Source organism: Oryzias latipes, chromosome 24, assembly GCF_002234675.1.
Source record: "Oryzias latipes chromosome 24, ASM223467v1".
NCBI classification, from domain to species: Eukaryota; Metazoa; Chordata; class Actinopteri; order Beloniformes; family Adrianichthyidae; genus Oryzias; species Oryzias latipes.
In genome coordinates this window covers 11342398-11414486 of record NC_019882.2, presented here as the reverse complement: position 1 = coordinate 11414486, position 72089 = coordinate 11342398, and the positions used below count along the sequence as shown (strand labels likewise).

At 39.8% G+C, this 72089-nt stretch overlaps 1 protein-coding gene across 1 annotated transcript; it reads left to right on the top strand.

The window, feature by feature from the left end:
• The first annotated feature begins 34377 nt into the window (after positions 1-34377).
• On the top strand, positions 34378-71793 carry LOC101157748 (patched domain-containing protein 1). Its single transcript, XM_004083640.4, is given in 4 exon segments — positions 34378-36031; positions 36033-36587; positions 43729-44224; positions 65204-71793. Coding segments are annotated over 4 exon segments (2778 nt in total). The 5' UTR covers positions 34378-35986; the 3' UTR covers positions 66886-71793.
• The last annotated feature ends 296 nt before the right edge of the window (positions 71794-72089 follow it).

Genomic DNA, 72089 nt, shown 5'->3' with positions numbered 1-72089 from the left:
GAATTACAGTCTGAGGAAGGGAATCCTCCATAGCCGGTTCCAGTTGTCGGGAGAGAGCATCTGGTTTAATGTTCTTGGAGCCAGGGCGGTACGACACCACAAAATCAAACCGAGTGAAAAAAAGTGACCACCGTGCCTGCCTCGGGTTAAGCCGTTTTGCGGTCCTGATATAAGACAGATTTTTGTGGTCCGTCCAGACCACAAAAGGCTGTCCCGCCCCCTCTAACCAGTGCCGCCACTCCTCCAACGCCAGCTTGATAGCTAAAAGCTCCTTATCCCCCACGTCGTATTTCATCTCCGCCGGAGTAAGCCGGCGGGAAAAAAAAGCGCAAGGATGAAGCTTGCTGTCAGCACCCTGCCGCTGGGACAGCACAGCTCCAACCCCGACGTCCGAGGCATCAACCTCCACAATAAACTGGGCGGAGGGGTCCGGTTGGATGAGAACTGGGGCGGTGGTAAAAAGGTGTTTGAGCCGCCGGAAAGCGGCCTCTGCAGTCTCTGTCCAAACAAAAGGAGAGGAGGTGGAGGTCAAACCCGTAAGGGGGGCCGCGACCGAACTATAACCCCTAATAAAACGGCGTAGGTAATTGGCAAACCCCAGGAATCGTTGAAGCTGCTTCCGATTGACCGGAGCAGGCCAATCAACCACCGCGCTGACCTTAGCTGGGTCCGGTCGCACCTCCCCCTCCGCAATCACAAAACCCAAAAAAGACACACTGGAGGAGTGAAAATCACATTTTTCTGCCTTGACGAAAAGCTTGTTCTCCAATAGGCGCTGAAGAACCAGACGAACATGCCGCCTATGTTCGCCGGGACTCCTGGAGAAAACAAGAATATCATCAAGGTATACAAAAACAAAATGGTGAATGTAGTCCCTGAGTACATCGTTTATCATGCCCTGAAATACAGCTGGAGCATTAGATAGTCCAAAAGGCATCACCAGATACTCGTAATGTCCCAAATGCGTGTTGAAGGCGGTCTTCCATTCGTCTCCCTCCCTGATGCGAACCAAATGGTACGCATTCCGTAGGTCCAATTTGGTGAAACACCGGGCCTCCTGCAGCGTCTCGAAAGCGGAGTTCATAAGTGGAAGAGGATAATGGTTCTTTACCGTAATGGCATTCAAACCTCGGTAGTCAATGCATGGGCGTAATGTTCCATCCTTCTTCCCCACGAAGAAAAACCCCGCCCCCACAGGAGACGAAGAAGGTCTGATAAGGCCCGCCTGAAGAGAGTCAGTTACGTACTGCTCCATTGCCTCCCTCTCAGGTTTGGACAGACTATAGAGATGGTTCTTGGGCAGTGTGGCACCCGGCTGCAGTTCAATAGAGCAGTCATACGGTCTGTGCGGGGGCAAGGAGAGAGCCCGGAATTTGGAAAATACCTCCCCTAGGTCATGATATTCAGGAGGGACCTTGGAGAGGTCAGGTGAGGGCGGCTCCCCTACCGGGTCAGCGGAGTCAGGCTCTGGATGCCGAGCTGAGCGTAAACAGGCCTCGTGACAATGAGTACTCCAACTGACTACGCGATTGGTTGGCCAATCGATGACTGGGTTGTGATTCAGAAGCCAGGGAAACCCTAGAACCACCGGATTATGAGGGGACTCAAAAAGAAAAAAACTGGTATGCTCGTGGTGGTTCCCAGAAAGGATGAGGTGAACAGGTTCAGTGATCTGGTTAACTGTGGCGACCACCTCACCGTTGAGGGAGATCACCCGCCAAGGGCGGGGAAGCGACTTGGTCCTAAGACCGGCCTGTCTGGCTAGCTCAGCATCCATAAGGTTCTGTTCAGCCCCAGAATCTAACAAGGCCCGAACAGGAAACCCCCCACCTTTAGACACAATGTGACCCTCCAAAAGACAGGAGGTGGACTTAGAATCGACGGGCACCTGGCCTCCGCTCGTCAGTGTGCCCACTTTTAATGACGAGCGGAAGCTTTTGGGCAGTTCTTACAGTAATGACCCCGCTGACCACAGTAAAGGCACTCACCTGCTGCCATCCTTCGTCTACGCTCAGTGGGGGACAAACGGCCACGACCCAGCTGCATAGGTTCCTCCAACGGGGCTGCAGGAGGCACTGTGGGGGTAACAGAAGACATATGAGGGGAGGGCTGGACGTAAACGTCAGGGTGTCCCCTGAACTGGGAAGCGTCCACCCGGCGCCCCCGCCGACGATCCTGCAGTCGATTGTCGATACGAATCACCAGGGCGATAAGAGGCTCCAGGGATGAGGGCAGCTCCAAGGGAGCTAAGTGGTCCTTCAGCTCCTCTGATAATCCCTCTAGAAAAGCGTCCGTAAGCGCTGCGGGGTTCCACCCGCTCTCTGAAGCGAGAGTCCGGAACTCAATAGCATAATCCGTCACCCGACGGTTACCTTGTGTCAGCCGCATCAGCGCCCGAGCCGCCTCTCTGCCGGGTTTCGTGTGTTGAAAAACCTGGGTGAAGGCGTCGAGAAAGGCAGAGAGAGAGGCGCAGGTCGCTCCTCCACGTTGCCACTCCGCAGTGGCCCATGCTCCGGCTCTGTCAGAGAGGTGTGAGATTATAAATGCCACCTTGGCCCGATCAGTAGGGAAACTGGCTGCCTGCAGCTCGAAATGAAGCTCGCATTGAGTGATAAACGCCCGACAATCCCCTGAGTCGCCGGAAAACCTCTCTGGTCGGGCCAGTTGAACCCCCGGGGCGAGTGACGTCGTCTGGACTGGAATCACCGGTGTCGGCGCAGAGGTAGAGTGATGTGGCGGATGAGATGACGGCGGCTGCTGGAGCTGCTTTGCCAATGTCTCAATGCGATCACCGATCATGGTCAGCTGATGCTCCTGGCGCCCAGCCATCTCCAGCATACCTCGCCTGAGGTAATTTAGCTGTTCCTCCTGCTGGAGAATGACCCTCTCCTGGGCGTCGCTGCTCGTTCGTGGAACTCCTGCGTCCGCTGCGTCCATGATGACCGGATCGTAATGTCAAGGGGTGTGAATTCGGACACAAAAGCAGGACGGCAGAAGTTCGAATCAAAAGGATATTTTAATCCAAGGAAGGCTTCTTAAGCTCGTAGAGACCGAGGTCAAACAAGTAGAACGATCCGGTGACAAGTGAAATCAAAACAGGAGCTTATATACACACACATAAATGAAAACAGGTGGGTAAACAGGTGCCGGTGAAGACCGGGGTAAGTTACCTAAAGAACCAACAGAAGACAGAACATGAGTTAACAAAATAAAAGCCCGAACCCGGAAGTGAGACAAAGATGAACCGCCCTGGCCCCGGCTCCTGACAGTACCCCATCCTCAAGGGGTGCCTCTGGGCGCACCTGTTATTCATGTTGTTCTGTTATTCATCTGTAGAAAGTCTCAGTCCAATCCCAGTTGACAACTCTGCACGTTGATAGGTGGGTAGTAACAAGTTATTTTTATATAAGTAATACTTGGACAAATAACCTGACTTTAAAATTTATTTTTTTTATTCATTTCTATAGAGAAATGCTCCTATTACTTACCAGAAACTTAGAATGGGCAAGCCCCTTGAGTCATGGAACCCACTCCATTGAATTTCATCTTAGTCACACTTACCTTTCCAAACATGGATAAACAGGTTGAAATATTTCCCTCAGGTTGTTGGAGCTTAGCTAGTTAGACTGTTCCAAACTAGATGATTCCACTGTCGGGAATTGATTGGACAACCCAAGAGGACAGACTCAGAGAGAAAAAATTATAGTTTATTTGGGGCTCAGTTGTTATCTGGAGGAATCTAAGACGAAGAACATGAACTTGAATGACACTGGAAAGTGAGCAGGGAGCACGTCTAAAGGCTGATTTCCACTTGTCTGTCTTCAGTGCGTCTCCATTGCGTTGACACATACAATAGTACCTTCGTTTTTCTATCATTGTGTCTGCGTCTGACATCCGTCTCTTTGCAATGCAAGATTCATGCACGAGCTCTAGTTCCAGTCCGTTTACTGGAAAAGAAACCTCTGTCGCAGGAGAAATGGGGAAAAAGGTCCAGGTTTTAAAAATTAACTTCCGTTGTACTTTCCAAATAAAACATTATCAAATTCTGTTCTATATTTAAGGTGATGTGCCCACATGATAGCACACGTTAACACCACAGTTAACACCAGCATCCATTTTCACCATAGACAACAAAAGTTTAAGTTTAAGTTTAGCAGAATAAAAGCATACCAATTTATGACACAAAACCTGCATTTTACAAGAACTAAATGAGGAAGGAAAGTGCATTGGGCATGACTGCTTCTGTTTTGGATGAGCAGAGAGAGCGGGACAAGCTACTTGACTTGGGGGGTGTTAAGACAAACTACTACTCCGTCCAGTCCAGGATGGAGATGCAATGGACACAATGTAAACTAACTATCGAGTCGTGAGACGGACTCGCCATGCAACGCATGGACTAACAGGCACAACAAAGTTGAAATTGAAGAGCTTAGGATGGATGGATGGATGGATGGATGGATGGATAGATATGTTTGATTTAGTTGTGAAATGAGTTTGCTTTTAATAAAGGAAATTGGAAGTGATTTATGTTTATCACATACCACCTAGTGGTTACTCCATTTATTGAGATGCACTAGTTACATTGGGAGATAGATAAGCCTCCGCCTCTTTCACCTGCTTCAACACAACACAAAAACATGAAAGCACAAAAGCATCGTTTTAAACCAGGAGTAAAAATAATAAGACACCTTTAGGTTGGCTTTATTGCAAAGATGTAAAAATACTGCTCTTGTGTTTTAGCGATGCAAAGCTTCAGGCTGGTGCTTTTATTTTAAAAGTGTGCACTTTCAAAGCAACGCATTACATTTCCTTTGCCTGTCTCCACTGAAATAACCAATTTGGCCTGGTTCATCACACACTGTAATAGCAATTTTCTCCACCAATGCTAGTGTACTTTGATTGCATTGTCAACTCATCTTGATGTTTTTTTTTTTTTGTTTTTTTTTCTAAACCGATGGCGATCTTGGTTTTCTGCTCACTTATGCAGTTGTCCGGTCCTTCTCTTTGTGCTGGTCTGCCTACATCTACCATTTTCTTCTTTGTGCGACTTAATGAGGATCTTTTGTACCGACAAAAGTGAAGTGATGCTTTATTCTTTTGCTGACACTGCTTTCACTTCACAGCGCCTGTCTGATTTCTCTGTGGATTTGGTCTCTATATTTGGGCTGAGATGCTTTGAAGTCTAAAAAAGCATTTTGGGTGTTACTCTTGGACTATTTTAGAAATATGTCATCAAAGAAGCTTGTAAGTCAATCTTTTAATTCGTAGGAGACTGCTGCTCTCACAGGGTAGTAGTTGAAACACAGTCTTCCCTCTTTCTGGCTGTGGGCATAAGCTCTTGTGACCATGCAGTGAAAGCTTTTAAGACATGCTGCTTTTAAATGCACGCACCTGCTGTCTGTAATGTCAATGCACCACGTTGAAGAGATGGGTTTGGGTTATCCTCCAGCTACCGTCTGTTGAAAATAGACAATAGCAAAGACAAATGACTTAGAATTCCAGCGGTAGGAATACTCCTCTAAGACTCTACTTGCAGTTGAATCAGTGAGCAATAAAATATAGACAAAAAGATCATTTTTACATTTTAAATTTTACATTTTTGTATGTTTGAATACAAGCAAAACTCACTTTTACAAAAGAAACAACTTATGAACAAATTTTGTTTGTGAAAAGTTATATTGCTGCGTTCAAACCAAACGCAATTTGCGCATCAGTGGCCTCAGATTCAAGGTTAAGGCACAATCAGAGGTCCTGCGTTGGCTGATGCCATGTGAATTCTCTGCCAATTAGGACGCCAGCTTTGACCTGTGATATGATCAGTGGGTGGAGTCCAACATGCAGGAGAATCTGAATCTTAATTTAAAAGCATACATCCTTGTGTCTGCATCTTATGTGCTGGGGCAGAAAACGCATTCACATCCTACCAGTAAAGCACATCATTTTCCTAACTGACAGTAATGGCCTTAAAGCAACATAACAGGGACTGAAGAAGGCTGCAGTACATGGAAAGAACCAAATTGCAATGTCCAGCCAAGGGAAATATAGGCTTTGAGAGAACATGAGCTACAAAGGCAAAGTATTATTTAAATATGGTGGGGATTGCACATCTCTTTTCATAAAAAGAGGGGGAAAAAAGTAAAAAGCTAATGCTTTAAAACTAGCAAAAGGAAGATTTAAAAAATAGTATTTTCCTCCTTTCATTCCATTTGTAAATGTTGCTATGATACCACATAATGTCTGGTCTATGTTTGAGTTGTCATTTTAGTTGCACTCTGCCATTCTCTTTGCAACAATCAGTCTTGTTGAGATCACTAGAGCTGAGCTTGAAAAGAACATAATCAGATGCAAATGTCATCTTGCACTGGCTTTTTTCATGAGGTAGAATTGGAAGATGTGCTCGTAAAAAAGTAAACATGAGATTGCAGAATAAAAAAATATATAAATATATTTATCGTAACTACTAAATCAAGACATTTAAAGATCCACTCAGATAAAAATCCTGTTTTTGGTGTTTTTAACATGTTCTTGTGACATTTTTCTTTCGATGGAGTACATATATTAAGAACATTAAGCTTAAAATTCCATGTTTGAGTACCTGTATTTCTTCATTTGAATTGTAAATTCTATCTGAAAAAGCTTTAAGTTGTGATGTAGAAAGAAGATCTGCTGGGAGGGGCACGATCTCCCTGCTCCGCTCCATTCTGATGCGTCCACTTGCAGACAAATGGATCCATCTTTTTTAAGTTATTGGGAGAGAATGTCAACAGATGAATGGGCTGATGGGATGGAGGCAGGATTACTCCGCACCAATCATCTTGTCCAAAACTCAGAGGACACTTTGTAACGAACAGCTAATGCTGCTCTGCAGAAACTATGTTGAAGAAAAATAATTTTGGGATTTTGCCTAAAAATGACATCATCTTAAGTAATGATGTGATCCTGCATTCACACTGGGCTTGAGAACGCGTGTTCGAGCAACCACTTCCAATAAAAAGTCTCTGCTTCAGCTGCTTGATTTTTAAGTTGAACTTTTTTATGTTAAAGCCACTTGAAATTTGAAGTATTTTAATGTCTCACTCTAATCATCTTTTGATCTATTTTAACCCTTGTGCTACCTTAGATGACCCCACCCTTACATTGACATGTTCTCTCTTCCATGACAAAGGTGGATAAAGGTGGAAAGATTTCATGTAATCCATGGACACCAGTGAAGATCACAAATCATTGAAGAAAAAAGGTTCAGAGCACTGTCTAGTGAGTCTAGATGACCCAATGGGGGTTACAAGCATTTCTAGTAGTCTTTTAATTATGATTATGCCGTTTTTAGCCAAAACTCAAAAGCCTGATTCGTTCTCTAGGACATAGTTTCTTCATGAGTTCATTAGAAATTCACCTGAGTGAGTTGTAGCCGTAGTCATTGGCACAGAGTAAGCCTGTGTTTCCTTCCCATCATTCTTTTGTTTATCCCCTCTCCTGCTAGACCTGAATGTATCTATTTGTTTGCATTGGAATCTATAACTAACAATATCCAGTATGTCCTCCATTGTCAGAAAAGAACATGAAGAAAAAAAAGAACATGTTAAAAACACCATTTTCATCGCAGTGGTTCTTTAAATGTCTTTATCGAGTAATTACAATTATCTATATAGTATTTGGTGAAGCTACTGTTTCGACACATTTAAAATGGTTTACATTTTATGTGTTACATATATCTATTTCATATTTTTGCAAACAACGGCTGTCTTTCTGTATCTTTAAATAAAATAAATGCTGAAAAGCAGCCAGTAATTGGCCAATTGGAAACATTATGCATTATCGCATTGTTCGAATAATCATCTGATTTTTTTTCATCATTTAATATGCCCGTGCGTCCTTCAGCATGGACAGGCTTTGAGAGGGAAACCGTCCGATGTTTTACTTTGCAGAAATGGTCTGTTTTCCTCCACTGATCTGTGAAGTGCAGCAATTTATTCTGGACGTGGAGTGCTAAACCAGCCTCAGTACATGAAGATTGAAGCTGTGCTCTGATACATGAGCTTCCCTGCACTCACCTTGGGGTCTCCTTTTCTGTTCCGTATCACCACAAGGACTCCTGCATTATCACAGCCAGATTTGGAAAATGCTTTGTCACAAAGTGACTGAGGAGAGTCCATGCCAGCCATCAGCAGCAGAGTATTCTGAACTCTGCTGTGCAGCATGCTCACTGCCCTTATGCTGCATGCTTTTTTTCTTTGTCGTGCATGTTTTCCTGCAACAATACGGTGTTTCATTTTCTGTGACTTTTTGTTCCGCTGCCCTGGTTTTAGAGCTACAGGGCTTATGGGACCAAGGGTGCAGAAAGCAAAAATCAATACCGTTGTGAAGAACATCATTTTACTAGTGACAGGTGCATTTATCAAGTAAAAAGCAGTCCTGCTTGGTGTGCAAACCTTTCTACATATCATCCCTCCTAAAGCTGTGCTGTGTTATTAATGCGGCGTGTGAAAAGCCGGGAGACACGGAGGTTCCCCTCCTCTGTGACTGCTGTTAATTTTATGGAGCCCTCTGGGAACACACTCGCCTCTCAATACGTACAGATGTGCTTGTAACTGTTATCACATGTGACCTAGTTTTGCGAGGAGCAAATTTGATGAGGTCTTAATGCTCTCTTGAGACCAACATGGTCATAAATGTGGGATCATATCTATTCTGAGGAACAGGCCAAGCGCATCCGAGAATGGCTTTATAGCCTAAAAGGGGTCATCCTTCCTCTCCTTTTCGGAAATTGCGATTCTTCGGACGTAGTTTCTAACAGAATTTAGAAATATTGTTGCTACTTATTGAACTGTTTGAGAGGAATCCATAGACTATGGATTCTGAGTCAACTACAGATGGTTCCTTTTGTTACCATAAGGTTCCTGATTTCACATGGAAATCTTACATCATTTGCATTTTTTGTTTCTGTTTCATACTCAGTGACTTTAAAGCTCCGCATTAAACATCAAGGGCAGCCATAACAATTGCTCAGGTTTTATCTGTGCTCTGCTAGGGGCTGGGCAGTGAAAAACGATAAGGCTTTGAGGACTTAGTGTCGATCTGGCAACCGTATAGCTGACCTTCAGATGGGGCCTGCCCACTGTGAGTCACATAAGTAACCACTTTAATAAAGACCAACATTGAGTTGTCCAGAAAAGGGCAGTTTGAGAGTCCATTTGTAACAGAACCTGGCACCGCAATACATTCTCAAAGCTCAGTGTGCATTAATAATGAGAGGTAATTGTATTTTCATTAGTGAGGCTCAGTAGTTTTACTAATGAAATTTTTGTGTTAATTAATGGTCTGAAATTTTACTAATAACACTTGTTATTGCAGAATACAGCAAAAATGGATGTTGAAGGTCTGGTAAAACAAAAAAAAGTTTTTTCTTTTAAATAAAATTTTTGTTTCCACAATAAAGTTAAGACAAAAGTAATTTAAATAAAAATCTAAACTGGTAGAAGTTGATCTTTGACATTCTTCAGACGATCATAAATCTTTAACCGTTTATGCATTTAACACAATCCACCAGATTCTGAAGCAGAGAAAAGCAGCCTTGCACTGATATCCAATACTTCACATTAGGGAAGTATTGAACTAAAGAAACATCCCTAAATCTGTAAACGAACAAATTCCAAAGAGGAGTGTAGAGTAGCTAAAAGACTAAAGAATGCATCTTCACTCTAACAGGTAACAAAATTAACAATAATCTGTTAATCTACTATTTTTTTTCTCAGGTCTAATAAAAAAAATATTCCCAGAAATTTAACAGTAAACATCACTAATTAAAAAGCTGCTATCTGAGTAAACGTTTATTTGTGCAGAGGATGTGTGTGGTCAAAAGGCAAAACATAGGTAACTAAGTGCTGAGTTTTGCTGCTAATTTTGCTGTGTTTTTGAATCCAGCTGCTGGTTAGTCAGTAATGGGCAGCATTTGGTATGTTTGCTGATTATATTTTACTGTGGGCTTAGTATAAAGCACAATTTCCTACTCCTGTATTCCTGCTACTCCACCCCCCCACCCCCACCCAGTATGTAACTCCTCCAACCTTGACACCAGCACAGCTACAGACTGTTGCATCACCCTCTCAACTTGCCCTCTGACCTCTAAACCTGCCTGACCTTCAGCTTCTGTTGCTCACTGATCTCATCTGTGAACAACAGTGGGCAGCAGGAAGGAAGTAGCTCAAATCCAATCGGTCCAGATGGTGCATTGTCTGCTAGTATCATAGGCCTTTCGTAAACATTGTCACCATGATGATACACACCTCTCGTTGTGTTTTTCCATCAGATGACATGACGGCCACATTTGCATTCCTTAAAGACAGATGTGTTTTATAAAGTACAGCTCGACTGTGGGCTTATGGTTGTCCATAATGTCAGACAAATGACCCTATATAAGGGTCATTATTGACGACCACATATCACATATCAAAAGTCCTCTCCTCAGTCTCTGGAAGATCACATAAACCTTTTAGTTTATGCAACCCAACTCTTTGTTCAAGTAGTTATCAATGCTCAGCTCAAGCCTTGGTGTTACATGCACGTACATGGGTTGACCAGTGCTAGTGATGCAGGTTTTTTGTTTGCCCAGCCCTATAGAGGATTGTACAGAAAAGCAGCCATGCTTACCAATGCTTTTGTTGAACTCTTCAAAATAATTAAACCTGATCTCTCAACATCATCCGTGTCTTCCATGCATTGTCAATGAGACTTAAAATTTTGAGGGTAGTTCCCCCACATGTCTGGAGCATCTAGTTCTAGGACAAGCGTCATAAGACAGGCGTCCAACACAAATTTGATGCACAAATCACATTCAGGGTGAACACGGCTTTAGGCTTTAAGCAATACTATTCTCTTTTATCAGGGCTATTAGCCTACAGAACCAAGCTCCTACATGCTGATGTTGCCCAACTCATTTTTAATCTGTCAAAAACTGTTTAGATTTCTGCCCCGGTTTTCTGTGGCTAAAGTTTTGACACTAGCCTACATAGTTGTCAAATCATCACCCCTCATCCAGATCTACAACCCTTTCAGTTCACAAGCTCTGCCAATAAATGGGGACTAGTGGTCCCTGTACTGATCCATGCAATACATATTATGAATATTGGTGATTCACTATTGGGAATTTCATTAAAAAAAAAGAAATACTTTAATAGGCTAAATGCTTGTAAAAAATAAATAAATAAAGTTGAATACAAACATGCTACTCAAGGCCCAATATTGCTGCCTCAATAATTTGTATAGAAAAGACGATAAACAGTAGCAGCCAAATTAGTTATAGGTTTTGAAAGCTCTCTCATCGGAGTCAACTAAAAATACTTTTCTCAATCTGTGCATGACACCTCGAGGTTATAGGAAAGCTCCTTTAGTGACAGCCTGCTGAACCTTAAACGTGTGAAGGTGTGATATCTCTGGCCTTTCCTTCCTGTGCTGCAGAAATGGCACTCTTTCAAGCCGAACACATAAATATCACAGATAAATGCCCTGCATCTTCTTTACATTATTTTCCTTTTTGTGCTATTAAAACTCAAGTTAAAAAAATCAAATGTATTTTACATTTATGTATATTGACTTACTATTAAAAATACATTTATAGTATTTTTTTTCAGTGTTTAATTTATGTATTTACATCAGGAAATAAGTCATAATTGGCTGTAGTCACTATGAAACTTCAGCCTGAGTTTTAGTTTTAAACTAATAGATGGCAGCATTTCAGTTTTGGGTATCTCTCGGCTGATGACAAACTGTCAACATTTGTGTGTTTCAATAAAATGTCTTGCTTTCCTTTGCAGGAAGGTCTTAAAGCCTCACTCCAACAGTATGTCAATGGATGTCAATATGTTCCATTACATTTCTCAGACTTAGGGACTCCCACAGTCTAAAGATATGCTTTATAGGTTAATTTATGATTTTAGGTTTGTTTGTGGTTTTCCATCTCTGTGTTTCTGCAACAGACTGGCAATCCTCTCAAGGGTGTAACAGTACACAGCACAGTGATTTAGAACACTTAAGCTATGTGACCAGAACTTCTTTTTTAGGCATGCGGTTATCACTGTGCGTTATCACTTTTTAATGCACACCCAGCAGCCAATCAGAATCGAGTATTAAAAATGTTGTTAAAGTAATTGCATTGTTTTGGTCTTCCCTGTACTGACGTTGGGTGTTTTATCTTTTTCAGACATAGCGGAGCCAGTTAGGTAGGCATGGACATACCTTATGATCCCATCTTTCAGAGAAACATGTTAGCATGGGAAAAATCCAAAATGGCGGCCATTTGTTAAGATGGCACTTACACACAGTTCTTTAAATATCAATATTCATACCACACTTTCATTAAAATTTGAGGACGGACGTAAGCATTTACATTCGGAAGAGGTTAAAAAACCCAGAAAAGTGCGTGTTTGTGTTGTCGTGATTACAAAAACCCTCAGACATGTTTCACTTTTATTTGCTTTCTCTAACTTTTATAATAACGTTCATGTCAAACAGTCCATTTTCAGGAGGATAAAAAAGGCCTTGAATTATGTTTGCCTTTGTCCGTCAACACAAATGTGCTCCAAAAAGTCATTTGCTGTATAAAACTGATTACTTGTTTTTCAGGGGTGTGCTAATTTTCCACCTCAAAGGCAATTTAAAAACCGAAAAACAAACCAGGAGGGGGTGACAGAGCAATTAACCCCTAAACAAGCCCATCTGCGCTCAACGTTCATGTAACAAACATCCGTTTCCCAACAATATTTTCCAGCTCACACAGTTTTTGTTTTCTTTTGAATATTTGATTATTCCATTTATATTGCATCATTACACAAGCACGAGCAGCTTTTGTAAAATAAAATGTGCATTATAAAAATATTTTTCTTTGTAATAGTATGTCAAAAATCTTTTATTCATTGGGATCTAGAAATAAATTCAGGTGTCAAAAGGTTAAATGGGGATTGCCATAAACATATAGTGACAACCTACTTTGAATATCTTGATTGAACGCTTCTATTGTTTTTAAAGCTCCAGTTGTCATCTGGCACATAAGTACCAGTTTTGAATGTAAAAAGACTGAAAAGGAAGAAACCCTATGATTCAGAGTTGTAGCTACTTGCTCAAAAGTGTTGAATCTCAGTTCCACTTGCCATCTTATGTGTTGGATAGCAAAAGCCCTCCCTGTGGTGTGCACATCTGCCGTTAGCAGCAGCTCATTATCCACCTCCATAACACTCTGCTGCTGCCCGCATCACACTGATGGCCTTGCTACATTTAGAAGTGGTCCTTCTTTTTTTTTATCTTTGTGTTAGTGACACCAGTTGATTCAGCTACACAGAAATAGTTTCTCGTCAATCCAACCTTTTTTTTGGCCTAAAGATCACCAGATTTATTTATTTAGAAATTCCAAACACCCCTTTCTGCTGATGATTACCTCATCTTTTGGCTTTTAGTTCACCAAGTCAGGCTTTATCAGACCCAACTTTCTGTTTCCATTTGCATGGCAAAAAAGCCATTGCAAGGCAGGCATTGTTTTTTAGCGTGTTTGCACCTAGAGAAAAAATAGTGAGAAACATACAAACCCCCAGCTTGTAGAGGGACTAGAATAAATTTGCAGTTCCTTGGAGTTTGGAAATAAAGCAACATCAATTGTTGTCCTTGTAGACAACACCTTTAAGCTTTGGTTACATGCACCTGTATAGTAGGATTGACCTGTAAGGGTTTTTGGGCCCTTGGAGGGATGTAGAGATGAGCGGCCACAGCAGCTTGCAGTTCCCTTGAGGCTCATATGGCTACCTCAAGGGACGTCATGAAAATGGAACGGACCATTGTGTGTGGAAAATGTATCATGAAGAATTTGTATGGCTAATTTCTTTTCTACGATCTCATGGAGCAGTCTATGACCTTGATATCTGGTCTGGACCATCTGCGTGTTGGCTACAGGTTTGCCCGTGTGCACCCTCAGACACTCCTTTTTTTATCTGTAAAGACACTTGTGATTAAGGCTTTATGCTATTAAGAAGGGATTCAACAGGAAATAGTACACCTGAATGTCATCCTGTCACATGACCTGTATGGTTACCAACCTCCAGTTTATCAGGATTCTTCAGGAATGTTTGCAAATGAAACGTGACCCCTGTGTACATTTTTAGAAAACCTTTGGGATGGAATGGCAGATTTTAACAGCCTTTTTATGAGCTAACATCATGCAAAAGTGCAGCTAACCAGTCTAAACCAGTAAACAAAGATATTTTAGTTTACTTGTTACAAGGCATAGCCCTACCTGTAAGCTTGCTCTTTCTAAAACAAAACAAAAAAAAGAATTGCACACCAGAATATAGAACATTCACTGCTACGGAGGCAGGTTTCTCCCTGTTTTCCTCCCTTTCTCCTTCATTAGCGCTTTCCCTCTAAGCAAAGCAATTAGCAGGTGGCATCTTAGCTAACCGTCATGTCTAATTTGAGCCAGATTTGAGACGCTGCTTCAGCACTACTGATCGAAGTGCCATGGCTGCAGTATTCAAATGTGGCCTCACATGAGTACAAACACGGACGCACTCAAAACCAGAGATAAAACTACTGATGGCCATCCAATCAACGATGTGTTCTAAATTTAACTTAATCAGTGATTGCAGTAATGGTGGTTTTGTAGTGGCCCTTGACCACTGTTCAAAGCTGATTGACTAATTAAGTTAATCAAGGTTAAACTTCCTGCTGAAACTAAAAAAATCTGTTTAAGTGTCCAAACCAAAAAATGTACTATATTTACATTACATTGTTGATTGAAAAGATGAGTCCTCAGCTATGCAACAACCATTGTGTTACAACAACTACTGACTGTTTTGTTTTTTTTTCTATTGTGGCTATTTACCACTTTTAAGAAATAATTTTCTGTAATAATGACTTTCTATAATGTATTAAGCATTAAGCTGAAACACAAGCCTAAAATTGCCCCGACACAAATCGGGGACCCTATTTTTCATTCCCGTACTTAAAAAATATTGGTTGTTGCTTGAGCCGTGTTCAAATTTATAGTTTTGACCTGTACTGCCAAGATCCATAAGGTCAACTCCAACCTCTGCAAACCTCCTAGAGCAGCACCAATTTACTGCTGTTCCTGAGAAATGCTTAATTTTGGTTCAAAATTCAAAAAGAAAAAAAAATAAGGCTCAAAGTAAAGAGAGACAACCTGTTTTTTTAAATAAAGATGCAACCACAATTATTATTTATTGGTAGTAATTAAGCAACTGAGGGTTAGCAGCTTTTTAAGGTCGTGCAGGTTTGAATAAAAATCCACACATTAGCAGGGGATTTTTTTTCTTTTTTGGGTTTAATCATGTTCATAATAAGTTCTTGTTGCTTTTGAAGCCCTTCAATACTTATGAGTCTGTAGTCAAATGTCAATATCAGGGGGGAAAATGTGAGCTTATGAATTATAAAGGACATAAAGAGACCTTTTAAACCAGTTTATGAGGCAATTTCTTTGGTAAAACGTAGTTGGATGATTTCAGAGCTTGTGCCTTTGGGCTTTTACACTCAGTAGGGAGATTTCATACAGAGCACCAACCTATTCATGAAGGTCACCAACTGGCTTTTTTCATGATTTGGTATGAACCGTCTGTGACAGCGCTTTCACCGCTTTACTGTCATGCACACCATTGTACTGCACAACAAATGAAAATGAACTGAAGTTGAACTCTTTGGTGCAGCTAGCGTGTCTCTGTGTCCGCGTAGTAATCCTTCATTTTCTTTCTCATGTTTAATTGTGTTGGTGCTCTGAGACACAGAGAAAGTAGATCATGTCAGGCTGGATTAGCATGATTCATAAGAAGTTTGGAGTCTGCTAATTAAATGCTATAGCTGCCTTTGTTCTGTCATAAACTGCTGATAAAGGATCGGTTGGGTAGGTACAGTGTCTATCATTGAGCCACATGGGAACCACTGAGGATGAGGAGGGAAAAGAAGGAGAGATAAGAGAATGACACAGGACATAGAGGAAGATGGGGGAAAAAAGGACAGCAGAGATAAATACATCAAAATTCTTTGGTCACATCCTACTCAAGTTTGTATAAAATGATAACTTCTATATGCCCCCTCATCCAAACTGCTCCATACATCTCAATATTTTTATTTTTTGATGCATTTCTATTGTTAAATCTGCTTTGACAAATCTTTTCCAGTGATGAAATCACAGAAAGTCCAATCCAAACGGCATAATTTATTTATCGTGAGCATTGAATGAGTCAGTCACCTTAACTGGCCCATTTCCCACAATGATACAGGGATATAAGATCAGTGTAGCAGTCGCAAGCAGGAGTGACGCCTCCCTGCTGAATGGTTCCAAAAATGGACTGAGTTTATTAATGGCCAACCCAGATGTCTCGAAATAACCTAAATTCATACCAGCAGACATTCAGTGGGGGTCGGTAGTCTAGACTGGCTGGTCTGGAGCACCACGCTGCCTCCGGTGACTGTCCTTCAGAGGACCTTTCACCTGCAGGTGCCTCCCTGTTGACTGATAGCTGTCAGCATATTTTAAATGCTGATTTGGGCCTGAGGCTAAACAAATGAATGGTGTTTCAAAGTGATAGAGCAGCTGCACAAGTCAGTGTTTAAGTCTTGACCATGGGGTCGTTGGTTTTTGTATTGCTCAAGGACACATGGATCAGTGCTCTTTTTCAACTGTTGTGTTATAGACAATTTTTTTACTCGTGGCCTGTCAATCATGAAGATGGAACTTAAATGGTGGTTCCTGTTGGAGCAGCAGTGAAAAGAATTCTTGATTTGTAAATGCTACGCACCAAAACAGGTTTGCAAATTAAAAACCCACATTTCCCATGCATCTTAGAAAACTCATATGTGTACCTTATCTGAAGCAGAGTGTAGGTTGTTCAGGAGTTTGGTAGTTGTACCTAGAACCAGTTGACCTAAAGCCTTAGTCACATGCACCCATATGGGGGATGCAGCTGGTTTTTGGATTGTCTGAATCCCTGGAGGGACATAGGCAGGAGCGGCTGCAATCTTGAAGTGACTTCTAGCTCCCTTGAGGCTAGTACACCCCCTTCAAGGGATTTCATAAAAATAGAATGACCTGTTGCCCTTAGCGTGCCCTTTGAAAGAATTTATTTGAACGGGCTCACCAAGCGGTCTACGACCTTGCTATTTGGTCCCGGCCACCTATGTGCCGCATACAGATTTACCTTTTTTTTTTTTTTTTTACCTGCAGACAATCTGTATCCACTCGTAAGGGCCGTTGCAACACGCACTCAGTGTCAAAGCGTTTTGTACTTTTAGTGCCTGAAATTGGTTGTAAAAATTCTGTATCTACATCTGAACACAAGAGTTTAGAACGGGGAAGCCCAAAACACGCAATTTGACCACATGTTCACATAGACTTTTTTTTATTGGAAGTGGCCACTTGAGCATGTGTTGCCAAGGGTGGTGTGAACGTAACTTTAGTCAGACCATTAAAACAAGACAAGAGAAAAATGTTAGTTTCACTCCAGTCTTATTCTGTCTCCATTAATTCCTCAACATTTGCAACACAAGCTCATGAAAATGCAATTACAAGTTTTTTTATTGAAATTATTATTTGTGAAAGCAAAAAGTAGAAGTGCTCAATTACACCAGAATATGCTAGGAGGCTAATCAAGACCCTTTAGGTGAAAAAGTTTTGAAAAGGGACCATCCAAGGAAAAAAGATATGTCAGTGAGGACAGATCTACCACAGTGTTAAATGTGTCAGGTTTTAGATCTTTGTTTAATACTTCATACATTACTTTAATGTTCTATAGTTTTTAAAATTACAGAGTTAATACAAACATATGTCTTCATGGGACTGCCTCTGTACACAAGTCTTTTCAAGCCAAAAGAGCAGTAGGGGCGTCTGGCAGCATTGACGCATTTTCACTAAGCCACCCTTCAGGTGACTTCTCACATGTTTGATTATCCCTTTCAGCCCTCATCACCTTCGGTTCGCCAGCTGACCAAGCATAAAATGGTTATTGGGCTCCAGACTGCGAGATGGTATTTTCCGCTGGGCCTCTCTGCTGCCGACTGCTTTGCTTATTGGCATAAATCAGTTGAAGGGACAAGAGTGGAGGGGACAATTAATCAAAAGCCGTCTATTTTTAGACACGGACGAAGACAGTTGGGAGAGAGATTAGATTTTTTTTTTTTTGAATGGTGACTTCTTCCTTCCCGTTAAATTAGGAGTGAGACAGGAATAAATGAGAGAGCAAAATACGTGAGCGGAAGCATTGGAAAGAGAACAAGGTGACATGGATAGGCCTCAAAGGCCTAATGACCATTTTCACAGCTCACTGGTCAGATGGAACCATTCAGCAACCTTGGCAAAGCCCATGAGAAGCCAATCATATATCTGAGACTTTACAAGCTACATTAGATGACTGTTCGGGTGTATGGCATCATCAAAATGCAACGTCAAACATGGCTATTGGAATCATTAGCCCAAAACGGATGCCTTTGCTACAATAGTGCAGTGAAGAATCTGCAGCTTTTCTACACCCTGACCCTAAGCTTTTATACAATAGGTTATGGTAAAACAGAAATTAGGCTGCAAGATGTTTTTTAAAAATTACACTACTGTGATTTGTGGCCAGTCTGCCACAGGACCACAAATCACACACTCAAACCTAGGGACAATTTAGAGTAACAGTGGGAGGAAGCCAGAGTCCCTGGAGAAAACCTGTGCATGCTTGGGGAGAACATGCAAACTCCACACAGAAAGGTCCGCCATTAGCGTTCTGTTTCAGGTCCCAAGGGGGGCCTTCTTGCTGTGAGGCAAGGGTGCTAACCACTGCGCCACCGTGAACCCTTTCTTCTTTATTATGCTCTGATAAACAAAAAGTTAAAAAAAAATTATGTCAGATCATGAATCTAAGATGGTATTTCACTAAATTTTGTTGCTCCCTAACCCCTAAAAGACTACATAGTGTGGGACTGGCTAGTAATTATCGCAATTAGGACACACTACTTTTCATTCTTTTTTCTTTTTTTTTACAGCTGAAATATGACGTTGCCCATTTGCCAAAGTATAGACTTAATAAAAAATAACATTTTACCAAGACTATTTATGAATCAACTGTGTTCGAATTGAGCGACAAATTGAACTGCATATGCTAAAAGCGCTTTCAAAGACCCACATCCAACACGTTTGTTAACAAGCTACTCATTCCTGGCGTCTATGTAACGTAAGGGAGCACCCAACCCAACTCTGCGGAGGAAACTAATTTTGGCCAATTGTGTTCCGGACCTTGTTCTTTTGGTCATGACCTAGAGTTCATATCCATAGGTAAGTATTGGAATAAAAGACTGACCGGAAAGAATGGCCGCATAACAGCAACAACACGGCTCCAATCCTTGGATATCATACTCTGATATCAATGCAAAGCCTTGTGGTACATATTCGCCAATATAATGAGTATTGATGCACACTAGTTTTTGCCAAGACTTCAGGGGAAATTTCTAGGGCAATGGATTTTAGAATTGTAGATTCAGACAGCCCTACAAATTGGCGAGTAGTGAGGCAGCTCAGACACAACCCATTTGTCTATTACCTTTTTTTCTTATCAGTTCTAGGAATAATTTTGCAAAGAATCTGAACCAAAGGTTTAAAATTGATTATTTGAATTATGGGGAAAAAAACAAGGATTAATTTAGTTAATTTTGTCTGCAGAAAGCATATATATCTTAAGGTGATTTTTTTTTTTTTTTTTACTTGATGAGCATTATATGATGTAGCAGAATCAAGCGTGTGTTGCTGCCTTATAAACCTGTTCTGTCATAAAAAAGCGTTTTTTTCTTTTTCGCAAACGGTGTCTACAGAAGAAAAAGTAGAACGTGAATGATTCGGTTCCGGCTGAGTAAATAAGAGCTGACATTTAATATAAAATAAAAAACAATAGAAATGCTATTTGGCTTGAGAATCTGAAATGATATTAGGCATGTTCAGTCTCCGGGAAGGAGAGGAGCGTGCTGTCTTGCATTTTGGCACAGCATGCTGTGTATGGATCAGTTGTCTTTGTCTCTGTTCAGGTCTTATGTTTTATTCACTGCACGCCATCTGACAGCTCTGCATGGGAAATCCCTCAGTGGACAGCCTCTTTGAAACCATGGAACTGCCTGATATCATTTGGCACTAATCCATTATAATTTGAGACACACACGGGGAGAGAGTTTTGATTTCTCATTATCTGCGATAACATTCAGCCGGCTCCTTCAGTACCTTCCAATGAACCAAAGGCCTTTAAAAGGAAATGACGGTGCTGTTAAAAAAATAAAGACCAAAATATGTTGATCTGTAAAAAATGTCTGAATGTGTTTGTGTCGGCTCATTGCCGAAGACAAAATGATTGATCAAAAAAGAAAAAAGCAAAGGCTAAATCTGAAATCCATCCCTTCAATTCAGTAATGTAGAAATTATGAACATTTTCATTGGGTAAAGGCATAGAGTGAAGAGTCGATTAATGGAAAGAAGGTTTAGTTTTTAAAGCCTTTGACAAATCTGAACTTATACCATGTTCTGGGTGAACGCCCGATTCTGATTGGCTGCAGGGCAAAAAGTGATAATGGACACCTATAAAAGAAGTTCCAGTCACAAAACAAAACATGTTCTCTATTACTGCGCTGGCCTAAACGCCAGTTGGGAACCGGAACGACAGAAACTCTAAACACTTGTATGCGAATAATTTTATTGTTTATTGATGAAAGAAATGTAACGATCAGAGTTAAGAGCGGATATTTCTTGCAATGAAAGTGATCTAGGAAACTACTAATGGACTTTGTTTCTTTAAAACAAACTTTAGCTTCATCATCTGGACAAAAAAGTGCTAAAATGGGGGGCTTTTCCTCTGAAATGATGTTTTCTATCACTTGACATGACGTTTAGCATATTTTCCTCTGCTGGTTAGTAGCTGTTACCATGACAACACATCACACTGTGCATCAAATAGTCCCCATTTGTGAAAAACAACTCTAAAATAACTAGATTAAAGTACTAAATGTTGTTTTTCATAAGTGTCCATGATATAAGCAGGATAATGCCCTATGAGGTTTCCATTATTTGAAATTAAGTGACTTCTCTTTGCGTTGAACGCTACCTGTCTCCGCGTCGTCTATTAATTTCTGATCATGGACACCTTAACAAGCATTATCTCCTACATATTGAGGACCTGATCCACAAAAAAAAAAATTCTGTTTGCTTGTTTCCAAAAGTGGACCCTCCGCTTGTGATATTCCTAGATGTTCTTTAAGATATGGAGTTATGGAACAACATCCAGCTCACAGATGAAGAAATATTCAAAAACTTGCAGCTTTAATTCTAAATGTAGCCTTTTTTAAGCCTTTTTCTTTGTTGAATGGAAACCTTTTGGAATGACACCATTTACCACCATCATTTTCAGGTTTGTCCAAAACCTGAAGATCCTGTCCAAATTTTTTTAGAGTTTTATTAATCTCCAAAGGCACCACACGATGATCCTTTAATAAGTTGTAAAACGTTCCCAGTGGTCTTTTAATTATGATTATGCCTTTCTTGACAAAATCATTTTCAAAAAATGTCATTCTCTAGGACATAGTTGATGCAGAGCAGCAGGAGTTCATTCATAATTCACCTCTTAGTTGTCCTTTGGAACCTTTAGCACAGAGAAACCCTGCTGCACCTTCCCCACCCAGTCACTGAGAGCTCTCTGTTCACACTCTACGGCTAGCTTCAGTCTCTCACACTCCTAGCATATCATTACTGGTGCAACAAAAAAGGTGAACAATATTGAAGAAAATGAAAACGAACATGGAACTAGTAGTCTACAGGTGGATGCGTTGGAATGGAGCAGAGAAGGGCTTGTGGCCCTTTAATATATTTTTTACGTAGCAAATACAATCTTTTTCAACCTGCATTTTTTCGTCTGCTCCTGATTCACAATGATTTGAAGTGGGTCTTTAATCTTTGACAGGTAAGAACAAGTTTGCTGGACTATCTTGTTTTCAAAAGACTTAAATAAACTGATTAGTTTCTGCTGGCGGGCAATTTTGATTTTCTTTTTTGTTACTTAATGACTGAAATCTACTGCATAAAGAATATCGGACCATAAACTGTTAACTGTTTTACTGTGATCCTCAAATTGTTTGCACAAAACAGAAGAGTCAGTTTAGCCTTTTCCCTGTCTGCAGACACAGCGGCGCATGTTTAGCTATTGTTCTGCATCTGGGAAATGTAGCCAGACACAGTTTTGCAAATCAGACTCACGCAAGAGCCTCAGAGGATGACAGCCAACCCAAAGCACTGCGCCTGAGCCTCGAATCAATCAATTCCTGTGTCCTCTTCACTTATCCTTACAGAGCTCAGGATGTCAACAGGGAGCCTGCCAGGACCCTAGAAGCTCGTATTTGACATACGCCAATGATGATGACAAGAACAAAGCTGTCTCTGCGTTAAAAGGTGGTAAGAAATCATACACACCCAGAAATGTTTCAAACTTTAGTCCCCAGTTTGGCCTGTATGAGTCCAGTTCAATCAGTCTGTTCCCATTTAAACGTCCCACTGATTTGCCTACCAAATGTTTTAGCCATTATCTCATCCAGCCCAGCCAAAATGATCCCCTGTTGACACAAAGTAATGAATAACCTACTACCAGACTTACAGGAGGACTGGAGGTCAGGAAGAGCGTCATAAAGCCGAAGGGGTTTCAGCCTTAAATACATTACATCATGTTGGGAAAGGATTTACAAATTAGATATAGTCTGTCAACTGTAGCTTTCATCATCTCAAAAGGTGGGCGCATTCTTGTCCTGATTGATCCAAACGCACCTTAATGAGCCACAAATGTGACTGCGCGGCCTTGGAGTTTTACAGATGAATTTCAGTGAATGTGGTGTTTGTGGAAATTCCAAACAACCTTCGCTCTGCAGCTCCCGGGGATTTCACAGTTTTACTGGAGTACATCCCAGCTGTCATTTGGCAAAACAGCAGGCCAACCTTGCACAGTATTCATTCCCAACTTGGCAGATATTTCACTAAAATATCACCAGGTGTGAAAATCTTTTGGATCACAGAAAACTGAGAGGAAACCTCAATATGCAGAGGAAGTATTGATTTCTAAAATAGTTATTTTTTACATAATAATTAAGTAATTCATCTTCGGCATATGCTTTATTGATACCTAAGGATTCTTAATTCTGTTTGATAAAAGATAGATAAGGATAAATCATGTACTGGTAATAAAATGGTTATGGTAGAACAGGGGTGGGATTAAATCAATTTGCTTCCTTCCACTCCCTTTTAAGCAATATTTAATTTTATATCTAATTATCCTAAATTTGATACGTCATTGTATGAATGTATAACTGATGATTTTAATGTTTGTTGTGTATTATTCTTATTTGATTTGCTTGAAATAAACCATTTCAAATATAAATCAATCAATAAATAAAAGTACATCCAAACTAGAGTTTTTGAACTGTAGTCTTTTCCTGATCAGTTTTCCGTTATTGGAGGTGAGCAAAACAGACATGTACTTGTATGTAACCTTCAGTATTTATTACACAATGAGCTTTTTTTAGTCTTACAAAAAATGTAAACATGTAAATAACAGTGGGTTAAACTCTTTAGTCCAGACAAAACAAAGAAAATGACTTTTCCAAGTCATTTTCTAAATACGTGCAGCCAGTGCTGAACTTTTTTCTTGTGTCTGCTATGACTGGAGTAAGGGTCAGGGTTAGGTTACTCCATGTGACCAATAACACCATTTAACATTGAATGCACTTAAAATATATAAGAACCATGCAGCAAAGTGCATCTTGACAGCATGGCCAACATGAATTACCATCATTTTTTGTGTCAGTCACACGTAATAACGCGTGAATAACATCAGCCTTAAAGGAGTCAAACTAAAAATCTCGGAAACTGGTCTGGTAAACATCTGTACTTATTTCCTGAAAGTCAACAGAATCTTGTTTTCTCTACTCATTCCTGCCCTTTACCTCAGTGAATTTAAAGTAGTTCTTATTTCTCTGCTAAGCAAATACAAACTTTCCATTTTTCTCTGTACTCAAATGTTTTTGTTGTTTCTTCCGTCTGTTTGGTATTTGTGTGTAAAGTAACGTTGTCTGTGATTGGCTATCATGAAACATGACACTGTCCCAAGCCAATCATAATAAATTATCCCTTTCTGACAAAAAGTCACTGTATACCACAACACGGACGATCAATACGGGATGTTTTTTTTAACTTTGAACAAAAAATAAATATTTTAAAAAGTCGTCTAGACTTAGTTTTTTAAACTGAAAAAAGTTTCACCTCGTATCCAAAAGGCTTTTATCCATTTTCATGTGGAATTCTTCCTTCATCCAAGTGTTTTGGCTACAATTAATAATATTAAATAAGAGTTTATTATTAAAACAACAAAAATACATTTTATTCATTTTTTTCTTAATGTAGAAAACATTTATGTTCAAAAAAGGTCAATTTTAAGCAAAACAAAAGTTGTGTTTGGCTGCATTTTTATGGAGACTGAGAAGTCATTTAACCTCATTTGAGTTGTGCAAAAATCTTAAAATTGTCACCGTTTCAGCTGCTAACAAAGTATTTCACATTCCCTAATACATTTTTTCTTAAGTCGAGTCATAGTAAGTCTATTTCCTTTAACATTTCATGTTAGAAAAGATCTTAACCTGATTATTGGTAATTTGTGTTTTCAATTCCTGATTTTATGCTTTTCCACCTCCTCTGTTCATTGGTCTCCATCAGGAAAAAAGAAAAGAAAAAGAAAAGTCACCTACAAAAGCTGCTGTTTCAGCCTCTGAATGAGTGGATAATGACGGCCTTTCCACTGCATTTTGGTCTGCAGGAGGCTGAATGGAGTGCACCATTACGAGTGGTGATTTTTGCTGATTTCCTTCTGAACTGCCAGTGTCCTTGTGAGCATCTGTCAGAGCTGCTGGGGATGAAGTGGCGCCAGAAGAAAGCGCAAAGCATGGCAAAGAATTCCCACGGATAGAGTTTAAGATAATCACGGCGTCAGAAAAAAAAGACTTAGGCACCTAAAAGGAATTCAATTCTCTCCCATTTGACTTCTAACCATTAAGATTCCTACATAGAAATGGGATTTCAGGTCTTCCAGAGGATCCTTTTATCCGCCTGTTCTGCTTTTGTTATATCTTGGCGCTGATCAGATATGAGAGGACATTGAAAAAGTACAGGAGGGTGCATGACTGGTAGTATATTACAAGCACGCCATGACAGAAGATATACCGTACAATGATAAAGTGAAAGAGGAAGCAGTGTAGGCTCTGCACTGGGACTGAAACACATGGAGAAAAAGGAAATGGAAAGTAAAATGTCTGTCCAATTCTTGCAGTTATTACAGTTCAGGTGGTTTTATTTGTAATTTCTTTCCAGACCAAGAATGTAACTGTTTAAATTTCCTTTCTATCTAAATGCATGACTCTAAAAAGTCGATCCAGAGGTTCAAACAGTATCTGATTACATAAGTATCGGATAACATTTATGAGACCTAAAGAAGCACACAAACAATGCTATTGATGTGCAATCCCTACTCCAGAGACTTGGCTTCCAAATATATGCTACCATTCTGCATCATAGACCTTTATGCACTGGATGGATAATCTCTTAATTTACCCATAGGAATACTCGCATCGCATTTGTATTGATTTTATTTATAAAAGCAATATTACCGTATTTTCTGCAGTTAGGGCGTATCAGATTATAAAGCGCACTGTCACTGAAGGGTCGTTTTTTGAAATGATCTCATATATAAGGCCCACCGAACTCTAAAGCGAGACATAGAAGGAATGTGCCTTAACCAAGAAGGTTTTAAAAGTACGATTGAAAAAATAAAGTGCTGTTAATTTCCAACATTGCTAAATGTAGCTTTTCCAGAAATGTTAAACTGCTCAGGAGCCTGAACGTTGTTTGAACTGCTACAAAGCACCGCAATCCGCATTTTTATGTGATACTGGCAGCGACGTGGCCCAGAGTTTCGATTCGGTATCATCCCAAAGAGAAACTAAGTGGTACATGTCTCATAACAACAAAAGCTTTGGTGAGGTCTAGAGCTGCTCAAAGAGGCTCAGTTGCTGCCAACTATCGGTGGAAAATAGGAGTCAGATGCTAAAGGACGCTCAAAGATAAATGAATAAAAATCATTTTGACAGCATTTAAATCGATACAAAGGAAATATTGCGATATATTTCACCAATTTGATTTCTCCCAACACTCCTACTTTACAGTAGTGAAGTCTCCACTTCAATCAGCATGACTCAGCTGATTCTATTGCTGAACCTTCTTTGTGTTGTGCTAATGCTACACAATATTAATGTAAAATGTTGCATATCGAGGCAAAATCGATATGAAAAGCAGGTTATCTCCAGTGGAGAATCATTTTACGCAAAATAAAATTCAAAATTTCAATGTTTTTATTGTTAGAACCATTGAAATGATATTGTGGTGTTATAAATTAGATGTAGTCAAAAAAAAAAGGAGGGGGGGGGGAGACGAAGTGCTTTTTAAAGACCCGCTTCATCCAATCAAAGCGTTCTTAGATGTATTTTAAATATGATTATGCCATTTATGAAAAAAATCTGTCTTTTTCTAGAACATAGTTTCTGCATTGTTGCTTCTCGACAATTGAAATAAATAAATACATAAGTTTCTCTATTTATGTCCTCTGAGAATAACAGATGAATAGTTGCTTACAAACGACCCCAGCCTTATCTGTGCAAATGTAATCTTTCAAGGCAGCAATTTTCAGGAAAGAGGTTGGAACCCAGGGTCAGACCTCATAACTTACATTTTAGTAAAGAAAAGGAAAACAGGACTTGCATGAATCTGGGCTAAAGATGTCCTGAATGGATTCAGTGTTTTTTGTAGTCAGACACTTTAGCTATCATTTTTGCCATGTTTTTTCGATGGTTAAAGGAATAAAATGCCATTTCTAGACTCCTAACTGTGTTGTAAAAGCTTTATCACAAAACTGAACTCATATCTTAGAATAATACATTGTTCTAGGAAAGTGCTAAAGTTTAGGAGTCTAAGATTCTTTATAACCTGATTTTTTTTTATTTAAAAAAAAAAAACAGTTTGCAGTTTGAAAACAGTTTAAAGTAGGTAGAGCATAAGTTCTTTTGCAGAAACAAAAAAAATGAAATGATAAGTTATAGTTTAAATTAGTGCTGCATGATCTGAGGAAAACTTGCGATATTAGTGATCAATATGTGATGACGATATAACACGAGATACATGAACAAATAGCAAAACAATCAAAAACATTATTTCCATTTCACTGAAACAGTTTAGTCAGTGTTACTTTAATTATACTTCAAATAACCCTGGTCTACATAGAAGGCAATCATCTAACATAAAAGAGCTCCATCCGATTGGTCAACAACGTGAAGGAGTCCATCTGATTGGTCAAATGCATAAATGGATTTGTTTGAGTTGTTAAATAATTTTAGCTGCCATGAGATTGTTTTAGCACATTTAAAGTAACCATTTATCAGGATGGTCGCCGTCTTTCGCGGTATTCGTATTGCGCAGCTCGATATCGCGATAATACATTTGCGATTTATTATGCAAGCCTAGTTTTGATGAAATATCTTGATCTCTATTAATATTTCATTTACAGTCAGTGCAGAGTTTTCAGTACTTACTTTTCATGACATGACAGTGTAAGATAAGTTTTACTGTAAAACATCATTCTTACATTATTAATCTTTATTTCACAAGTACAAGCACTTCCACAGCTATATTAGGTATTTAAGATTTGTTAACTTTACGTTTTTGTATGTCTGTAAAGACTCTCACTTTATGCTTTTGTATGAATAAAAATTAATATGTGGTAAAATCCAAAATACTTTTACTGTATCTTTTTATCTATAAAATTCATCCCCAGCATTGCTGCAGAAGAAGAAATATGGAGTGTATAATCAAAACTAATGATGCGAAGGCAGCAGAGCTGAAGTTGTGGTGACGCATCTGCAAGGAGGATAAAGATTTTGAATTATGGGTCCGGTTTAACTCTTTGCTCCATCAGGGGAGCTGTGGGTTAATGAGGTATGTGTGTTTAATTCCCTCTACACCACTTACGGGGGCTTTGAGAAAGCCACTGAACCTGAACGTCTGCTGGGAGTTTCCTGTTCGGCCAAGGACAATAAAGCTGCGGTTGAACCGAGGGGTCTCCGGTCAGGAATTTGGAAGGAAAACGAACAATGACCGTCAGAAATCAAAGTACAATTTTCCAAAGTGTTTAGTAAATTATGTGATGTATTACAAACCGTGTACAGAAGCTAAGACGTAAAGAGAAAGTGAAACTTTGAGAGATGCTAACTGTGAACAGGGTTTCCTCAGTGACTCCACGCCCACACACAGCAGGGGTCATCTTTACAGCTCCACATCAATTTTTCATGTCTTATACCCTTAGCTCTATCTGTGGGCTGCACGCCATATTTCTTTTCCTTCTTTTTTTTCATGAGAGCTTGTGGAGAAAAGAAAACCTAGGCAGAATTTCTAGCCTGAATTAAAGTCCAGACTTTCCTCAGAGAACAGCTCTCCTCTGCATCTGCAGATGTATTCGACGTCCTTATAAAGAGACTTGAACTCATTGTTTTTCTGTAAAAAAAGAAGTAAATGGTATTTCTCAAAACGTGCACAATTTAAAGAAAGGTAAAGTGTTTATCATATGTCACCCATTCAGAAGTAGAACTGTTTGTTTTAAAAACTAGAAATTTTAATATTTTAAAGTTAATTAAAACTGAGGGAAAAATGCATTCATGCAAATTAATTTGACTTTTTTTTCTTTTTACTGGAAATCTCAACGCATTAAAAATGTCCAAAAGTTTTCTGGAATTCTGCTGGAATTTGAGGTCATGGTTGCCTGGCTAACACACAGCATTACTAAAAAAACACATTAATTTTTTACATATTTGCACATGTAGGCTGGACACTTCCTTTTATGGAGTGAAAATAGTCTCAAAATATTTGAGTTGCAATTAATTTGTAACTTTTTTCATCCTGTTCGTGTGTAACTTTGGATTTGTGAGGGCATAATACTTAATTTGTAACTGCATTGTGGTGTAGTGGTTAGCCCCCTTACCTCACAGCGAGTAGGCCCTGGTTCAAAGCTGAGACCTTTCTGTAGGGAGTTTGAATGCATGTCATATGACTCTAAAATGCCCCTTTTGTTTGACAGTATGTGGTTCAGTGGTCTTGCAATGGCTTGGAAACCATCCAGGACTAACTCTGCTTTCACCAAAAAGTAGCTGGGATAGGCTCTAGGAACCTCACGACCCTGTCCAGGAACAAGAGTAGGATGAAGAATGGACAGAGAAGGATGGTAGGATGCTTTACGTAGTCATTTAGACTGAACAGTCTATGTACCATGTGTTGAAGTTGGATTGAGAAGATTATACAGGTCTGGACCCCCAGCTCCAGGTTTGGATGCACAGTTACACACTGAACAGGAGGATGTGAGATAACTTAAACAAAAAAAGAAGGTGTGACACCAGATGCTTGTTGGTAATGACTGGAACATCTTGTTTTAAACTCAAGATGATTAGCTCAAGACTGAACGATGGCCTGTTAATGACACCTAATTTGTGTTAAGTGTCCTCACAGTGAGGTCTTTGTGTCAAGGCTGTTGAAAGCTATGGAGCACAAGTCCAATCAACCTGTGTCATCTACTCTCAAACCTATTGAGGAAACCAAAGAGGTTCTATTGGACCAGTTGCACTACCAGGCTGATGGGTTTTGGTCCAATAAAGATTGTTGAAGAGTGATCAGTTAAAAATTGTGAAAATCTTATTGAAAATAGACATTCTTGAGAAGAGGAACAGAATTAGAAACATCTTCAAAGAAAGATAAAAGACAGCCTTGATGATGGTTCTACCAAGGTGAACACAAGCAGCATGCCTGAACCCAGCATTTTCAGATGTGCTGCTGAAGTAGGAAGGAGGCTTTTATTAGTTGTCACAACTCCTTCTTTTTGATGAAGAAGAGACCAGAATAGAGTTGTAAAGGCTTGTTATGTGGAGCTACTTCAGAGACACAACTGACACTTTCTTTGACGTCCTCAGGGAAGACAGGGTTGTTGTTTTTCTTCAGGCTGGCAGATATGTTCTTTTTGATTTCAACATACAGCAGATTGATTTTGGAATCAGTCTTAATGCTTGGGGCCTATTAGCTTGTAGAATACAACAGCTGTGCATCAGCATCCACTGCGACACGCTCTGACAGCTTTTGTTGCTGCTGTCAGTAACACGGTGACGGCAAACCCTTCTGGTAATTTACAAACAACGCTCTTTAGGTAATTACTCCCTGACCCCAACCCTAAGTACAGCAGACGCGAACGGTAATACACAAGAACCGATGCAATGGATGGAAATGACTAAATTAAGGGTTTATAACAAATTTGTTATTGGATGACCTCATTTGCTTAAGGTGTAGTTTGGTGAGAGCCCAGGGCACTTCCTGTTTATGGACGTAAATCACCTTTATGAATACATTGTGAGACTGGAACTACAGGTAAGGAGGGGCTTGCACGATACACTGCCTAGTAGAATCACATAAAAACAGATTGAGCTGCACTGAGTTGCCAGTAATGCACTTTTACCATTTTGAATTCTGGCAGGAGGGAACCCAGTGGAAGGAGGTACGGGTTCACAAGATTTATTAACAGAAAATTGCCACCAATCGTGGAAAAAAAGCACCAGGGACCAGAAAACAAACAACTAAAAGAATCAATGCAAAGTCTACAGAGTAAAAAACCTACTGTATTGTAAGATGCTCTGATACCAAGGACGTCTCTTGGAAGGGTGCGGGACATCTAGGTGACGTAACAGCCAACATGCACAGAACCAAACCAAATAAGAAACGCAGGAACCAAAAGACACGGGGCAAACCATAACATTATTTGGGTGGGTTCTAACTGCTGGTCTGCTTTGCTGGATCTAGTTTGTGAAATCTCAGGTTTTCGGAACATCACATCTGTCCAACAACTGTAGAGCTGCGTTTAATATAAGGACTGGTTCCTAAATCAACCTGGAGGTATGTTTTTATTTAATATTTAGTTATACATTTGAACAATTTAACTCTATATTTAAGAGTTGTCGATTCGCCTTTTGCAGTAAGTCCATTAACCCTTTACTTTGTAGACGTTATACGGCACAAGTTTTTGAGTTGAACCAAGCTTCAGTACTGAAGTTAACAAAATATCTAAAATAAATATAGAATCTAAAGAGGTGGACTTTAAAACCCCACAGAACTGACCAACACAATCCAGTTCAGCTCATTTCATCTGTAAACAAAGAAAATTCAGTTGTCCTGACAGTTTTATGTCTTACTTAAAGTTAACTCCTTGACTTATTTACTCATTTTAATCATTTGTTCACATCAGGGTCCTAGGATGACCCAATGCTAGTGTTAACGCTTGAAAACGTGCACTCAGGCACAAACAAACCCAGAAAAACAAATTTCTACACACAAGTAAGCATCTACTTGAAACGTTTTACTAAAAGACATAGAAATATGCATATTTAGCCATGGCAATGTAATATTTTGTTACAGAAATAATACTAACAATGCTTAAATAAACGAATAAATGTAATACTTGATTTGTGTTGAACATTTTTTTTTGTTTGAAGCAGTTACATTTGGTCCTGAATGCAACTTGAAGCTGTCACTTCCCATCACTTTCTTCAAAGAGACTTTTATTGGAGTTTTCCTTTTTTTCTATGTGTTTAAATATTCATCTTGGTCGTCTCAGAAATAGCCTTGCATAACACCAAAGAGCCCATGTTTATTTAAAACTCCTTCTGTATGCAGCTCCTCGCTTCTTCTTCTGCTTAAAAGCAGCTGAGTTTGGTCATTCCTTGTCCTGCTTCTGCTGATGTGTGGAGCTCTCTGATTGGTCGGAGGTAACCTCCACTTGCATACAAGCACAAATGCTGCTGGCACAGAAAAAAATGAACAGAAAACTGTTGAACACATATGTTTTGGTTTTTGACCAAATTAAAGTAGATATTTTGAAATCGTGTTTTAGGGGGGGGTTACCAAAAGCCAAATTTAACAAAAGATCACAGTTCAATTCCAAATGTACTAAATTTAATTCAAACTCATAACAGTTTAAAGTAATTAAGGAATTAAATTAATTTAAAATAAAATAAATTAGCAAGAGTTGATTGTTCACACTGATTTCATGGTTATAACATAGTTAATCCAGTGGTTTGCAATAAATCGGAAAGTTTGTGACACACATCTTTGAATAGGAGGCATCAGCAGGAAAGTAAGGCTGACACATTTGGTTCACTTTAAGTGAACCAGAGTTTATTTCCCCCAATAATCCGGAACAAATCTTCAGTCTGAACATGCCCAAGTGGATCCTGAACCACTCTCTGACCATCCTTGAAGGTGGTTTCGGTTTGTCTGTAGCCGACGTAAACAGCGTAGGAATTAAGCAAAATATGCGTCTTGGACAAATTTAAAGCAACGATTGTCGTGTTATTACACAGAAAAAAGGGTCCAACTGTTTACTTGTTAGAACGTTTCATTTATCACCACTGAAAATGCTTCTTACATGCTTTTCTGTCTCGTTACGCAGCACACACGCTGCTGTGACGTTCTGAAAGCTACCTAGTAGTTTCCTTAACAGAATTCTCCTAATAAATAATGCTATAAGACCACAACAATAAGATTCATTGAAATGTGGTCAGGCGAATGCAGTCTCATGCAAGCATCCTCAAGCACATATGGCACGTCTCTTTGCCAGTAACTGCCTTGCAACATAACTCCGCCATACCATAGTAACTTGTATGAAGTGTTTAAAACTGATAATCGACATATAAAGTTTTAATAAGTTAACTATTCAGATAGGAATTGTAAAACGCAGGACATCCGTCTTTCTCTTGATGTTTTGAGCCGCCCTCGTAGTTCCTGGCCATTGACTGAAGAGATTTTTAGTCACGTTCTGCACTATAAACCTAAATAAAAATGAAATAAAAATAAACTTTGTTTCTTTGACATCTCCAGGGGCAACTCTACTGATCCAAACAATATGTGAAGGATCTCCTTCTCAGCCATGAATCATGACATCAGTGTGCACATTTTTGGGTGTTGGGTTGTGGTGTAGACCAGTGTTTTTCAAGCAGTGTGGGAGATGGTCAGGTGTGCCGTGGGAAATTGCCCTCATTAACTGATCTAAAAACATTTACCATCTCCAGGATATCAGCTCTGTGTTCATCCAAACAGGCCCTGAGAAAACACTGAGGAGTTAGGAATATAAAAGATCATAAATACTTTTTTCTTTGAGTTTATTTGATTAAATCAAAGATATTTTGATAAGACAGACAGTACCGCGATCTAGCCATAGCTTCAGACATTTTCGGAAAAGTCCCGCCCCTTTAACTATCTCCACCAATCATTCTTGGAGGCTTAATCACACATCAGTCTGACCAATCAGAAGTGGTTAAAGTCTTCACTTCCTTGTTCTGGTTTAGCTCGTAAAGTCGCTCAGTTCTAACAAAAATACCAGCTAAAGCTCGTCTTTAGCGGTGTAGCTTTCCACAGAATCTGGTGTCAGACCGTAAAAAAAGTGAACAAAACAATGAAGCTCAGAGAAGCGAGTCTGTTGCGTTCAGCGGCTGTTTGCACTACATCTCCCATGAGGCATTGGGTTAAAGTGACAGCGTCTCAGTGCCCAATGAGTCTTCCTTTGATGTTTTGAAACCCCAACGAACACACATCAAACAGTTTTTAAATCTTCTAACTTAACTTTTATTACATCTTTTGGAAAAAACAGCTGCAACTTCCAGCTTTTTCTGCCACAATTTCTGCCAGGCCTTGCAAAGTGGAACCAAACGCCTTAACATCTCACCGGGTAATTCAGATAAACCTGATCTCAAAGGAGACACACCTCTTATAAAAATAAAAATAAAACTGAACAAAATGGATAAATTGGTAGAACAAGCCCTTAATGTAAGCTATAAGTACATCTATATATATATATATATATATATATATATATATATTTACTTCTGTTTAAAAAAAAAGCATTACTCTTATTTCGAGCTCGCCACCTCTTGGTAACTTCCGCCAAATCTCAAGTATAAACCGCCTGCTACCTCAGAGATCCCTCAGCAGTCCTTCGCCTCTTTCTAACGCCTCACTTTGCTGCCTCCTAATTCTTAGCAAAGAAAGGCAAAAATATCTACAGATTGGTCAACTTTACAGAAATATCCCATAAATGAAGGAATTTTTTTTCTTTTTCTGCCACAATTATCACAAAAATGCATGTGAGATTGCGGAGGGGCTGTAGATCAATACAGAGTTCCTCTTGTTTTTTTTTTCGTTAGTTTTTTTGGATGCTGGTGTGCCACAGGATTTTTGTCAAGGTTAAAGTGTGCCATGGCTCAAAAAACGTTGAAAAACACTGGTGTGGGGCGATGAGTCATCCGAAAGTGTTGGTTTTATAACAGGGATGTTCAGGTGTTGCTGTCTTTCCTTTCTGACTATAGTCTTGGGTGACGTAGACGTCTGTCCGTGATGCGAGGAGTCAGAAAATATAATGTTCGGGTGGTCCGCCACCCTGCCTGAACCAACCAGTGAGCAGATAGTGGCAACCCAACTGATCCAATCTTTGAGGATTGAATTCTGGGCCTTGAATAATGATATCCGTGTGCACATTTTTGGTATTGGGTTGCAGTATAGTGTGATGAGTCATCCTAAATGTTGGTTTTATTGGTTTTTACAGGAAGGTTCAGGTCTTTATGTTGGAACCTTCATCATAGTTGGGTAAACTTTGGGTGGCTCGGATGTCTGTCTGCGATAAAATGAGTCAAAAATAAGAGCATATTCACCAACCAGTGAACAGATAGTGGCAACCCAGCAGATCCAAACAATCTTTAAAGGATCCTATTCTCAGCCATGAATTACGATAACAATGTAAACATTTTGGAGGGAAGTGAATGGGCGATGAGTCATCCTCGAGTGTAGCTTTTATAACAAATTTTAGAACTTTCATCATTGTGAGTAGCCTTTTTGACAATAATTGGGTAAATCTTGGATGGCGTGGACATCTGTCTTCACTTTAAGGAGTCAAAAATCAGACATCGGGGAGGTCTGCCACCCTGCCTGTGCCAACCAGTGAACAGACATGGCAACCCAATCTATGAAGGATCTAATTCTGCACCGTGAGTTATGATGTCAATGTGCCCATTTTTGGAGGGGTTGGATATGATGAGTCATCCTAAAATGTTGGTTTTTGTATAACATATGTTTGTGTTTCAACCTTGTGGTTATGATTTTGGCCTTTGTGACAACAGGTGGGTAAATCCTGGGGGTCTCTGTGGTTTAAGGTGTCAAGAATCAGACGTTGGGGTGGTCTGCCACCCTGCCTGTACCAACCAGTGACTGTGGAGCTCGACACAACCCCCTCCTCCATTTGATGAATCCAAAGCTGAAGGTCCACCTGCTGCAGGAGCGTGTTTACAAGTTTCCTCCAATGCTCCCAAAAATAACCATCAGTTAACCAGCGCCACCTCCACTTTCCCTCCTCCTCCTCCTCCTCCAACCTCGCCACATGGTTAAGTGTAGAAACGAGGCGCCGCCGCCGCGAGAGCTGGAGAGGCAGACGGCAGGCACGCACGCACCGCACCGCGCCGGCTCGTCGCTTCTGCAGCCGGTGCAGCGGCGAAGGAGATCCGCGGCTCGCTCTGCGTCCCTCGGCGGCGGATGACATGGGACCGCAGGGGTTCGTCTCAGTTGCCTGACGCGTGATGCATCCCTGATCCGTCTGCGTGTCTGCGCGTCCGCCCGTCTCTAGAATTGCTGCAGTGCTTTTTTTTTGTCCTTCTCCAGCTGTTGTGCGCGCAGATCAGTGTGTGCGTGCGTGCGCGAAGGCGCGCATGCATGGCGGCGTAAATTCTCTTAGGGATCGTGGCGGAGCCGGGGAAGGGAGTCGGATGTCACATGTGCTTCATCGGAGGAGACGGGGCATCTGCGAGCTGGATTGGCGTGGAGGATGCTGCGGCAAGTGATTCACAGAGGACTCAAGGCTTCCTTCTACTGGCTGGGCTTGTTCGTTAGTAGGCATCCCGTTTTCTTCCTCACGGTCCCCGCAGTCCTCACCATCATCTTCGGATCCACCGTGCTGAGCCGATTCAAGCCGGAGCGGGACCTGGAGGTGCTGGTCGCGCCGACGCACAGCCTCGCCAAGATCGAGCGGAGTCTCGCCAACAGCCTGTTTCCCATTGACCGGTCGAAGCACAAGCTGTACTCGGATTTGCACACCCCGGGCAGATATGGCAGGCTGATCCTGCTGGCCAAGTCCGGGGGGAACATCCTGGAGCTGGCCGATCAGGTTCTGCAGGTCCACAAGCAGGTGCTGGAGCTGCGCGTCAACTACAAGGGATTCAACTACACGTTCGCGCACCTCTGCGTCCTGAGCCACAGGGACAAGCGCTGCCTGCTGGATGATATCATCACCATCTTCGAGGATATCAGGCAAGCGGTGCTGTCCAACAGCACTTTCCATAAGGTGCCCCTGAGCTACCCCAACACCACGCTGAAGGTGAGGCGCGCTTCTCCTTAATGCTTATCTGCAGAGCCAGGCCGTGCACCCCCATAAGTGCAGCATCACAGCCCCCCCACTCCCTTTATAATTTCTGAATGAACACTCGCATTCAGTCATGCTGCAGACTGCTGCATGGATCAACCGGTGAGGAAACCCCCCCAGTAACACAGTTTTCAGCCCCCCCCCCTCCCTCCACGCTGCAGGTGAATTGATTGGCTGCAAACTGGAAAAACTGCTTCCACTCTAACACACAGGGAGATCCTGGCATCTTTTTGGGGGGGTTTTGTTTGTTTCTCCTTGTTGCAGTGTCTCCCTCTGGCTTTCCTGTACATGCACATGCTGACTGACCCCCCCCCCCTCTGCATGCATCTGCACGAACCTTATCTGGTTAAGTCTGACAGATCCTGCAGCTTCTTCATTCCCATGGAAACATCCATGCAGCAGCCGCATCTGCTCCTATGCATGAAGTTCAAACATTTGCAATGTTTCTCACTAAAATTAAAAAAAAAGTCCCAATCATAAACCACAAAACTGTTTATTTTTCTAACCTTTACATTTTCTTAAAATGCTCAAAAATGTTTATTTATTTGGGTCAGTTAGACCTGATTTAGGTTAAATATCAGAAAAACAGCTTTTAAAAATGTAGATTGTTCATTGGGTTTTATGACTTTGCAGATCAATTATACTTTTAAAGTGACCTAAAATGGAAACCAGGCATGTGGTTTTAACCTTTGACACCTAAAATTTAACGGACTGCCACTTCTTTCTTGTTTTATTTCAATTTATTTTATTTTTCGCAGCTTCCTTCTGGCATTCTGACTGACCCCCACCCCCTCACCCCCCTTTCCTCCTCTATGCATCTGCACGAACCCTGTTAACTCTGACAGATCCTGCAGCTTCTTCATTCCCATGGAAAGATCAACCACAAGCACATCGCCTTCTATTCAGGAAGTTTAAAAATTTGCAATAAAAAAACATAATAATCCCGTCATACACCACAAACAGTTTGTATACCTTTTTTTAACCCTCATAGCCTCAACCCGTAAGACCCTAGACCAATTTTTCCTTAAACATTACATTTATTTTTAGGAGGGTTATTATTTATTTATTTATTTATTTATTTGCCTTCATAAAAGTAAAGAATCCTTTTGTTTGAGATCAAGTTTTTCCAAATTCCCTAAATGACTAAGTGCTTTTGATTGTTCAGAACATTACAAATCAGTATAAAGTGATGGAATAAAAATCACAAACCTAAATTTTTCAAGATGTGAGGCAAAATATTTATAAAATTGAACGCAAACACAGTAAAATACTGTTTAAAATAAAAATAAACAATAAAAACTACAATTTTTGTAGAATACCTTTATATACATAAAGTGATTTTGGTGTCACTTCTGTTGGCCGATCTCAGGTTTTTGTGGATGTGGAACCGGTTTCTATCCAGTTTGACACGTTTCTGTTCACATTGCATCACTTAAAATTGGAACTACTTTTCTTCCAAAGTAACTTCTGGGTGATCATGTTTCCGTTTTTTGTTTGCTGCATCTGTTTGGAGCTTGAGGTCCAAAGTTCAAATCAAATCCAATCAAATCAAACTTTATCTCTAAATAATAATGCTTTAGGCATTTGTGGGCTGCATATTTTACAGAAGCACAAGAAAAGAGCTAACAAATCTTCTCTGAACTGTTATTAATGCGGCCTTTGGACATATAGGTGTCTATGAATGTGTGGAGGTTCTACAAAACGTTTATAATGCAGCAGTTCTCACTTTTGGTTCAAGGTTAACATGAGTTTTCATAGCTCCCAAACACACAAAATGAAGCAAAACTGGTGATGATGCACAACAGACTTTAATTTTGAAGAGATGACCCCTAATATCTTGCTAAGTTGGACTGTTGAAATTGATGGCTTCATCTTTGTCAGAGGAAAATACGGCCACCACCAGAAACATCTGTCAAAGTTACAAACGTGTGTTAAAATTTGTCAGTTATGGTAAAAATTGATTCAATACCTAAGTTGCTCATTTTTATTTAAAAAAAAATAATTAGTGTGAGAAATAAATTAATTACATATTCAAAAAAAACAAGTGTCTGGACTCTTTGATAAATAATCAATATTTTTAAGGTAAAATGAGTTTATGTTTCTATTTTCATGCAAGAGATTTTTTTTCTGCCTCTTTTTAGATTAAATCCTATAATTTATGTGGTGTACACTTTCGTTGCGCTGCAGAAAGCTTTTTTTTTATCCTTTCATCGTTCAGACCTCTTTTGTATTCTGATCTTTGCATCATACAGTCAGGCGCAACATCTGTGGTTCTTTAAAACATCTGTAATTTAATTGCTAGAGATTTATGACAAACAACCTTCAAGAAAATGAAGAAAATAGTTTGGTTTGGTTACGAAAGGGAAGATTTTCTGCAGAAGCAGATGATGCCTCGTTGCCGTCTGAAATTCTCCTTTTGGATTTTTTTTGTTTTGCTTTCTGGGCAAAGAAATCTTTAAATAACTACAAGCCCTTCTCTGTAAACCGTCTTTGTCTGTGTTAGCTCTGTTGGTGGTTGTTAGATTTTTGATCCATGTACTGAGTCTGAGGATGACACAAAGTAGCGCTTTTCCAGATTGTTCACTCTGAGTTCTTTGCTTCTGTCACAGGAACAGGAACATTGCACTCAGTGTGAGCGTTGGCAGGAGTTGTGAGGCAGTGAAGTACGTGAAAGTTTCTTTGATAAAGCTAATGTTCTCTCTATTAGAATCCCTAAAATCTCAGATTGTGGGATTTTAATCCTTAATTTTGTTAGGAATACCAATATTTGGTTTATTCTATTGCAATAAAATAACAAATATTTCAAGTTTTGTTCTTGCAAAAGTTCTGAAAACATCATTATAATAAATCTGTCTTTCCATTTCCGTGACATAAAAACTCATTTCAGTAACCAAACAATCAAATAGTTTCTACAACCAATCATTTTTATAATTCCATTTTTATTTTATTTTTTCTTTACCTTGAAATCTTTTGGCACATTTTTGCGCCTGATGCCTGACCCCCACGGTGGGATCAATAAAGTTAAATCTAATCTTTTTTATCAAACATTTTACAATGATTTTAGAATTAATCAACATTTTTAAATTAAAAATTTAACATTTTAACAAAATATTATAGAAGAAATATATTATATATATTAAACATATTATAGAACAAAATATTTTTTAACAAAATAAAACACTTAAAACCTAGATATACAAATGCTAGTTGGGGCTTTTTTTTCCTTCTTTTGAGCCATCCGGGAATTTATTCATGTCTTCCTGGTTTTTCTTACACTTTTTTAGTATCTTTAATGGTAATAATTTTCAGTTATGAAACATGCTGTCGTTTGGATTTCTGTTTTCCTCTCTGTGTTTCAGTTTGTGTTCACTACAGCTAATAGTTTAACCTAATTAACCCCCACCGTGTGTTTAAGCCCACAGTTGTAGTTAGTCATTGTCAACTCCCTCTGCGTGTCGTCCTCGGTTTAGTCACGGTTTTAGGTTTGTTACATTTATTTCTTGATGTTGTTTGTTCTGCTTTAGTTTTAGCAGCTGTCAGCCTGGCTTTTGTTTTATAATCGTGTGTCTGTTTAGACAAATTCCGTTTTTTCTTTTTGTTAAATTTAGTGTCTTTGTTAGGGCTGTGGAGGCGATCCAGTTCAATTCATGAATCAATGATTCACAGATCAAACCTTGATTTTTGTAATTATATGTATTGGGTTTGAATAATTGCTATTTGAGGGTAGTAGTAGTACAACCTTGGTTTTCAATATTAGTTAAAAACCAAATTACTCGTAACTCTAAGGAAGTATACAGACTGGGAAAATCTTTGGTTCCTGATTGAGTCCCGAACTTTATGTCTAGACTGGCATCAAGTGCGGAGCGTCTCCTTTGTCACGTTCATTAAACAATTGGAATGGTTACATCACCTTTGTCACGTCTGCATCAGATGTCTGTTTCTACGCAGCACAAGCACCAAAGATTTCTCCTTGCGACACCTAAATAAAACAGATCATGGATATCCGGGTATTCGTACCCTACTGGGGGTCTTGGCTGTGCAGGAGCCCAGTTTTAGCATCCTGATTGGTAGGATTTGTTCTAGTAATCACAGATGAGAGCAGAACTGTCTGCCTTTCTTCAGACAAAGAAAAATATTATTATTGGTTCTTCTAAATACCTTAAAGAGCATCTCCTGCTGGAATACCGGTAGTACTTTATTTTTTATTTTTTTTTAAAAGGCTTTTGCCATATTTCCTGTGTATCTCTGTAGCATTGTTTTGGTGCTCATTCACATTTAACACACAGCTCTACATTTCAGGCACCTTTATGAGAGCCAGTGAGGCATGTTAATATGCTAATCTGCTAATTAGTAAGAACAGGAGGATGTTTTGGAAGAAAAAACACCATGCTTTCATCAGGTATACAGATAAAGGTTTAGGAATGTGCCATTGGTGCGATTTCAAGTTTTCTTGATTTTTGAGAAAAATTTGTAGAAAATTCAGTTTGGTCATAAACTCAAATGTTTCTCCTTTAAGTATTTAAAAGATGTATGATCAAATGTTATAATGAGAGGTTTTCCCGGACAAACCCCCGCTGTCCTCCACAACGTGCAGTATGTCAGTCGCTTCCACATCTCGCCTCCATCCTAACACTCGGTTCCTCCTGCAGAGTTCTTGGTGAAGTCGCCCCCCCCCTTCCAGTCGTCCTGGCACTGAATCAGTCACTCTCTACTTTCTGCGTTTCGGAGTTTTCTCCCCGCCTGCTCGTCTGACGAGCTGTCTGGGATAATTCATTTGCCTGACTTCTTCTGCCTCGTCCCACTCTTTGATGTCACAACTGGGATTTATTTCTGTGCTTGTCGTAGAAGACGCAGCCTTTCTACCAAGCAAAGAAAAAAACAGGAAAAAAAAGTCCTACATTTTGCTGAGCTTACCTTTGCACCTCAGAGATGATGCCTAAAATACACACAGTCGTTTTGCTCTGTTGTATGTTCAACATGGTGATGTGTGAAAGTGGCAGGAAAATAAAAATACTTATAAATAAATAATAATCCATCCAGCATTTCTATATGAAGGACCAGGAGGAATAACAGCCCGGCTTTTTGATGATTAATAATAAACAATGACTTTCATTTAAAGATGAAATAAATATTTGTAGACAGAAATACTATTGTTGAAGTACTGACTCGGGGAGGATATTAAGACTTAATGTGCATGAACACATCTGGAAAGACTTAGAGCAAATTGGCTCTGCAATCCTGTGAATCGCGTTTGCTGTGGTCAGTCAGAAGCTAACCCTGACGCTCTTGATTTAACACCTTTGACCCATACCCAACTGACTGATAGCATTTTGACTAAATTGATGCTAAGTACACTGGCAGGAGTTTGCTCCGCCCACTGTAACAGGGCTACAGAGATGACTAACTACTGGTCAGAGTTCACCCATTGGTCCACCCACCTGTCAATAAAAACACGCCCATAACAATGTTGAAATCTAAGCTTCACATTAAAGTGACCAACAATTTTTGAAAACCATATATACACAAAGACATATCATTTTGGTGCAAATTTTAAGTTTTTAGATGGAAATGAAAAATAGAATGCTTTCTTTTTGAAACCAGCCTCCAGCAGCTTTTTGAGGAACTGCAACATTTATTATGTTTGTGTCAAATGCAGTAATTCTAGTTGGGGAAATTGGTCTGCACCAATCAGACCTTCTGAAGAAACAAACTTTGGTACCAAAAAGAGCAGTGTGAAAGCATCTTGAGAGCATATGTTTGGATGACACAGACTTTAAGGACAACCAAAGAAATCCCTGACTGGAATCACTTTGTGGTACTATCAGTCATTCCCTTTTTGCTGTGCCTTTATCCACCGTCAACCCTCAATGTATCACTATAGTTCCCGCTGACATCTATATCTTGTCAATAAGAACAGAAATAGAAAGCAAAGTGGAACTGCAGAGACGGAAGCTGTTGCCCTGATTATGTCTCATTCTACACATCAGAGTCTGAAAGACTTCCTTTTCAGTGCAAAATATAAGACCACACTGCTGTGAGAGTTGAGATTCCTTTAAAATGCTTTAGATGAGTTGCAGAGTCAGTGGTCAACTGTGTAAAGCTTTGTTATTTTACATAACCGAAAGTGGAGTCAGGTCCCTGTGGGATACCTTGTATTACCTAAGTAATCACATTACATAAACACACTCGTACCTTGCAGTGAAATGACACACGCTTTTAGCAGAGCAGGAGTCTACCAGCCAGAAAGGATGTGACACATGAGTATGCAGAAATATTTATTTTTAACGTGAAAAATTTTACCAAACAGCGTTTGCTGCAATAGAAACAATGCTAAAAATGAAAACAATAATATAAACATCATGCATTACACTTAAAATAATTGCTGTCATGGTATGAAAAAAATGAAATTTTGAAACCGACTTTCTACATTTATGGGAAATAGTCATACATTTTTTAGATTGGCACAGACACATATGCATTTTTTATACCAGTGTTATGTAACATTTTGCTATGTTAAAAGAGTTCATGGCCAAAGCCAACACACTCAGTTGGAATCCTGCCAATGCATGTTCCTTACCAAAGTGACACTTTTTTGAGATTGTCTGTTGGTATAAGATTTATATTGATCAAAAAAAAAAAACCAACACAAATTTCTTTATATTTTATGCTTTGTTCTATATATTCCTAGATGTGATTTGGAGAAGAGATATTGAAACTTTACCATCACCGGCAACGTCCAGATAACACACTTCCTTTGACTTACCGTAACTCTGACCGTTTACGGCATCAACACAAATCAGCAGAAATTGGCGCAAAGAAAAGCAGCTTTGCAACAATATTTAACACATCACTAATGGAAAGTTTTGCATTTCTGTGCATAGCTGCTTTTCTGCACTTCAGATGCTGTTGGAATTACATTATTGAATAAACGGTTGAAGAGTTACGGTAGTCGAAAGAATTTCAACACTGGAGCTAAAGCTCCTGTGTTTAAGGGTTAAACTGTGTTTTTTTTTTCTAGGAACCAGTTAAACATATTTGTTTATGAATGTTTTACTTTGATTTAAGTTAATACCAGATTGGTCTGGATTCTCTACAGGATGGCCGCGTATCTTTCATCGGACACCAGCTGGGCGGTGTCTCATTCTCTCCTAACACTCGGGACCAGCAGGTCAAGTTTGCTCGGGCCGTCCAGATCACCTACTATCTCCGAAACAATGGACCTGCAGTGCAGGATATTATCGGAGAGCGCTGGGAAAATGAGTTCTGTGCCCTGGTTAGCAAGCTGTCTACAACTGGGGCACCTCAAACTCCTGACCAGCTCCATATCCAGCCGCTCACCTCCTTCAGCTTGTGGCGGGACTTCCATCAGACTGGTATACTGGCCAAAGGGGAGGTGCTGGTCAGCTTGGTTTTGGTGCTCCTGGCTGCCACCATCTCCAGCTCCATGCGGGACTGTCTAAGGGGGAAGCCGTTTCTCGGCCTGTTGGGTGTGTTGACGATTTGTATTGCCAACGTGACGGCCGCAGGGATCTTCTTCATCTCGGATGGAAAGTTTAACTCCACATTGCTGGGAATTCCTTTCTTTGCCATGGGTGAGTAAACGATGACTTCTGGTGTGTCTGCTGATTGAATAAAAATAACAGTAATAATCAGTTATAACAACTCTTCTTCAAATCTTGTCAGTAGCAGATAAAGATAATGAAAACAATTTTCAAGGGCTTGTGCAGAACTACAGTGTCATTTAAATAGATGCTCTGATCAAAGCTTTTTTCAAGGTGTTTCCCTTTACTTTACAACCAGCTTGTCTGCTGTAGCACTAAAGTGTATCAGTCACTGCTACCTAAGAAAACCCATAATAATTTCCATCTAAAACAAGTTAAAAGGGTTTTCTTATTAAGGGCCATGTCTTATTTAAAAAGTAATGATAAGCTTGGTAGTTGCACCCCCATCTGATTGCTTGGAAGGTATTTGCTAAATTTTTTAGGCTAAAGGTCGGAGTAGCTTCTGTTAAGCTTGCTATGTAAGCTGGCTCTATCACGTTTGGGGGGCAAAAGTTTCTGAACCAATTCACCAATCCCGACATAATGCTGTGTCCAGAAAAAACGCGATTCACACGTCAAATGCAGGTATGCTGCCTCTTTTGACGAGAGTCAAATACGATGCTTAAATGTGTTCATAAACTAAACTCTCCTGTCTCGTGTGGGAGAAGCTACCTTTAAGTGTTTAGTCTTATCAATACACGGAAGCATTCACTGTATATCTCATCTCCAATGCATTAAGACACGGATGATGTTGATAGATCGGGTTTATTTATTCTGAAGAGCTTTTACAGATTTTTGCCTTCTACTTCATGAGCTAGCATCTGAATGACGGCCGCTTTCAGCGGTACTTCTGTGTCTCTCTAACCTGGTTTGATAAATTGCTGTCTCGCATTAGTCAGAGGAAGGGAAAATACAAACAAGAATAGTAATGAATACCAAATAAGAAAAATGTATAAAGTTCACGGGGACAATGATCAGATTCTCTTGCATGTTTGTTTTGGACAGCGCTTCTTCATCTGTGTTGCTGTCAGTAGCAAACACTAATACATACCTACAGTGCCCTCTAGCGGTTGTTAGTGGAAAACAGCCGCTAAAGGGCATCTGTTTGTTAGTGGGAAAATAACAGATATGTGAGCCTTTTTTTATTTTTTAAGTTACTCTTGAGTATAAGTCACACCCCTGGCCAAAATATGCAACAAAAAAAAGAAAAACGTATGTTCCTAAAAACGCGGTAAGCCAAAGTTCTGTTTAAAAATATCTCTACTGTTTAAACAGACAAGTAAAAGTGCAACGCACCAAAAAAAAAAACTAAGGTCCCAGTTTGCCAAAATCCACTTTAACTAGCATTGCCTTTACTACCAGGCCTCTAGGAGTCTTTACCTTATACAAGTTATCTTTTGAAAAATGCAATTATTCAGCTCTAATGTGTACCCACTTTTGCACATAGGTATGAAAGATCAATAGGCATTATTTACAGATAGGATATAAAACATATGTTGAAAATATGCCCCCAGCAACTTTTTTGTTTTGTTGAGGGCATTGGCAAGGATTTCATTTTTTTTTTAAAGAGAATAAAGTACAAATATTTAAAAGGTATACAATTATTTTTAAAAAAGTTCTAGCACTGTTTCAAATTTATGTATTACTGTAAAAGGAAAACAAACTTGAAAGAGTGTCAAAACATGCTAAATTTAGAGGAAGCACTACAAAATAAAGGAGGCGCTGTTATCTTTTAATAATAGGAAAGCATAACAAAGACAGTAATGTCATTGAGCTTTTGATGTGAATCCCCCCCCCCCCCCTCTTTCATTTGCTGCACACGCTTTCAGAGTTGCATTTCCCTGTGCGTTCGTAAGGTCACAGCATCCCCGGAGCTTTGATACAACCCCCGCTGCAGGGAGGCTGGCATAACTGAAGTTTAAGTAAGACTCAGGAGGCAGGATCGCCTACTTTTGACCTAGAGGCGTAATGACCTGGGATGCAATGGTGAGAGAAGCTAAAAAAGAATGTCAAGGAGAAAAAAACGAGGAAAAAAATGCATGTGACAGGAAAGGAGGATACAGAAGGAAAGGAGGAGTAAAGTGAGAAGAGAGAGAGAAAGAAAATGACTCATAGTGAGAAAAGCAAAGAAGTTTACGGAAAGAAAAGGACTTTTGTAAGATAAAGTCTAGCAGGGGCTAGATTGTTGCCAGCCCCCATAGACTCCCCTATCACTATACCAACGCCACAGCCATGCAGACCCTGAGGACTGGATGGAAACCAGATTCCCAGTTTGTCAACAAGGCAGCAAATTTAAATCTGTAGATGTTTTTGTGGATCAAATCAGACAACTCTTGTGGGATGAAAAAAAATATAATACTTTGAATCAGGAAAGTCCGACCTGCAAATATTGCTAATATTTTGGTGGCTTGTCATATTATAAAGTATATGAGAACAACTTTTTATCTGTGATGCTACTTTCACACCAGGCTCAGAAATGTGCATTCGAGCGACCACCTTCAATGAAAAGTCTAAATAAACACGCACGTATGTGTGTTTTGCACTCCTGTGTTCACGTATCGCTACTCAGGTTTTACGTCCATTTTCGGGTTCTAAGCACAAAACTCATAACAATTTAATGTGCGCTGAAAGTGAAACCAGTCAAACTTTGACCAATCAGGGACTCAGCTTTGGTAGTGACATATACTTTGACCTATCCTTTTCAAAACAGGGAAGTGCCAACTGGTTTAAAATCGGACATGAAGTGACATCAATAACTGCCATTTGTGACCTGACGGAATTAAATGACACCAAGTCTTTCATAAATTGGAATGAAGCTGTGAAAGAAAGAGCCCAGAGCAAAATTTAACATTTTTCACCAATCCTCTTCCAACTGTGAATACGTCCACCAGCATCGGGTAGACCTATGAGAACACCCCATGTCAAAAGCGCATGCAAAAACTCGTTCAGCATGTTCTTGAACGCACCACATGCCGAGCGTGTATGTAGCATTAGAGGTTCAAAGATTCCTGCAAAAGTGAAGATTTTCACTTTTTTTTTTCATTTGAGTGAGTCTTAAATAATTTCACATTAGCTTGTTTGATCAGTTTGTCTCCAATAATAATAATAATAATAATAAACTTTATTTATATAGCACTTTTCGAAATCCAGATTACAAAGTGCTGTACAGTTAATATGAGACAAAATCAGTGTTAAAAACAGTTTCCAGTATGGAGAAATAAAACCAGCACACATATGAGATGGTGATAGTGGTTAGAATCAATAAAATAGATAAATCAGTAAAATCAATAAAATCAATAAAATACAATGTTTAGATTTAAGAACCAATAGTAATGCTCTTCATTTGGGAAACTGTAAGTTAGAAAATCTTTGAAAGGGAAAAAAGTTGGTTTTGGTTCCTGCTAGAACTGGTCATAGCAAAATCGTATACAACATGCAAGGTTTAGTGAAGGTGAAGTACTGTAGATGAGAGGCAGGTGCATCATACAAATTTATAATTTTTCACCCCCCCTAATTAATCATTTTCATGATGTCCCTCAAAGGAACTGCAAGACACACCTGCAATCCCCATAAGAAGCTCTATTTTATTAATCATTTGACAGCCAATGATGCGCATCTTCTTTACACGTTCTTGGAGCAGCAGAAGGAGTACGCTAAAACCTGTTGTCACGGGTATGCCTTAGATGCATCGTCAAACAACTTTGCTCAAGCAGAAGCATCCAGTCATTAGAGCATCCATCGACACAGACCTCAGATTTATCATTGTGGGGATATTCACCGTAGACCTAATTATCTCATCTCCATGCAGTCGCGTTGGTTTGTTCTGGTTCCCTTCATCCCTTCTGTGGAGACCACGATAACAGTTGGGATCATTTGTGTCATTTTAATAGGCTGTTCAGGCTGTTGATTTGGCAACGAACAAAAACCCCTTCAAAAATTATAATAATTATTATTATTATTTTTATTTTTTTATCATGGTCAGTGGTAGGTGCCAGTTAGAAATGTTAATGTGGATTGGGGATTCAAGGTCCTCAACTTAGCTTTGTGTTCACAAGTTTAAAAAAATGTGAGTTCAATTACTTCCCTTTGGTGTAATGAATAAACTCTTGTTGCTGAAACACCAAATTTATAATGGTGTGGTACTACCCAGCCCTGTGCCCTAATGACAGGAAGAAATGTTACATTTGTATTGAAAAGGGAAATTGTGTTTTATCTCTTTCAGCTTTTTTTTTACATGACCACATGAATATATGTCTTTAGACATGTTATTTAAAGTGATAGAAAGTAGATCATTAAAAAAAAAATCTCATTCATATTAAGAATTGGGATTGGCACCTTGGAATTACCACAAATACATGTTAAATAACACCAACTGAATCTCATAACTCTTAACTCAGAAATTTAATCTGTCCAACTAATCTGTCCGTCCATCCATCCAACTATCCATCCGTTTGTTCATTCTTCCATCCATCTCCATCCATTCATCCAAGAATCTGTCCATACAATTTTCATGTCCATCCATTTTTCAGCCTGTCCATCTATCTATCAATCTCTCCATCCATCAAGTCATCCATCCATCCATTTGTCAATGGATCCATTCATTCATCCGTTCTTTGGCAGCCTTCTTCAGCTCCTAAAACAACCCATCAGGAGTATTCTTGTGATGTGTAATCTAACCGAAACCATAGTTTTTTGCACATTGATCTCAAGATGGCATTTACTCGAGACCTCCAAACAAGTACAGCTACCTTCTCTTGGCCGTAGCTCCTTCCACATTATTGAGCTTATCTGTGCACAAAGATAATTTTTTATCTCATTTGTTGGTTTCCAACCATCAACCTATTGTGGAGTTGAATTGGCCATAAAGATGAAAAACCTAGCCTTTTCATTTTATTTCTCCAGAACAGAGTCTATACTACTACAGATGCATGTAACAGTCGGTCAAACATATGTCCTCGATTTTTTATTAGAGTTCTTAAGTACCTAAAATTTCTCCCTTTAAGAAAAGAACTCTTTCCTAGTCAGGAGAGGCTGTTGGTCCAGGTGATTACTTTATGAACCAAGTGTTTTGGTGCTGTAGGAGAGATTGGAAGCCTTAGTGTTTTGTCTCATTGCTGTTTGTGGCCTTTTTTCAGCTTTATCAGACCATTGCCTACAACTCCCATGGAAGGGAATTTGTAGAAGAAAATCTGCACCTCAAAGTCTAACAACCCAGTTCTTCACTAGACATGGTCAAATAAAGACAGTCTATGCTTTAATCGCAGTCGCAGACTCAGCTTGACAAACTATGTTCTCACCTCATAAAGCAAGTACTTCTAGAGAAGAAATTCTATTCTATTGAACTAATTTGAACACAAATAGAATCCTAAAGTTGGCAATGAGTGTAGCTTGGATTCTGAATTTATTTTCTGCTGTGTTTTATCTTTGTTTCTATCTTTCTAAACAAAACTTGTGAACATTTAAATTAAGGGCAAAAATTAAAATCTAAAAGTAAAAATGAAAAAATACAACAAATACAATGCAAATGCACAAAAGTAGTGAATTTTAACAGAAGTTTAGTTGTCAGAAGCCATTAAAAATCTCACACAAAGAAATTGATACGTTTCAAATGTTCTGGTTTTGGATTGGCTCCACATCGGGAAGGCTTGAATGATCCAAAACAAAAAGAAAAACCAAGCCATTTATCTCTGTCTAGGCGTTCCCTGTCAGATCACGGAGCTGCAGCGGGAGATGAAAACCATTCTTGAGTGGAAGCCAGAATTTTCTCCATCTGTGTGATGGGGCAGAAATTGATCTCTGTGTCTAAAATGAATGGCAAATGCTTTTTGTGGTCAAGTGCTCCTCTCTCCTAATAGACATGAATGTGTACTGTCATGCAGAAAAAATATTTCTTCTTTATTTTTGAATAGGACTTGAAATTTGTTGAAAATTATTGACAAGTTCAAGACCCACCCAGAAAGAAATTGGGTTTTTGGTGTTTTTAACATTGTCATTTTTCTGATGATAGAGGAGATGCATAAAGCAAATTAAAGCATAAAATAGCTTATTTGTGTATTTCTTTATTCAAATTGGTGTAAATCAGGAGCAGACAAAAAAATTTACTTGGAAATTGGTGACGTTGAAAACCCGCTCAGCGAGACCTCTCAGTTATGGGTGACTCTGTGCCAACAGTCCTGCCCACAGCTCCGAGGTGAATTTCTAATGAACTTCTGCTGCTCTGCAGAAACTGTCCTAGAATACAACACAGTTTGTTTGTGTTTTTGGCTAAAAATGTGAATCATAATTCAAAGACTACTGGGAATGACTTATAATGGATCAAAAGATATTCGGAGTGGGACTTTTAAATAAAAACATGGAACTAAATACATTTCTTGCTCACTTCAGATAACTTTTGTACTCTGCAGCTTCTGATTGGTGTTTTTTTTAGTAATTCCAAACCAACTTTAATTTTAAAAAAGAAAAGATTTTTTTAACATGCTGACAAAGTCTGGCTGCATATCTAAGCAGCCCTGCAGAGGAGGCTCCTGGCTGTTATGCAGTGATCAGCTCATTAAATGTAAAGCTGTGTCATGGTTTCCCTTTATCTGCTTCATCAAAGCCTCTCTTCACATCAGAGTCAAGCTAATACATTATTCTCTCTCAGCATTGGGGGCTAATGCTATCTCTGGGCTTTGAGACATGTTCAGGAAGGAGTGCTGGCATCACTATTTGTCTCTGGACATTTGTGTGATCTGCATGCGTCTCCCCTTTCCGCCTTCCCTCGTGCCTTCTGCTCTTTGACTATCCAGCTGGCCAATTACAGTTTTGTTGAGCATGTCACTCTCTGCTCCCTTACGGACGGTTGATTGGTGGTGAAAGTATCAAACTAAGTGGCGATGTCAATACAATAGTTCAGTTGTCCTTCAGAAACACATGTTTGTACATATTATATATACATTTGTATATAATACCTTTTGAAATCAAATTTGAGGTGCTTACTCTGTACTACATATATAGTTGTGGGATAAAAATTAACGAAATATATCATATTTGAAGATTCTAGGTTAAGATATTCCTTTATGGTCAACTTCCTGTAGAAAAGCAGAATTGTCTTGTTAAAACAAGCCACATTTTACAATTCCTGCTATTTTAATCCCATAAAATCAATGGTCAATCAATCAATCAACTTTTCTTTAAAAACCCATTGTCTATAACTTGGTCCATGTTTTCTGTCCTGTAGTTCTTCATCATTCCACTAGGGGCAGTAAAAGGGCTTTTCTTGCCCATTTCAGAATGACTGCTTCCAAAAAATTTCAAAAACACTTTGACTGGGAAAGGTTTTGCTAATTTTTAAAACTATATGGTAAAATTAATTAACCTATTGTTATTCATTTTATTAAATGACTTATTTCCATATTGAAAGAATATGAAGAAAATGTGTTGATAATTAATTATATATAATAAAGTTACACCATTTTAAAAATGTGTGGACATTGTTGTCAACAAAAACTTACTAATACTCACCCAACAAATCATAAAAAATACAGTATATTGCATAAAAAATGGCATTGACATTATCAAAGTGATTATAAAAAACCTCTTAATTTCCAAAAAGTTATTTTTTTTCTCCAATACTTTCATGTAGTGGGCTTTACAGGATTGAATATCACTTTTTTATTTCAAATCTTCTCTTTTCATAAAATCGCTTCTGGGATTTGTGCTATAGGGGTTGTGCTATAAGACTGATTATATCGTCGTTGTAATGGCCGCTAGTGGTTCCAAAGTGATGGGTTTATGGCAGCTTTAGAAATGTTATTAGTACAGAAGTATCATAAAACAGCTCATCGTGAGAATGACCTGTGCTTTTTTTTTTCTTTCTTTTTTTTAAGAATTCTGCTTCTAGGTAGCAGAGTGCTGCACATAAAACAGACAACCTGAATATTTAGATCTTCACCGTGTGTAAGGAAAAGCTGCAGGGCCTTTTTTAAATGTATTCATGGTTTTTTGCATAGTTTAGAATCAACTTATTCAGGCAAATCGGTTGCTTGAGTATTGAAATCAAAATCTTGGTAGCATATAGGAGGGAAAAAACACCTACTGGTTGGTGTCCCCCTTGAATCAGTGCAGGTTATACTGCATCGCCGTATGCCTCTGTGGTGGACAAGTCTTCAATTTGAGTTCATAATGTGGCCAAAAAAACATAGGAACATGGTTACACACACCCATTGTGTTGGACAGAATGACCCTCCTCCTTGGGTTTTTTGTTAGGAATTTTGCACAAAAACAAGACCAGTTGTTCAGCCAAAATCCTAGACAGATACAAAGAGATGGACGGCATCAGTGCTCACAGAACCTCTGTACTGAGTTTAGTTGATGTCAAAATTTCAGTGCTGTAGTCATTCACGTCGTATTGGATGTCATTGCACTTATACAACCACAGGGAGCCATGATCTAGTGCTTTTCATGTGCCGGTCCCTAGCACGCGTAAAGGCAGAGGATTGTCTCTGGAGCAGTATCTGAATACAACCATAAGCCAAGAACAGAACCTTTATAGTGGACCACCACCGGTGCTGTTGACCTTTCAGGCTTCTGATGAAAATGGAACCACTGTTGGTGAAAGGACAGATGGAAAGCATGGTCATAAGCTGAGAACAAAAAGGAAAGGCATGGATGTAGGACTTACAGTTTGAATGTTGGGAATGTTGGGCTGCACGGTGGCGCAGTGGTTAGCGCTTTTCCCTCACAGCAAGAAGTCCCCCGGTTCAAGTCCCAGCTGGGGGACATGAAAAACACAATATCAATGGGAGACCCATGTGGTTGGATAATTCCAGATTTCACCAATGAGAATGCACGTTGGCTAGCTTACGTGTACAATTAAAGCTTTGTTAGCTCCACCCACCTGCCAATCAGAAAACCCACACCCCTAAAATGAGCTGACTTAAATCTAAGCACCTCCCTCAAAAGATACTTGAAACTTACTTGAAACCAGACTTTACATATTTTACTTTTTGAGTGTAAAATCTCAATTTACACACAGTCAATGGGAAATTGCTGCTTTCTGCATCCTGCTTCCAGTGGGTGCATCTAGTCCAGAACTAACTGTGAGGACTTTTTTTCTAAAAGAAAAAGAAAAAAGGTGTTTTAATCACCAATAAAATACAATGTATCTTCATTCAACAAAAATATAATTTTCTATGCTATAATTTTTATAATGGATGAAAAGGTGAAAAGATGCGCCTATAAATGTGTGATTTCTGAAACGATGAGGCAGATGTTTAAAGGTCACACTTGCTTTTGCCATGGATCTTGATTAAACATGAATCCAAAAATGATCTAATTTTTTTGATTGTCTTTTCTAAAAACCAGTGTGCAGGTCATCCGCCTGTCTACTAAATCTCTCCTGAGAACTGAAGATCCTTTTTTTAAGCTCCGCTGCAGGGCAAAGCTGTCTGCTGCAAGCAGTAAATGAAAACTAGACAAGAAGCCCAAGTAGGTCTTTCTGTTGTGTTTTAATTAATGCCTGGTAAGAAGATAGATGTTTTCTTCTTACTAAAGACACTTGTTTTTGTTTCTACTGTTTGGTATTTCCTCAGACACCTGTGTTAACAATCATGCAGAGGAAAAAAAGGGCTGTAGGCAAGATAGTAGACCGCTCAGTGAGGACATAGACCAAAAATGTTTGTGCAGAATGTTTTTTTTCATAGTGAACACTTTTACAACATGTAACAGTAAGTAAAGATGAAGTAGGTGAGATGCAGCTATGTTGTGCAGAAGTTTCATTTTTTCAGCTCCTCCAAATCCAATGCATTGATCTTGTTAGTGTGTTCAAGTAATACGTTTGTGCTCCATGCCTGACTATGAGAAATCAGGAAATCAGGCCATCAGAGTGTAAAATGGTAAACGGTATATAAGTATCTACTGCTTCACTTCCTTCTTAAAAGGCCTAAAGCACTTTACAGGTACAGTCCCATTCACCCATTGGCACTAACCTATAACCATCCGGAGCAATGTGGGGGTCAGATTCTTGCCCAAGGACACTTTGACAAACAGCAAAGGCAGAAATCAAACCTGCAATCTCAAATACAGTGGTCAATGACTGAACATCTGCACTAGGGCCTGCTGTTTCCAGAAACCCTGCCTTATCTGCTGTTGATTACCTGAATCAGGTGTATTTAGCCAATAGGGAGCTTTCCTGGTGGTAAAAAAAAAAACATGTAGGACACCGGCCCTTGAAGCCTGGAAATGAGCACCCCTGGACTACAGTGTAGCTTAACCCTTGTGCTATCTTAGATGACCCCACCCTTACATTGACCTGTTCTCCCTACCATGATAAAGGTGGAAAGATTTCATGTAATCCATGGACACCAGTGAAGATCACAAAACATTGAAGAAAAAAGGTTCTAGTGGGGTGGTCTAGTGGGTCTAGATGACCCAACTCCCTAGGATAGCACAAGGTTTACGGACATCGTACGACAGCATCACCAGTAGGTGCATGCCACCTGCAATAGCCTTACTAATACTTCATGATACACTTACCACATGCACGTCAGTCGTAGGTTTCATTTTATTGACTTCCATTGAGTCTCAAGGGAACTGCAAGACAGACCTGCGCCCACTTTAAGATCCAGTGGCTCCTCTCTACAACCCTCTACACGCCCAGACAACCCAAAAAGCTGCAACACCTGTACAGCTCAACCCCCCATACAGGTGCATGTGACAAAAGACTATACATGTGTATAAAAAAAGCCAAGTGTTAGAGAACCTCTCAATCACAAAGAACAGTAAGTACATGCTCATTTCTCCCACATATGTACATGTACAAGTATGTTTTGGAGAGATTTTTACATGTAGATTCCTGAAGGATTGTAGCTATTTTCAGCTGCTCCAACAATAAAATCAAGTCGGAAACTAAAAGAAAGTGTTGTCTTTATGCACCAAATCCTGCAAAAAAATTAGCAGGCTGTTTTGAATGCAGGAGGGTTTGAAAATGCTAATGAGCAAGTTTGCTGTTTTATACCTCCGGGCAATTCCAGAAAATGTGTTGCAAGCGCTGCCTGCCTCCTACTCACACTCTGTGAGGATGTTGCTGCTGAGATGTAGTACTGCAGCTGCAGAAACCCAGAAGCCTATCTTTTTATTTGTATTTTTTTTAAACTGAAGATTAAAAAATAGCTTTGTCAGTTGGTTGATGCAAATATGTGGTGTGCAGCAGGAAATCTCCAACTCGGGGAAGAAGACAGATGGCATCGGATTTTTTTTTATATAGCTCTATGAGTTGTGATCAAAGTAGCACATACTTGCCAAATTGGAAGTGTGTGGGTGTCATTGTGCCGTGGCAGCGGAGTACGGGTGAAGCATGGGTGGGTGGTGGGGGTCCAAATGTAAGCCTTCTTCACCACAAAGACAAAGCTTATCAACAGGGCAAATCCAGTAGGTTCCACCTTTAAAACAGCTGTAAGTAAATGACACAAAACAAAGAAAAGCTTTATTTTTTAATGTAAAAAAATTAATATGGAGCATAGCGGCGGAGAAATAATCACGTGGGCATTTTCTGCAACTTCAGTTATTGAGCTTACAACTAAACACCTCCATGTATTTGGTTAACATAGTCAAAGAAGCACAACAAATTACCTAGAATAGTTTGTTTTGACTGGAAGATTTATCTGATAGACGGTCAAAGAGTGTGCGTTTTATCTAGGTGTCGCTGGCGATATCTCTGGGGTAAAAGTGTAAACTATGAGCTTCAATAAACTAAGGAAACGCTGAAATATTAAAGGGTTATCGGTTCTAAAATTTCATACAATTAGCATGACCTACTGCATGCAAGATTTTTAGATAATTAGACTAGGCAGGTAAGCTTAAGTTTTTTGGATTGTTTTTTATTTTTAGACACTGTAGGAACCAAAGGCCCTCTGTTTTTATTCCTACATGTAATGTAAATTCAGAACAGATTAACCCTTATATTGTGTTTGGGTCCAAATTGACCCTTGTTAAGTTTGAAAATGGGTCAGTTTTGACCCAAAACAATGTAAGGGTTAAAGCACATTTTTTATTCTTCTTGGTTTTAATCCAACAAGAACAACAAAATAATATATTTTGTGAATAACCAACCCTTCTGCTGTCAATTAAGACATTATGACAGCAGTTTCTTCTTATTGTGTATAGTTTGCTTTACCTGAAGTAAGGGAATGCGGTTATCTCTCCGGAGTGAAGACATTTTTATTTTTTCAAGCTGACGTAAACGTACAGATTGTTGCAATTAACCAGGTTGGGGTGTTTAGGTATTGGTATTGCTGTTAAAACTCCAAACAGAAAAGACTTCTTATTGGTGGCAGAATCATTTCTGTTGCTTGCATATTGATGTGTACCTACAAATTGCTTTTAGGCTCCTCTGTGCTCCTCCTAACTTTGATTTGTCTCCTCTTTTGGTATCCAGTCTGGATTATTCTTACAGCGTCAAGACCCCCTCCTTGTTATATTGGCTCCTCTGTCATCCCTCCTTGGGTGACAAGCCTGTGCTGTTATCGGTGACTCCAATTGCAGAATTCACAGTGGATCGGAGGAACTGACATGTCTTCTAGCCGTGTGATGGATGCTTTTGTCGGGTGCGCCTGCTCCAGAAATTTCAGAGCAGTCATTTAGTTTAATGACCTGCTGGCGTTTTGTTGTGGACCAGTGAGGAGAAAAGGGCGAGGGCAGCCAGGGCCTCCATTACAGACGTCTTCTGGTCACGCATACCCACCTTATTCCGTCCCCTGTTGGTGGAAAATTGTCTCCTGGGCAGTAAGGGACAAAGTACTCTGATACAATCCATTTAGCGCCTCACAGAAACGGCAAAAGAAAGGGTTAAGAAACAACTACACCTTAATGCTTTCACTCTTAGATCCTGATTCCCATCCTTATAGTTTTTTCTTTCAGTCACCTCTTTATTGTTGGCAGGAAACACAGTCCATCCCCACCTAGAACAAGAGGAACAAATGAGCCAGTAAACGTTTATGGACAATGTAAAGGAGCTTTGGAGCCACTTTCTCAGAGGAGAAAGGTCATTAAAGCAGTTGGGGAAAACCAGAAAAGGTTAACACAACCAGCAGCTACAATTAACGTCATAAAATGATCTGAAGGAAACAACAAATGACCATATTATTGTGCAATGGAGGTCAAAACTGCTAAAACGGCCATCAAATGAGATAGACCGTAGTAAATGGAATACGCCCGCGATATGTTTTAAGATTGAAATAAAAAATATAGAAAGTTCCTGACAAGTTATAAAATGAAATGAACCAGTTTGGGGGTGGGGGCCTGGGCTTGCTCCGGGGGGGGCCGGCGCTTTCTGGCTCCCCTCTCTCTGTGTGGGGGTGGTGGTGCTGGGCCTGGGGTGTCTGCGCCTCCGGGGGTGGGGCCCCGGGGCTGGGTGGGCCTGGCCCCCTTGCTGGGGGGGGGGGGCGGGGGACGGCTGTTTGACCACCGGGGGACAGTCTATCATCTGTCCCCAACTTACCCCCTTCCTCATATAACCTCATAATAGGGTGAGGGGGTGGGGGGCTTAGCCTGCGATGAGCCTTGGGGGGGGGGTTTACTAGGCAGTGACCCCCCTCCTGTGGTTGCCGTATGGAGTGGGCCCCCCCTCTTTCGGTTTTATTTGCACCTTAGACATGTAGGGCCCTTGGTAGGGGGGGTGCTTGGACATCACTGCCAGCAAGCAGCGGATGTCCTCCTAGCACCCTACCCGCCAATTTTAACCGCACCTTAGACATTTAGGGCCCCTTGGTGGGGAGGGTGAGGGGACGTCACTGTGAGTAATCAGGAGACGTCCCCTTAGTGCCCTACCCGCCAATTTTAACCGCACCCCCCTTAGTACACACACCCCTCCCCCCTCAATATATACATCCCAACATAAACACACACACATGCACACACACACTCTCTCAAACACACATACACGCACACACATTTTGCAAGGAAGGTGGGACCTAGGACCATCTGTCCCCTGCCTCTTCCCTGGTGGGGGGTACGGGCCCCTTTGCAACGGCGGCTGTGTCCCCGGGGTGCTGGCTTCCTGGGCCCGGCGGTGCTCTCTCCGCGCGGTGGGGGGGTTCACATTACATCTGAGCCGGGGGTGTTCGTGTCCCTGGGGGGTGGGTTCTGGTCCTTGCTCCTGAGTGCTGGGCCCCGCCAAATTTCCAACTGTGGCCGAGCCTGGTCGGGCCATATTTACAACACCCCTTGTGGGCCCTCTTTTTTCCCCGGGGTTCCCCCTCCTGGGCGGGGGCGGCGGGCCCCTGCCTCGCTCCTCCCTGGACCAACCGTTGGCCGGGCGGATGGCTGCCTGGAGTGCGGAGTGGGTCTCCCTTGGGGGGTCCTGGCCCGTACCTGGGGTTGGGGCGGGGGGATGCCCGGAACTCCTGGGTGGTGGTGGGGTGCTCGTCTGGGGCTGTGGGCGTCCTTCTCCGGTGGGGCCCTGCGTTGGGTTCTCCCGGCGCGGCGGGGGGGCTGCTCTCCTGGTTGGGCTGGGGCGGCGCCCTCTTTCCCTCCGTGCCTCCCTGCTCTCTGGCTCTGGGGGCCTTGCGGCGGCCCTGCTGGCCCTGGCCTGGGTGGCGGGCTTGGTCGCCCGGGCGGCGGTTGTTCCCTGCCGGTTCCCGTGTGGTGTTGGGGGGAATCCGGCTGCCGCTGCTGGTGCGGTGGGGGTCTTGGGGTGGGGATGGCTGGGCACTCTCCCTCCTTCTTTTCACGTTCCACCATCCATTTTAGAAGAACATAAACACTCACCTGAGCACAGGTGTCAGCTCAACAGACTGAATGACTGAAATATTTCACACTAGTTGGTTTTAAGGCATAAGTATGCGTGTGAACACTATCTGTTTTGTGTACATGTCGACAGGTGGACATTTTTGCAACTAACAAGTGTGTTTATAACATTTGAGTGTGTGTGTGGACAGGCTCCGCCCTTTTTTTTTTTTGTTTTTTTTTTTACATTTGAACCTTACCATAATGATTAACAACCAGTAAACTTGTTGCTTTATGCTGCTTCATGGTCTTATCCCCTTTCCCCTCCTATTATCACCCCCTACCCCCCCTCTCTCTAACGTCCCTCTTTCTTCTTCCCTCCTTTCCTTTTCCGTCCGGTCCAACACCAAAGATTTTCAAACATGATTGAAATTAATAAAGTTTGGCCTCAATTACATAAGGGGTTTGTTCAGTCATACCTTTGGTTTGTCTGAAGATTAATAACCCCTATTGTTAAAGCAAAATATGTCCAACACAAGAGGCCCTCAGCTCTCATCTGCCTGCCCAGCTGTTGGACAGGACAAGTTAAAAAAAAAAAAAAAAAAAAAAAAAAAAAAAAAATAAAATAAAATGAAATGAACCAGAATGCAGAAAAAAACGTGTTAAGCTGAGTACAATTTGTGATTCAGGAGCTTGTAGAAACACGTTTAGTAGCAATAACTTGGAGTGATCATTTTCTGCGCAAGTCTCCCATAATACTGCCGAGGAAATATGGTCCAATATTCTTTACAGCCTTTCTTCCATGCAGTGATGGTCATGGAACAGCTTAATGAGACTGGCTTTCAGCATTTCCCCCTGTTTCAGGTCTGGAGTTTCATTGAGCATTATTTCCTTTTTTCCTCCATTGCTATTCTTTGGGGCATCATTCACGCAGTTTTGTTCAAGTTTGACATCTTAATAAAGTGGAAATTATTGAGCATTAAATTTACTAATAAAACTAGGTCTATGAATGGCATCTGACTTATGTTACAATTCTAGTAAGATAGTTAATAAAAAGATTTCATGTCTTTGAACAATAATTAATGAAAAAGAATAACTTTTAGACTTGTATGGCTCTATAATTATTTTATGATGTAAGTTGGACTCAAATAGTCTCATGGCAGCCCGTACAGTGGCTATAAACTGACATATGTTAGTTTTCTAAGATAAATGTTTATTTTTCACCTTAATAACATGTTATGACTTGTGTGCCCGCTGATGTTTTGCTAACTCGTCCCCATGACGATGTGAAAAGGCATTTAGGGAGATTTTCTGTCGTTTTACAATTAATATAGTGCACAGACAGTTTTTGTCACACTCTTTATCTGTTTAAATGACCAGTTAGCTTTGCTAGCATGTATAACAAACTTTTCTTTCGAGGTTGGTTAACTATTTACAACCAACAATAGTAGATTTAATTATTTAGGGTTAGCATGCACATTATTTTATTTTGTGGTTAACCCACCATGAACCACAGTCAAATTTATGAAAACAGTTCTTAGTTGTTAACAATGTAAACATATATGGGTTATTACTATATTTTTTTGCACTATATGGCACACTTAAAAGACTTCAATTTTATTTAAAAAAACAACAACAGTGTAATTTATAATCCAGAGCGTTTTATGGCTTCAGGCAGGCATGTCCAAAGTCCGGCCAAATGCATCCCTCATTCAAAGGTCTACTGCAGCAGTTTCTAAGAACTACGATTTCTTGAAACTTCGTTTAAAGCCACTGTGACCATGTGGCAACAATATGTGGCTGCTTGAACTTCAGTCTTACAGGCCAAAGAGAAAAACAGATTCATTTGTTTCTGTGATAAAAAACCACAATACTTTTGAACCAGATAACAATTAGTGTCATTTTCCAGTTCGCATGATTTATATCTGGAAGTTTACATTGAGCATTTAATCGTGAATATTACATAATGCTTTACATATACCCAGATTTAATGTTGACAAAAGATTTTTTCCAGACAGACATTTTATTTCTGGTCTTTAAATGTAACGTGAAATTTACAGTAAATTAGGTTAAAAAAAATTTATTAAGGTATGGTTCTGTTTTATGTGATGAAATGAAAAGTATACCATTGCATAAATAGTTTGTTTAATTTGTTTACTATAAGGGTTTGAAGAATGCAGGCTAATTGGCTGGCCTTCACACTTTTTTGCTTTACCACATCAGCCGTCTTTGCTAAAACGACTCTACTGTCTGCTGTGCTGTACAATGGTCATAGTCTTTGCTGTGTTGTGGGGCACATCCAAGTGACATTAGTTAAGTTTTATCGCTTCAATAAGGGGCATTTAATCGAATGTGGACCATGCAGCCACCTGTGTTCTTTACTTCTTCCCACCTGTTCTCTGTACTAAAGGAAAAACCAGGCAAAAAACAGTCATATTTATGTAGAAGTTTAATTTTCATAGACCTCATAGAATAGTCTATTTCGTTCGAAGGTCTTTTGTGAAGAGTTAGCCACATTTCCGTCTGTCTTTTTTACTTCCTGACTGGTTATAATTCCTGTTTCCTTCGTTTTTGTGATGTCCTGTTTGCTGGTTTATTGTTCCCTCTGTCACAGTCTCACTTGGTTTCATTTGACAATCATCCACAGCTGTCTTGACTAACCCATTCTTCCTCAGTATATATGTGTCTGCTTTTTAGTTCCACTTTTTCAATCTGTGCAGTGTTTTGTTGTGTTTTAACGTTATATACCATACATCATACTTTGTATGGAGCAATAGAAACCTATGTATTGTCAAACTTTCAACCCATGAAGTTTGTATTCTTTTTTAAACAGTAATCCATAGAGTCATTTTATTTTTTTTGCAAAATATTCCACAACATTCACCAAAACTTTTAAAGTTGTTTATTAGCTCAGTAGCTCATTTGAACCAAATCTGCAAACTTCTGCTCAAAAGTTGACCTCTTTGCATCATGGCCACCCCACATCTACATATGTTCTTTTACAAACATTAAACACACTGCAGTTGTTTCTTTTTTACCCAAATGATCAATTAAACTCTCTAACCTAATTGCCAACATAATCATTATTACAAGACTATACCGACAATCTATCTGGTTAACTTCCTTTTAAAGAGGAAATCTGGTGCCTCCTTGTGACAAATCATTGGAATGAAAGTCATTTGCGTTTAAAGTTTGCTTACCGTATAACTTTTATTAGTAGCCCCGGCATTTATTCAAAAAATATTTTTCAAATGGCCCGAGAGATCAAAAATTATTCATTTTGCAGACTAAATGGTGATGGGTAAACAGGATTCATTGAGTACCATATTTACCATTTGGCTCCTCTTCCGAACAGATATTTATTGGAAAATGGCATCAATAAGAGACAGACCAATGATAGAAAGTGTATGCTACAAATTTGGTTGTGAATTAAGAGTTCAAACTTCGGCTTTTATGCTGCAGATTTGTCAATAATATCCTAACTTGTTATAACTATGAACATGTTTAATTCAAGTGGAAAAATGATCAAATATATTGGGATGCCCTTAGTGTTGGATATATAGTGGCGGTGGGGCAACAATCCAAGCTGATATCCCAAAAATCTGTCATCCTCTCAGCCGCTTTCTTCAGTTCACTCAAGGGAAAGGTAAGGTGTTCCCAGATCAGCCATGGGCTACAGCCTCTTTAGTGAGCCTTGGAATTGCCCCAGGCCCTTCCCCCAAGAGACATACACGACTGAAACTTCTCCATTGTGAAACACTCAGACAGAATTTGGAAAACTATCTTCAGCATAAAAGAGCAATGACTCCTAGATCCTCGCAGATAATTAGGCTCCTTTTATGAGCGAGTGCCACCACCGTTTATGAGAAATTCATTCCAGCTGCTTGTGTTTTCATTATTCGGTCATTACCCAAAGCTCTCTGCCATAGGTGAGGAAGAAAGCCTCGGCTGATAAATTGACAGCTTTTCCTTTCAGCTCTGTCCAAGTAGTAGTTTTTTTCTTTCTATTCCAAAATTGATGTCAATTAGCTATTTGAAATTCTTGACTATTTTTTGCTTTGGTTTTTAGCTTCATCTACTTTTATTCTAAAGGTTAGAAGCAGGATACGCGCCTTAGTTTAACAATATTGTGAATGTTATCCTGCTTTTTCTCTTTGTTTGCACTGGTATAATTTAAGCTTTTTCAGGTTGGGGTAACAGGAAAAGCTTAGGAAAAATTTAGATGGATATGATGACTTTAATGTAAGGAAGTTGATTTGATTCTGTAATTATCCAATTCTGTTCTAGGTTTGAATCTGTAAACCAAATAAATCTTAAAACCGTGTCACACTACCACTATGTACATTTTGGGCATATTGCACGAGTAAAAATTAGTCATATGTACATATACGTGGGAAAACTTTGAAAAATTGTTGTCTTTGTGAAATTTTAACAGATGAACCATGGAAGAAGTATGAATGAACCTAGCAAAGAACACATAAATCAATGCAGGGCATGAACCGTGCGTTATTATTGCGCTGTTTATTTGAATTTCATTATTGATTTGTGCATCAAGTACATAACGTAGATGTGACGTGGGCCGTATACGCGATATTGAAGTAAAAAATCGGTGGTACATTCGTGAAAAGTCCGTTAGACATACAGTATGTGGAACGGTCTTGGAAAGCCAAGAATTTACCTATGCATCTCACAAAAATCATGCACAATTGCGTAAGATTCATATAATAATTGTGTATAAACTACATAAACTAGTTACACCTAAGTTTGAAAATGAGTTAAACTGTGAATTTCCCACTTGACCAAATATTTTTAACTGCTCAAAACCAAATTTAAGAAAAGACCCATCAACCAAAACCCTTAATAGACATCTGTGCACATTGCCGAATGACGAACGTAAGAAACACTTATGAATTACATATATCACGTACGTATCACGAAAGACTGAAATTTCATACGTGGAAAATGCGCAAAATGTACATAGTGGCTGTGTGCCATGACCTTTCCCTTTGCGAATTTTATGCTCGTGGACAGATGTCTAATGGAGTGCAATCAGTTTTTGGACTTCAGTCTAAAAGTGTTCATATTATTGAATAATAGACAAGGCTGTAGCTGTGAAACTCTGTGCAACTGTACTGCATTCAATAAAAACGTTTTCTTTTTTTTTTTTACATATGAAATACACATTTCAGAGGAAAAGCATGTTGGCACCTGAATGGAAAACTCCAGAATTTCTTCTTTCTACAAAAAACTATCACAAACATAAGACATACACCACAAACTTAAATAAAAAGTATTTAATTGACTCACCATAAATTGTCAAGTAAAAAGTTTTCTGTACTATTCATTAAAAAGAAGGAAATCTACGATGGTGTAACTAGTAAAAATTCCTCTCACCCCTCAGTCTACATTGTTGAATCATTTAAGCATAACATTCATGTGTCAGCTCATTTGTATTTCATTTTTTTATGATTTTTAAACTGACATTTTGGACCATTACTTTTAGCAGGCTAACTGGGGCTTGTAGAATCTAAGATGAACTTGGTGTTTTGGAATATCTGTCTCCCTACAAAAAAATCAGATATGGTCTAAAAATGGTCATATGATACATAACGCATTAATGAGCAGCTTAAGTTTTTTTTTTTAGGAGGTTATTCATATATTTTGTTCCTGACATCCAAATGCTTCAGACACAATAATTCCCAGAAGCACCTCGCTGACTATCTTAATTCCTTAAGAAGTAGAGAGACAATGAGGATTGGCAGAGGTTTTTCAGTTTTCTTGCTTCTGCGGAACACAAACATTCAAATGACTACTTACAAAAAATTCCCACACAAAAGCATTTTTAGTCCCATTTGTTTGGCTCGAACATTTTGCAATTACTAGCCCAGCGTGTGGGTGAGTGGATGCTCCAGAGTGGGTGGTTTTGCAACATACCCATGTGCGTTGCGTGTTTTATGTCTATATTTTTACCAGTATGAATCCCACGGATTTGACTCATGTGAATGGAGCTGATGCAGATGGATTTGAAGACTGAAAGCTTATAGGTGCAATTTAACTGCAGTTGCTTTAAAAGTAAAAAAAATGAAAAAAGCTAATTTATTGTATTTAGTTTAAGACAATACATTTATCAATCAATAGTACATTTTTTACTTTCATTTCTCTTCTTTGACGATATCCTTGGGTGCACAATTAACCCATTCCAATAAGCATGTTGCCTGATGATCTGATGTCTCTGCTCTCTATAATTATTTCACCCAAACAGAGCAATTATCTTGACCTTGCCCTTTATGCTCTCGGGCTAACACATCTCTCTTTTGTCTCGTTTAGGCCATGGAACCAAAGGGGTTTTTGAGCTGCTGGCAGGTTGGAGAAGAACAAGAGAAAACCTGCCATTCAAGGAGCGGGTGGCAGACGCATTTGCCGATGTGATGGTGTGCTACACCATGACCAGCTCGCTCTATATCATCACCTTTGGCATGGGAGCCAGCCCTTTTACCAACATTGAATCTGTGAAGATATTTTGTCAGAGCATGTGTGTGGCCATCCTAGTCAACTACTTCTACGTTTTTTCCTTCTACGGCTCCTGCCTGGTGTTTGCTGGTCAGCTTGAACAGAACCGATACCACAGTGTTTTCTGTTGTAAGATTCCCTCGGTAGAGTATCTGGACCGCCAGCCCACGTGGTTTAAAACCATGATGAGTGACGGCCACGACCTGTCCACTCACCATGACAGCATACCGTACCAGAATCACTTTATTCAACACTTCCTGCGCGAGCACTACACAGAATGGATTACCAACACCTACGTCAAACCGTTTGTTGTCATTTTGTATCTCATCTATGCCTCTTTCTCCTTCATGGGATGTTTACAAATCAGTGATGGATCGAACATTGTGAACCTGCTGGCTAGTAACTCACCAAGCGTTTCCTACGCTTTAACCCAACAGAAATACTTCAGTAACTATAGTCCTGTTATTGGATTCTACATTTACGAACCCATAGAGTACTGGAACTCCACTGTGCAGGAGCACCTAAAGACTTTGAGCCATGGATTCAACAAGATCTCTTGGATGGACAACTTTTTCCACTACCTTCGGGTGGTGAACGTGAGCGCATCAACCAAGGGCGACTTTATCTCCATCCTGAAGGGCTCTTTCTTGCGCAGCCCGGAGTACCAGCATTTCACGGAGGACATAATATTCTCTAGGAACCGCGAGACTAACGAATACGACATTATTGCCTCACGAATGTACTTGGTAGCACGGACGACTGAAAAGAAGCGAGAGGAGGTGGTGGAGCTTTTGGAGAAGCTCCGCCCATTGATGCTAATCAACAGCATCAAGTTCATTGCCTTCAACCCCACATTTGTTTTCATGGACCGCTACAGCTCATCCGTCATCTCCCCTATCTTGACCTCAGGCTTCAGTGTACTTACCATTCTAATACTCACATTCTTCCTGGTTATCAATCCCCTTGGAAATTTCTGGCTCATTCTCACTGTTACTTCTGTTGAGCTGGGTGTCTTGGGATTGATGACCCTCTGGAACGTCGGCATGGACAGCATCTCAATCCTGTGCCTTATCTATACTCTCAACTTCGCCATGGATCACTGTGCACCGCACCTGTATACTTTTGTGTTGGCCACCGAGCACACCAGGACACAGTGCATCAAGTTGGCACTGGAGGAGCATGGGGCGGCCATCCTGCAGAACACCTCCTGCTTTGTGATCGGGATCATGCCCCTGTTGTTTGTGCCTTCCAATCTGACCTACACACTGTTCAAGTGCTCCCTGCTCACGGCAGGCTGCACCGTGCTGCACTGCTTCGTCATCCTGCCCGTCTTCCTTACCTTCTTCCCGCCTTCCAAAAAAAGACATAAGAAAAAGAAGCGAGCCAAGCGGAAAGAGCGGGAAAGGGAACGAGAGCGCGAAAGGGAACGAGAGCGCGAAAGAGAGGAGATAGAGTGCATTGAGGTTAGGGAGAATCCTGATCATGTGACTAATGTCTAAATCAACTCATCCTGTGGTCATGGCCTAAAAGCCGATGGTCGACTAGAGGTACTTCCTCTTTTGGAGGCACCAGGGAGTCTGCAATGTTTCTTAGAAAGTAGTCACTCTTGCTCAATAGCTGACCAGGGTAAAGCTTACTAGCTGTTTGGTATATAAAATAAAAATAGTTGCCAAGTCTTATGCCTGCTAACTCCTTAGGGAATTTATAACACATTTTACATTTGTCTAATTCAACGTCATCAACTTTTGATTTATGACTTAGGGGTCAAAGCAGACTTTTAGGCCAATGTAAGCAAGGCTATGTCCACATTAGTGCATTTTTTTCATGCCTATTAACTACTCTACCCTAACGAATAGAGGTGAGAATGCAGATAATCTGGTTGCAGTCAAAAAATACTGCTGCATCACTAAAAAAGAGATGCCAGAAAATAGTTACTTGGCATTCTTTTGCACAACAATCCATTCCCAAACAGGTACAATTATTATGTGTACGTTTCAGTGTACCCGCACCCACGGCCAACACACCAACGGTGTTCTAGTATTACATTATAATGGTAACTTGATTGGTTAATCCAAATGTAATTTTCATCTAAGTCCAAATTTTTTCTTATCCAGATTTAAGTTGTAACAACACTGATTTTTTTTAAAACAATTGTTAGATCATTTTAAGAAGTGTAGCTGTATACTTTTCAGGGAAGCAAGCTCTTTTTAGTGGTGAGTCAGACATATTTATGATGTTTCAAAGTCAACATTTTGAAAAGCTAACACCAAAAAATTAAGGAGCATTCCTTCCAATGGAACATCTCAAATGCACCAGTATGGATGTAGTCATAGACGAGTTGACGAAAGCAATTCCATGCATAAAATCCTCCATGAGATGAGGCAGCTTCTCTCTCATGCTGATCTAAGGAAATGGTGGTGAAACCAAACTGCAAGGGGAAGAAAAACGGCAGGTCAAAAGCACACCACGTCATGTTGAGTAACACTAGATGTAGCCGAGCAGCCAACTATAGCAGATGGCGCACACTATGTCCAAAGTTTTGTATTGCACATTGCGTTGTATGGTAGAGTTGTTGAAGTCCTTATGCACTGATAGAGCTGAAGAAGATGAGCTGGCTGTGACATCCATCAATGATCAAAAAAGGCACATAGCCTTGTTCTTCGGATCTAAGAAAAAAAAACTCCTTAGCAGGTAGACAGAACCAAAATTGGAGTAGTTCTAGCGTGTAGAGAATTCACCCTTCAGGCAGCATTTTGTTGAGCACATGATTTCCTCAATAGTCCTTTCTTACAAAAAGTTACCGCCACTGAAACGTAAAGGCTTGAATATGATTCTGGTAAAAACAGTGATGCCAAACAAGATTTTTACCCACGGTTTCTAATGGTAACGTCTTTAGCCTAAATCACTATTCATCAGTGCTAGCTAAAGGGAAATCTGTTGAATGATCCATAAACGTTTAAAGATCCTTACAATAAAAGCTCTAAATTACAAATTGAGTCACACTGTAAAGTTCACTGTTGTTGAATTGTGCAAAAAAGTAAACATCAAACACAACTTACATACTTAAATGCCATCCCTGTGCTACAGCATGATCTTGTCTTAAAAACATTTATCCTTTTATTCATGGTATTTTCATTCTTCATTGTCTTTTAAAGTTGACCTTTTTAAAGTTGTTTGTCTGGTCAAAAGGATTTCACTAATATCATTAATTTTCTTTCTAATTATTGTCTTTGTTATACTTTGACTTTTCAAATACCTACTAGCCATGTAGCATGGCATTTCATCTTCTACCAAAACAGACTAAATCAAAGTGGAACACAACTGTCAACTGGACTTCCATCTAGGTTGTTATCAAAAACAGAACGTTTTGTTGCTCATCTCTTGAGTTTCCAAAATGTTAGTATAGCCCCAGAGTAAAAAAAAAAAAAGATTAGCTAAGAAAAATCATGACTAATTCTGTTAAAAATGTTGTGCAAAGTTGGCCCAGAAAACTAAGGACAGTTGTGTTTATTGGATTCCTTCTTTATTATTCCAATGCTGTTTTGCAATAAATCTTCTATCATTGAGGTGTCTGTTCATTTACATTTCACATGATGTCACATTTGGATACAGCAATTGTGGGATGACCAGTGGAGCAGAGTTTGAGAACAAATTCCCATATATTTGCCAACTCTTGTTTGCTGTGATCTCTTTTTGGAGTTTGAAAATATTTCTACCAGCTTAGCTACACTCTGCTGTAATATGGTATTCCATTTTATCTGCTACTGTTTTTGTTTGTTGGCTATTTGCAAGTGTTGCCAACACACTTGCATTGTCCCTTCAGCACAAACAGTTGACTTGGGTTGATTCCACAAATGTTCAAACAGGTTGGATTGTAGACATCTCCTAAATGTTTTATTCTTGGACAGGGGCTACTTAATCCCCCTTGTTTCACAGTTCTCCCTACACTGATCTTTGATGATTACCTGACTCTTGATCTCCTTATACTGGTTGGTGAAACGTATGAACAAGATGTCCATTGAAAGTTGGAAAAGACGTGGCTTGGTAGGACTTTAGAACTAGAGTAGGTTTTAGACCTGTAAAGAGCTGGTGGTGAAGGAAACTGGACCTCAGTCTGGGTCTGAAGAACAGACCATGACTGAGGAACAGAATTGTATTTGCAATGTGGTCAGTGTGCTGGAGTTGAGCAGAAACTGAAACTGAATTAAGAAACAGTCCAAAAAAAAGTTGACCAAAAGAACAAGAGATACGCTGACCTAGCACAGAAATTTACGAGAGTTACTGGCAGAATCAGGCAGTGGACTAGCTGAAGCAAGACAAATGACCCGTGATTGCAGGTGAGGGAAGAGAATCTGACAAGAATAGAGCTAAGCTCTATTAAAAAAAATTGTTCAGTCCAAGGCTGAAGAGGTGAGGTTACCACTTGCTTTGGAATCTCCAATCTCCACTTTATTAATGTTTTAGTTATCTCTGCAAGTTTGTTATTCAGATTCAGATGTTATTCAGGTGTCTGAAACCACCTGATCAAGGTAATAAGTAACCTTACTTTGAAAACAATTCAATGTTAGAGGTCAGAATTAGGCAGCCCTGGTCTATAAAAACCATGAAAAGTTAGTTTGGTTCATGTATGTTTTGGCAGATTTTCTGACAAACCAACTCTGCTGTTGGAATAAATGTTTCTTACTAATGTGAATCCAACAAAAAGGAAATCTGACTTTTTAGTAGCGTAAAAATGGTTGCTAAGAATTATTGTCACAATAATTAACAAAAAAAAAGTGATGGGATGGTCCTTGTTCAAAAACGCACGACGGACTTGAACATCGACCAGCTTTGTCAATAACACATTCCTTTTGCCAGTAGCATTGGACATGTAGGGCATTACCACCACCTGCAGGTTCTAAGCTGATCACAAGAATGTAGCATCTGAGTGCTCGTTACATATGCCTCTTTGCCATTGGTTGGGGCAAAGAAGTACAAAATGGCTACTTTGTCCCCCGAGGGTAAACAGTGTTATCTTTGTCTGCCTTCAACCGATAAGAATCTCTGTTGCAGTCGGACAACAAACACACTCAAGGTCAGCAGCCTTGACGAATACCAATCTCCCAATGACCTCTGGCTGGCAGGTCTTAGCCGGTGGCTGGTGATAGAGAGGCCCCATACGTGAACAGATATGGCTGATTACAGAGCAGTCAATATCTTCTTAGGAAGAACGGCTGCGTCCAACAGAGCTGTCACAAGGGAATGTCTCTGTCTTTTTCTTTGTGCTACGACCCAGAAAATGAAAAGCTCTCAGAGCAAATAACAGCTCCGCTGGATTGGTGATTGAAATGTTCACAGTGGGGAAAAAAAGGCATTTGTGTGAAATATGTGTCAATGTCTGAAAGTGCAAATTTTGTGTTCGCTAAATATCAAAATGCTACTTAGCCCTCTTGTGCAAGAGATCCTAGACAAAATTTTGACCATGATTACATCCTGTAATGTTGCTTTTGTCAATTAAAGGTTGCCCTACAAAGAGTTTAGAAGTTTCTACAGCTATTTCCTGCAGCTGCTCATAATGTAAAAGCCATGTATGTATAGTGAGAAGGCATGAATTGTTTGAATATTGACAAAAAATGCAAATCTTAAAACAATTTACTTCCCAAAAAATACGGACTGTGTTTGCATGGCACTGTGCTGTATGTATGCATGTATTTAATTTCTCTGTATGAAATCTACCTATTTTTTTACCACTTTTCTTAGCTTTGAAAGCTTTCAACACATACTCTGTAACATGTGCTGCGAGAAGGTTCAAGTGTCACATTTGTTTCCAAACAAAAAGCCAGAGGATTTCCCGTGTGTAAATTACCTGTAAATATTTATTTTCTATATTTTTTAAGAAAAATGTGTAATATAAAAAAGATTTTTAACGAGAGAATTTTCTTCAAAAGAAAAATTGATTGGGGGCGGGGAAGTTGATCAAAGTAGGCCAGTAATAAACTGTGGAATGTTACAAATATATATTCTGTCTGCACTGCAGTGTCAATGTTTGTGGATGATACACTCTCTATTCCCAAAAATGTGGCCACTATTTTTTAAATAGCTATATATGGTGAGTTTAAGTCTGCGAGCCCTCCACACTCAAAGGAATGAAATACACATGATGTTGCAGCTTTTTGGCTAACACGAGAACAATCCATCATGACTTGTAACCATCGTTGTTGTATAAAAACAAAGCTAAACGTGTCTAGGAAGTGGCTGGACATGAGGTATAATTATCTCAATTGAATTTGAGTTTGAATTTTTTACTTGGAAAAATAAAATAACTTAAAAAAGTACACACAGTAAATTTTAAGCACACATGGAGAATTTCTTTTTCATGCATCTCAATTTTTTTGGAATAAAATACTGCCGCTTGTGCGGCTTAGATATCCCTGTCTCCTGTCTTAAAAAGAAAAACACTATGCAAACACACAGTTCATCTATAATGTAGATATATATGAGAAAACATGTACACAGCAGTTATTTTAAAAGAACACAAAAAATTTCTAATTGAACTTGTATTGCATTTTATTTGGTGTAACAAACTTGTACAAAGAAAAAAACATTTTGTGTCTCCATATTTAAGTGACAAAGTGTCAGTAATGCAGGTTTACAATGCCATAGCACAGTAAATAATTTTTTTAAAGTTCCTATTTTGAAGATAATGGTTAATGCAAACCCATTT